Source organism: Chenopodium album, chromosome 12 (assembly GCF_948465745.1).
Source record: "Chenopodium album chromosome 12, dcCheAlbu1.1, whole genome shotgun sequence".
In the NCBI taxonomy this organism is placed as follows: Eukaryota; Viridiplantae; Streptophyta; class Magnoliopsida; order Caryophyllales; family Amaranthaceae; genus Chenopodium; species Chenopodium album.
The window spans coordinates 36,510,691-36,582,779 of NC_137845.1; the positions used below are offsets into that span (position 1 = coordinate 36,510,691).

General features: G+C 35.1%; 1 protein-coding gene, 1 long non-coding RNA gene and 2 pseudogenes across 5 annotated transcripts; 1 reads left to right on the top strand and 3 right to left on the bottom strand.

The window, feature by feature from the left end:
- Window positions 1-9,796: 9,796 nt before the first annotated feature.
- LOC145571139 (uncharacterized) lies at window positions 9,797-11,216 on the top strand (annotated as a pseudogene). Its single transcript, XR_014096565.1, has 2 exons — window positions 9,797-10,236; window positions 10,888-11,216. The product of XR_014096565.1 is annotated as an uncharacterized LOC145571139 (transcript).
- Window positions 11,217-12,086: 870 nt separating this feature from the next.
- LOC145570502 (lipid phosphate phosphatase gamma-like) lies at window positions 12,087-18,534 on the bottom strand. 2 transcript variants are annotated; one of them, XM_081629619.1, is made up of 2 exons: window positions 17,509-18,534; window positions 12,087-12,338 (listed from the first exon to the last, which is right to left on the bottom strand). In XM_081629619.1, exon 1 carries the CDS (start codon window positions 18,212-18,214, stop codon window positions 17,543-17,545), a length of 672 nt encoding a protein of 223 aa, XP_081485745.1. In that variant the 5' UTR covers window positions 18,215-18,534; the 3' UTR covers window positions 12,087-12,338; window positions 17,509-17,542. The 2 variants fall into 2 exon arrangements, with proteins under 2 accessions (XP_081485745.1, XP_081485744.1); XM_081629618.1 differs by having other exon boundaries at window positions 12,087-12,365.
- Window positions 18,535-21,261: 2,727 nt separating this feature from the next.
- On the bottom strand, window positions 21,262-40,044 carry LOC145572344 (importin subunit alpha-9-like; annotated as a pseudogene). The gene is made up of 11 exons (XR_014096795.1): window positions 39,993-40,044; window positions 39,338-39,560; window positions 37,301-37,454; window positions 34,170-34,272; window positions 32,498-32,682; window positions 28,317-28,396; window positions 25,945-26,094; window positions 25,727-25,808; window positions 25,557-25,615; window positions 22,347-22,652; window positions 21,262-21,786 (listed from the first exon to the last, which is right to left on the bottom strand). The product of XR_014096795.1 is annotated as an importin subunit alpha-9-like (transcript).
- A 27,879-nt stretch (window positions 40,045-67,923) lies between these two features.
- Window positions 67,924-69,806, bottom strand: LOC145572345 (uncharacterized). Its single transcript, XR_014096796.1, has 3 exons — window positions 69,754-69,806; window positions 69,012-69,051; window positions 67,924-68,005 (listed from the first exon to the last, which is right to left on the bottom strand). It is a non-coding gene; the product is annotated as an uncharacterized LOC145572345 (long non-coding RNA).
- Between the last annotated feature and the right edge of the window lie 2,283 nt (window positions 69,807-72,089).

Here is a 72,089-nt window from a genome sequence, read left to right on the forward strand (position 1 = left end):
ACATGGTTTTCTTTGATGGATTGTAAGAGTGGCTACTGGCAAATTAAAATGGAAGAAGAAAGAATTCCATTAACTACATTTAGTACCCCTCAAGGGCATTATGAATGGTTAGTAATGCCTTTTGGATTAAAAAATGCTACACAGATATTTCAAAGAAGAATGGATAATATTTTTAGAGAACTTAATCATTGTTGTTTGGTTTACATAGATGATATTTTAATATTCTCAAAATATGTAGAACAACATATGAATGATCTTAAGGAGGTAAACCAAAAATGTGCTGAGCATGGTATAATCCTTGGAAAAGATAAATGTGTTTATGCTAAACAAGAAATTGAGTTTCTAGGATTAGAGATTAAAGCAGGACAAATTATATTGCAAAAACATCTTCTGGAAAACATTGAAAAATTCCCAAATAAAATTGAAGATAGAAAACAACTAGAAAGATTTCTAGGATGTTCAACTTATCCTTCTGATTTCATAGAAAATCTTGCTCTGTTAAGAAAACCATTACAACGAAAACTCAAGAAAGAAATAACTTGGAACTGGAAGGAAGGTGATTCCCAAAATTTTCAAGATCTAAAAGCTATGTGTAAAGATCTTCCTGTACTAACACTACCTACTAGTGAAGATGATTTAATCCTTGAAACAGATTCTAGTAATGAGCACTGGAGTGCTATGTTAAAAATCAAAGAAGGAGAAAGACTTTGTAGATATAGTAGTAGAAGTTTTAATAAAGCTAGGTTAAATTTTTCTACCATGCAAAAGGAAATCCTTACAGTCATTAGAGGGATCGAGAAGTTCTTAATCTTATTAGCCCCTAAATAGTTCTTAATAAGAACAGATTGCAAAGACATACTTGTTTTTGTTAAAAAGAATTTGTTTAATATGCAAGCGCAAAGGAGACTCCTGCGTTGGCAATTATGGCTTAACCAATTCTTCTCTTTTATTGTTGAACATATACAAGGATCGAAGAATTCTTTGGCAGATAGTCTGACTAGAGAATTAGCCAATAACGAAGAAGCACAAGACATCAGAAAAACCTCCTGCCCATCAACTAGAAAAGATGAAGGCAGAGAGAAAAACTCTTATTGAAGAAACAGATAAAGCAATGGAGCAGGTTTCACTCTCCACTTGGGCCTTGCCATGATTGTTTCATCAAAAAAGAGATCTCGAGATGGTTTGATTAAGAGTTGTCATGTAGCAGTTCGAAGGTTCCTAATGTATGAAGTAATGGTCATCATCCTGCGACTCATTCCAGATATTCAGAATATAATACTAAATAAAATAAACGATAACGATTTTAGATTCTAGTACGATTTAGTTGTATCAAGGTCATACAAGTTGTATGATGTCTATTATATATGGGGAAGTAGAATAATGTTCCACACCAATTCTATAATGGGTACTATGTCAATTCATCCACATTCTCTGGAATGGAGGGCACCATATGTTGCGGAGCACTACAAAGCTTGGGATAATGTAATCGTTCATAGCATTGTACCATTTCCTGATAATATTACTATTTTCGTTGAGAAGCTCACAAAATTTCAGAGGTATACATTTAGGAGAATTTATGATGCGACAAGATACAAAGGAAGAGTTGAACAAGTCCAAGTGCAAAGTGCAAACATTGAAATGGTTGAAGGAAAAGTTAGCTCTCCACATTTCCTGATCATATTCGAAAATGTTCATCTCAAAGTCAAAGATCCAATCTGTATCCAGCAGAAACGAGTAAAAGATCCTACGGAGGCAAGAGCTTATGGATTTTTTTTTATATTGCTCAGTATCTTAACCAGTTCATAGAAATAAAGGAAGAACCACCAGTCATAATACATGTGGGAAATACCACATGTGGGAAATACCACAATAGTAGCACCATAATGGTTAAGAAATTATTTTAAAGAAGGAGTATTACATGGCGAATCTGTGTATGATTATCTAGAACAAGTTGAAGCTGGGAGATATTTATCCTTAGAAGGAAAAGAGCACTTATTGGAGATCTTTGTCACATGGGATGAATCATATGCTGCCAAATGTGTGGTGGATATCGGTATAGAAGAAGACAACCAAATGTATGTCCATTATAAAGATAGTAAGGACAGTAAAAGTGGTCTACAAGATATGATGGAGTCTTGAGCCCACACCAGCAATAATGTATTCTACTTTTACTGTTGTAGCATGTTTTATTTATCTTTAGAAAAGCAGTGAACGATATTCACTTGCTGAGTCATGGTTTTCTATAAACCATAGAAAGTGTCGGTGACCTTTGTGAGTCTTCCCCTATATAAAGGGCATTAGGCAAAGAAGTGAAGGCAGGCTTGAAGTGAGTTGGCTAGAGCAATTCTGAAAACAAGAAAATTCTCTAGAAAAAATCCTCATCTTAAGAGACAGATTGGTTCTCCATCTCTCTTAAAGTAGAGAAAAACTCTATTCCTTGTCATGTCTGTTTAGACTTTCTGTTTTTAATTTTGTAAGAAATGAGTGTTTTAATCTTTTCAAATTAAATAAATAATTTTCCTTTTAAAAGGGAACGTTATCCTCTCAAAACTTATGTCACAGATGAGTTATTTTTATGTTTAAAAGTACCATCACAAATACAATAGAGATTGTTTAAGTAGAGACTACGATGTAAGGTAGGAAACGAATTAGATCTGTGTTGTGCCTGATCTAAGGAAGACGGGGTTGTGGTTAGCTACCATGGTAAAGCCGAAAGCTCAGAATGTTGGAGGTTCCATTGTCGACTAAGTTCAGGTATTGTTCAAAACTCTCTAAGTAAAACATTTTATATTGCGAAGCATGGTGGGCTATTAAATATAAACGTTAATCTGTTTAAGATATCGATATAAGTAGTAAAGTAGTGATAACTAGTACCAACAAAAGTCATATAAGTAATTATCAAATCGAATTATAGTAATAGTCAGTGTATTATTAAAAACTGTTATTTTAAATCAAGGTGTTGTTATTAATTTATCAAGTACTGTTATTGATTTATTGAGTACTGTTATTTACCTTAAATTAAATATATTATAAAAAAAAAAAACTGATGTCACTTGGTATTGGGCGAGGTGACTTATACCGGGTAGTGGTCCATCATTCCCTCAAGTACACAAATTGAGATAGACAACATTGTCTACCTAACATTCAACAATAGAGACACACCCTTTCTTCCTACTCAAGTAACTCTCACTAAGTTCAAGACATCACAAATTCAAGTTTGTTGACTTAACTACATACTCCCTCCGTTTTTTTTTAAAATGCATCACTTTGATTTTTGCACTATTCGCATACCATGGTTGCTTAATTTTTTCACCTCTATAAAATAAATAAATGTTATTATATAATATATCATTAGATTCATCATAATGTCTAGTTTCATAATATCATTTTGTTATAATTTTTACTAATTAACAATTAAAGATATTATTGGTCAAAGTTGTGTCTCAGCAAACACAAATTTTCATATGTGGCTGGCCACAATTTTTTTTTTGTTTTTTTTTTTTAATTTAACACTATTTTCTTTCTCTTCTTTCTCTCGCCTTTTTTTCTTCTGTTCTTCAATTCATCTTCTTCAATTAATTCCACAATTTCCATATTTTCTCCTTTTTAGGGTTCTATCTTCTTCAATCTCAATCAAATTTTTGGGAAAGTACCTGATTTTCAAATTCTGAATTCTAGGGTTTTAGCAACAATGGTGAAAATAAAGAAAGAGCAAGGAAATACTAGTAAGAATGCTGCTGCTACTGCTAGGTCGAGAATTGAGGAGTCGAAAAAATGGCGCCAGTGATTCCGTCACTACGGAGCGGAAGCCACGACCACCGTCAAGAACTTACTATCTGTTTTTTGTTTTCTTCTCATTTTTGATGTATCAAGGGTTTTCTGGGTGTTTGTAGTTCTTTGTAGCTTGAAGTTGCGATTGATCTATTGGATTTCAGATTTGGTTGTTGTCAAAAACATAAGATTTTGCAATTTGATCTAGTCATGGCCGACAATGTTTCATTCATATTGTGGGTTAGAGCTGCGGTACTTGTGATGAAGGCCTTCTTATTGAAGCGAGTCCAGATGGGATTTTCTATGTCCAAGTAATTTGGGTATGGTTTACTTAGCTTGAGAAATTGGTAATCTAGATATGATGCTGATCTTTGCTAAAATTGGGAGTTGAATAGCTTGAGAGAGACTTGTGGTGTAGGATTCATTTTGCTTAGTTAATCAGGGGTTATTAGGGGTTACTAGGCCAGTCGGGGTTACTTAATCAGGGGTTACTAGGTCGGTTAGGGGGTTACTAAGGGGGTTACTTAAGTGGGGTTACCTAAGGGAATACTAGATGAGTTACTTGAGGGGTTTTTTAAGTGGGGTTACTAGAGGGATTACTTAATGAGTTACTGAGAGGTTTCTTAAGTGGGGTTACTAGAGAGGTTTCTTAAGTGGGGTTACTAGAGGGGTTACTGATGTGACATCTTGCCGCACCGTGTGGTTGGGGGCACCCAAAACCCACTGCTCGGTGTGCCGGTCAAACTGAGGTAAATTAAAAAACAGAGGGAGTATTTCTCAAGAAATTGTACCAATTTTTTTTTTTAAATAATAAAAATTAAAAATCGTGCATCATTAATACATCATTAATTTTTGTCATCTACTTAATTAAACAACCAAAGTGGCGCTTCCGCTTAAATAAATAATTTGACTTAATCCATACAATTGACAACTTATTTTGATTATTTAACAGTATTAATTTCTCTTATAAAAGAATTCAACTTATTTTATGAAAGTTCTTCTTTACAATACTATTTATTTATTTATTTATTTATTTATTTTTTGGAAATACAATACTATATTTTTTAGGATAAGATGATGAGCTTCATAGCAAGTTGACATATAATATCCTACATGGCGTCACGTCTTATAAAATAATTTTGACCAAATTTCTTTTTCTTTTTTTAATATTGGTCGTATATAAAATTATTTCATTGTAAAATTTATCTTGTTTGTACCCTCTATAAATACATAATGGTAAACTCAAATGTATTCAATCTTCATACATTGTAATTCATACTCCAACATTCTCCAATTTCATTATTATATTCAAGGTATAAACTCTATCATAATTTTTTATTTTTTTTTTATTTATGATAGTAAGTCATTTTAGTTGATCATAATGTCGGGCTGAGCACTAATTAGTAATTACTACCATCCATTACTTTTTATTATACCCTCTTTTTGGATCATACAATTGAAAAGTTTGACTATAAATTCAAGCTAATTTATACTCCATACGAAGTAAGAAATAATATACTTAATTAGTGAAATGTTACTAGATTCATTATAGAGTCTACTTTAGTTAAAACAAATATTTATATTTGTGTGCGTATATAAAGTTAAAACAAATATTTATATTTGTGTGCGTATATAATTAAAGCATAAATTCTAATGTATGAATAGTCGTGCAGTGTTGTCACTTTAGATTTAAAATATTTAACTGAATCTTAAAGTTTATGGTGATAAGCAAAAGGGTTACCATAATGCATGTGGGGTTAGCTATTTCCCTACCCTATAAAAAGTGGAAAGAAACTCTTATGAACAGTGTGAATACTATTATACCCCTTAAAATGTTTATTTACAATTTTGTCCTCATTCTATATTTTGATAACTTTAGCCTAACCTTTTAATTTCTTTCGTTCTCCTTTATGTGTTACTGTTTGCTGTCTGGTTATCTTCTTCACTCAAGTCTCAAACACTTTTCTATTCTTTTATTACCCGACCCCTCACGTTTAACCCTTCAAGCTTGTTCTTGTTGATGATGGTGGAATAGGTAATTTTTCTATTCGATTTTAGTTTATAATTTTATGATATTTACTCTGTGTGTTCTGAAAAATTATGATTTGTTTATAGAGAAACACATGGATTGGTAAATTTGTACTCGATCTTTTAGGTGTGATTTGGGTTAGATCTATGTGGGTATTTTATCTGGGTTTAATTTTGCAATTGCAATTATTATTGTTTTAATTGTTTGGATTATAAAAACAAAATTTGGAGGAAGGGTTGATTTGTTGTCTCACATCTGGCTAATTTTATGAAATTCATTTGTTTATTTTATCTGGGTTTAATTTTGCAATTTGGAGGAAGGGTTTATTTTATCCGGGTTTAATTTTGCAATTGAAATTATTCATTCAGTTCATTATGATTTTTTGGGGCTTCATTGTTGTGTTCACAAGAACCACTTTTAGGGCATTAATCTTGAATTTAGAAATTCTCACAAGGAGCAGATGTTACGTATTCAATGTTCAGATAATGTGTCTGTTATGATCTTATTCTTTCTCAGCTTCCAATGAGGGAAGCATGCAAATATGTTGTGAGAAACTTGCAGTGAAGGTATGCACCTCCTGTTATGATTTGTACATGCCTTATAGAAGTTCTTCAGATATCCATTATATCTTGCCAGAATATCATCTTCTTCCGCACTGATTTCAAATGATCATATTTTTTGGTGAAAGGCCAAGTCATTATTGATAAAAAAAAAAAAAAAAACTGTGGTATATTTATTGTAATACTTCGTACGTAGTAATTTATTTTTTGGTGATCAGAGGACCTAAAATTTTTAGATGTATACATATGTTCTATTAGTTCCATAAAACTTAAGCTGACTTGGCTTTCTTACAATGCCATTTTGAAATTGAAATTGCTTGTTTACGTTTCTTTATTTTTTGAGTCCTCTATGGCTCTGACCCTATTTCTCTGTAATAACTCATTTCTTTATTAGTTAAAATAAGATGATTACTTGTGTGTACATTTAGGGTGTGGTTTAGCAAATTTAAAACTTTCTACATACCTTGCTACGTATGAGTTTTGCACTTTTGCATATTCGGTTTCTATGATCATACCCAAGGATTTTTCATTCTATGAGTTAGCTTTGCTGGTTCCTATGAATAGATTTCAATCTGAGTATGCATCTCTACTCTGTAGATACTTTCTTGGCTAAGTCATGGCCATTTAAAGGCATTTTGTATGAAATTAACCCAATCTACTCTTATCATTTGATTGGGAACCAAGGTTATCATCAACTAACTAAATGCCAAAAAAACACCCAAAATATACTATCAACACAGAATTTAGTATCAAATTAAATGTGTGTATGTGTACGCATAATCCTATATAAATTTGTATGTAAATGTAATTATGATTATATACTAAGTCAAAATGTAGGGGGTAAGAAGAAAAGGAGTTTAAGATGCAAGTTGAAGCCATAGGAAAAGGACACAAGACTCTACTAACAACCATGAGCCTTTTCTCTTTCTTTAATTAATGAGCTTGCTTGATTATTCACTGGTCCTTGCTCCTTACTTTGGAAAAAAAATAAAAATAAAAATTGCAACTTTTGTCAACTTGCTAATAATTGCTTGGCTGCTTGCTTATGCTTCTGTCTACTTAATTGCGACATGGCTTCAGGGTACTTAATCTTATGTTCGAGCTCTTCGTTCAATAACAGAAACAATAATTCTAACTCCGGCATGGGATGGTATTTTCCAACTATAGATGTACTGCAGATTTCATCATTAGTAATTTTGAAATTATCTTACTCATCCAAGTCATCATGGAAGGAAGTACTCCGTAGTATTTAACTCTTCAAGAGTTGTTGGCTTGCTCAAACCTAGGGCTTAGCTGCACAGATAGGTAAGACGCCTTTTATATGCTTCAATTGGTGCCTTGATTCTAATTTTCATCTACTTCGTATAATTTTTAACTTTCTTGGCCAAAATTTACAGTGTTGTTTCCACTAACACACTATCAACATTGCTCTTCAGGGTGCTTGGGCCGCTTGGCGAAGCAATAGCTATTAGCTTGAGGAGCAAGCCCATGTATTTTCATATTGGACCGTCAACATCCCTCACCCGAATTCTCAAATGGTCTCTCAAAGCCATTCTCTTAAGGCTAAACTAGGATGCTACACCACAACAATAAGTTCCACCATGTGTCCCTACACGACACAATCCTAAATAACGCGTATGGTTGTTTAAACTCTTTCTTTGTACGACCAAATGACCATTTATGCTGCTAAAGTCAACCCTTTTGTTAGCGTCTTTATCTATGCTTATATTGCACTAACTCATTAAAGCTTTTAATAAAATCGTTTACTATTTTAGTTGATGCAAAACACTAAATTTCTATGGCCTTATTTGACAAGGCTTCCTTGACAATACGATGCAAATTAATGCAATGGAAAGTTGCAAACTTTGACAATATAATACTTCTACAAAACTAACAATTATACGTAGTATACGGAATTTTCCTTAGACATTCATGCCTTGTCGTCAAGAGTATAAACAAGCCGATAAAACTTACCAATAAGGGCTAGCTACTCGCGCGCAACGCGCGCGTTGGCCACCGTAGTCAAAGGAAAATTGGGATCACTCTCATAAATAAGTGATTTTAGTTTTGTAATAATACAAGTTTATCACCTTGATAAACATGAGTTGTTTATCACGGTGACAAATTTGTAATATTTAAGGAAAAACGGCTAATAGTGTTAGCGGTTTTACCATAAACAAATTTTTATTTTTTGTTTGCGCTACTCATGGTAGAACCGCTAACACCATTATAATATTGATGGTAGAACCACTAATGATGCTAGCAATGTTACTATGAACGGTGTTTATTTCATTTAATTACAAATTTGCCATTTGATAAAAGCCTCGATAATTTTTCATTGGCCAAAATAAAAGAAAAGAGATTACTCGAAGAAACATGGAGTTACTTAATATTTTTTTATTATTATTTGATGTCGCTCCTAAAATATATATATGTTGCTTTTATGAACTTATGGGGTTAATCATATGAATAAACAAGGTTACCAAACAAATGAATAATAATTATTCTTATAACGAATATGGTCACTCCATGTGACTAGCCACACACAAGACTTGCCAAAAAATTGATGTTAATTAATTTATTTACAATTGTGTTTATCTAATTATTGCTAAATATTATTCCAATCATTCATAAAATATGCGTTAATTTTTATACGTACAATTTGAATGGAAAATTTGTCTGGAAAGAACATATATGTTCACTATTTTGTCATGAAATACCTTATATGTTTAAAGTGGTCTAAAAGAACCTCATAAGTTTATTTTGTTGTTTGGAGAGACCTTGAGGTCGAAATCCGGCAATAATTGACTTTTTTTTTCCGACGTTGACCTCTCACATGACCTTAAAAAATTACCCCCTTATTCTTTTTTTCCACGATTTTTCTCCAATTGCTCCTTCTTTCTTTTCTAATCCCCAAATGACACAAAACAAAATAAAAGAATTTGAGGTAAATCATGGAAAAAAAAAAACAAAAAGGGGTCATTTTTAAGGTCATATGAGATGTCAACGTTGGAGAAAAAAGCCAACTACTGCCGGATTCCGATCTCAAGGTCCCCCCAAACAATAATATAAACTTATAAGGTCCTTTTAGACTACTTTAAACATATAAAGTCCTTTCAAACAAAATAGTGAACATATATATCCTTTCCGAACAAATTTTCCAATATGAATAGAACAAAGTCTAATATTCTACTTCTCCTACCTCTTAAATAATACCTCATTATTTTTTAATGTGTTGTGGTCATCTAGAGGAGAACTGTTTGTGATGACAAATTGATCATATTTGATTCATAATATTACATCACGTTGCTTTATATAATATTGATTAAATATATAAACTAATCTTGGAATTCAACCATCAGTTTAAGATTTATCTGATAGAGTTGGTCTTCTAATACTGTTTTCTCTTGTGAAGGTATCAATAAACTAGGAAACAATGTCTTCAACAGAACCAGTAGACCATGATGTAACCCAATTAACCGATGAAGAGAAAGCAACAATCAATGAGGTAATGAAGGTGGCGCAGACCTTGTTAGAAACCAACAACAAAGGCGCAATCGATATTCCACTTGCTCTACGGTTGCAGGTGCTATGAAAAATTCACAAAGCCGACCAATTATGCTTCATAAAATTCTTGATGGCTCTGGAGTTTTTGTAGTGAAGCCACCTACGAATGTTGGTGGGAGTAATGATACTGGTGCATTTATGCATAAGGCTCAGGGTTTTCCTCATGTTCCAGTACCCGGCGGAGGCGGACCCGGCCCCGTGATCATAGGTTGTAAGGCTGCGGTGATATATGGCACCTTTGATAACGATCTTCTTCAACTTGGATATCTCTTAGCTTGGTTCAAGGCTGAGAGTTCTGATGAACACAAAGTAATCCTTCAACCATTTTTTTTACTTGACACATATCTTTTATTAAGTTTGTTAACATATAAGTTAGCGACTAATTATTCTCTAGTCATCAATATTTCCTCCGATTTTTTAACTGTTACACGGCCGTTTTTTTAATTATGTGTTAACACTTTTTTCTTGACAAACTTTCCCATTTTAATATTATACTTTATTACTTTCCTTCCATGGTCCCTAATCAAACCTAATACTATTATTTTTTCTCAAATCTTTACTTTTCAATAAGAAATTTAACTCTATAATCTATTCTTATAATTTTTTAATACATTATCTTCCCCACTTACATATTTTTTTATGATAATCAATTAATTAAGTTAAAACTATGTGTCGGTCATAGTGCAACACTTAAAAAGCGGATGAAATAGATAAAAAATTATAAAAAGTTGATGTTACAATAATATACTGTAAGATTTCATTAGGAAGGATTCTAACAATTTCACACATTACATTTTGTTTAAGTAGAGCTTATAAAGAGTATCAAATGTCAAAGTATTTCAATTAAAAAAGTAGGGCACAAATATTTTGCCAAATTTTGTTTTGAAACTTTACTTTTTATGTACTTCTGTTTGATATATGGTTCTTTTATGTATATTTTTTTTTTTTAATTGTTTTTAGGTGTATGTGGAAGCTGGGAAACTTAGTAAGCTCATGAAGATGGAATGGAGTGATATTGTTCAAAAATTGGATGCATCTAGCAGCAAAAGTAGCTACTTGGACCACATGTATGGTGCTTTTTCATCTGCTGAAATTATGCTTCTAGGCGACAACCTGGCCTTGCTTGGTGCAAGCTCTAATGGAGTGATCCTTCGTGAAACTACTTCCGAGTCTTGATTTTGAGACTGTCATTGACATAATATTATACGTTTTATATCTTGTATTAATAGTCACATTGATACTTGAATTTGAACGAAGAAGTATATATGTATATGTATGTTATTTAAGTGATCTTCCTTCCTCTTTTTTTTTTTTTTTTTTTTTTTAAATTATTATTATTATTATTATTATTTATTATTATTATTATTATTATTATTATTATTATTTTCTTTTTATGAATTTGATCCTTTTGCTTTATGTAATATCTAAAGGGGCCTTTGGAACTTTTTTTATTCTGCGTTTTCCATTTTGTAATTTCAAGCTATTATCATGTTAAATAATGTATTTTGTAAGCTATTCAATAAACTATGCCTCAATGGTTTTGTATTGTTTAAAGAAGAAAACGATATATTTAGTTTTCCTTAACAATGTGTCCATGTGGTATATTATACTTTGATGTTTTTTAGTTCATGGATTAAGTATCACTCATTTGCTTCACAAATAGGGCTACAAATTCCCATATTTTTCCACACCCTTGACCCATAGCCGAAACATTGCAACCTAGAAAGACCTTTTGACCTTAGGGGTCAGGGTTCAAAGTCTGTAGAGGAGATAAACTCAAGCCTATTAAGCCTATGTGTCATGCCAAAACATTGAGCGAACCTTGTATCCCTCTTTTTGAGATGCCAACTTGAAAAGATGGATTTGACGCTAGGGAAGAGAATGCAGTAAATTCGGTTTGGGGCAAAAAGTGATATGGCCTTCTTAGTTCCCTATGCTTAGCATGGTTACTTTTCGACCTATGCTTGGATATCCTTGAGCATTTATAGCTTTATTATCCTTGAGCATTTATAGCTTTACTAGCATTGGTTTATTTACTTATTTATTTATTATTTTTTCTTTATTTTTTGAGGAAAAGCATTGGTTTCATTTAAAAGTCCTATTGGAGTTCTATTGTTTGTTTTTTCTTTGGTTAGATTGGCTTAGTTTCATTGCAAGTGTTATGGGTTAAACTCTTAGGAAATCGTTGAGTATTGAGTATGATCTTGCCTTGGTTAGCTGCCAAATTGAGTATCCTATAGTGTATTTATAACTTCCATTACACAAAAACAAAAACAGAAAATAAATATATTATCCAGTAGTATGATGGTGTTTATAGCCCCTCTCCATCGCCGTACACGCAAAACTCCAGTCAGTTTCCAGCTTCACATAGCCAAATTAAGCATAATGCAACCTTCCATAATGTGGGTGTCCTGAAACCATTCAACCAAACAATTTACCTGGTACAGACGGCAAAATGTAGTTATTTAATATCAAGTATATAGTCATTGTTTTGTTTTTTAAACAATATGACTGAAGGCATAAACACTGTTATCACATATGACGGCATAAAAAAAGGGCTGTCACATACTCTCACAAGACTCACAAGACTGTTGCAAGAGAAAAGAAACTATCAACACCAATATTACGCACAACCAATACTCATCTATACCTCTGAAAACGGAACTGTTATAAACTTTACACTGAAAAGAATAGGTCAGCCACATTAGTCCATCCCTCATCGAAACAATCATGAAAGTTTTGAACTTCATTGCATATAAAAGGGAAATCCTTCTGAATATGCAATGTGAGTAAACTTATCCATTCATCATCTAATATCCAAATTCAAGCTGATTACAGAGTTTAGATTCACATTAATATCTGAATTCTCAATGACAACTACAAGAAATTTAGGAAATTTTCACCCACCTTGGTTCCAAAATGAAGCTTCTGTATATAATGTTATTTCACATTTGATCTACAGTTGATAACATGTAAATTCCTAAATTATTTTTTGTTTTTTCTATATACCATAACAGAAGTTATGTAAACACGCTTAGAATATCATATATAAATATTCTTCCAACACATTTCAGAAAATCGCAAAATAAAATAAAATAATTGAATATGTTAGAATATCATTAAAGCTGGCTGACAGAGAGGAGAGGATACATGTGTGTGTAAATCGGGGCTGAAATTGAAGAAATTCTATGTCTCCAAGGATACTGAGCGGATTGATTAGTGTTATGGAGATAACTTTGCAGAATTTCAAACAGAGATTAAAAACATTAAAGTTAAGGTGAAAGGAGCAAAGCAAGACATGACCAAGAAAAACTGACCAAATTGGGGAAAAAACAATAGAGGGTAAGTTGCTACTTAGCAAAGAGAATCTCTCAGGCGACAATTAGCAATAAAAATAGATATCTGGCGACATATTAGAAAATAAACACGGTTTCGGTGACCAGTAAAGGCAAAAAAATGGGCCTAAAACAAGTGTTTTTGTCATTTGTCATTTTTTGTTAAGTGGCTAACATTGGTTTTGACAAGATGTTTGCACTTGTTCATGAATCATGATGAGAATTAGAATACAAAAAGTTGATTCATTCTTTTTTTAATTTTTATTTATTTGATTTATCTTATTCCCTTTGCTATAAAAATCAGGATATTTTAGAAAATAACACTAAAAAAATCACACAAATTTGATTATAACACCACAAATTTTAAAACTTTTATTATAGCACATTAACACCACCAAACCCCAAAAAATTGATTTCACCACCACTTAACTTTGCCATCCAAAAAACCGTTAGTGGGTCCCACATTGTACACGTGTCAATTATTTATTGGGTTGAAAAAAATGAAAAAAAAAAATTAAAAAAGGAAAACCCTAAAATCTTAACCCAGCTACCACCGGTGTCGGTTCCCACCGCCGTCACTCTAATCCACCCAATCCCAGCCGACCACCCTCGACTAGACGAATCTAGCCTACCACCCTCGACCATCGAAACCAGCCAAGCCATACCCCAACCTCAGCCTCGATTTGGTTTCTAGGTACGGGTTTGGGTCAGTGAGGGTGAGAGGAGTAGGCAATTTGTGGGTTTGGGTATGGGTGTGGGTTGGGATTTCGGCGGTTTGGCAACAAATTTGGGTAGGGAAAAGGATAGGAGTTTGGCGACGGTGGTGGGGGTGATGTTGCTATTTCGCAGGTTTAGGTTGGGGATACGGTGGTTTGGCAACGGTGTGGGTTGGTTTAGGTTGGGGTTAAGGTGGGTTGACGACGTTTTTTGAGGTTCGTCAACAATTTGGCAGTTCGGCTGGATATGGGTTACAACGGTGGTGGGGGTGGTGGCTGGGTTAGCATTTTAGGGTTTTTCTTTTTTAAAAAAAAATATTTTTTTTATTTTCTTTTTTTTAATTTTTCTTTTTTTAAATTCAATAAATGATTAACACATGTACAGTGTATGACCAACTTAACGGTTTTTTAGATGGCAAAGTTAAGTGGTGGTGAAACATTTTTTTTTTTTTTTTTTTTTGGTGTTATAATCAAATTTTGGGTTTTTTTTGTGGTGTTATTTTCTAAAATATCCTAAAAATCATCTAGTATTAACTACTATGGCATAGCATTCAATTGTATAAAATCACATTAACAATTATACTTGTTAGTATACTATGAAGCTACTCTTTGATGATCCCAAAATCCCTTAATTTGTTGATAGAAAATTTAAAAGATAATTAAACAATTCATCCAATGGTTCCTTTTCCTCACTCGTACTTTGCAGCCATAAATTGAAAAGTGTGATAGAACTAATTTACAAAGCATTAGTTGGGTGATAAATTTTGGCCTAATAATAAGAAAATAAGGAAATAAGTCAAAAAGGTTTGGTTAAATAATTAAATACGTTGATCCAAGAGGCCAATTTTCGTCAAAACTATAAATAAAAGAGAAATGTTATCAATATGTAAAAATTATAACAAACTGATATTATGAAAGCATAAAGTAAAAAAAAACTAAAAAAAAATCACATATGATAATATTTTTCCTTAAATAATCATAAAAGTCAATCAATGTAAAAATATAGAAGTTAAAGTGTTGCAATTATAGTGAAACGAAGTATTAAAAAAGAGAGCATGCTTGTATTGACACTCGTGTTAATTTGTAGTGAAAAACAAAAATGGGAGTATCCGGGTAGTTTGTACTAGGAGTGCTTACACTGATTAGTGCCATAAGAAAGTGCTTGTATTCTTCTTTGGCTGTTGCAAAATTATGCTAGTTCGGATCTTTAATTTGTTTCCTAATTATCACAATTTTTGGACAAAACTACCCTGAATATTTATATAAACTATCCAAAATACCCCACTTGTCTACAAAATGCTGCCCCAATGATATTTTATTGAAATAAATATCATAAGTGCATTGATTCTTTCAATATATTTGATTGAAATCTCACCTGTTACTTCATCTGACTGGTATCACTCTCAGTCTCTCTCCACATATTAAGCGTTATCTCTCCCTCTCTCAATGTATCTCCATTGTTCTTCAATTTTCTCAAGGACCCTAAAAAAACTAAAAAAACTGTGCTATATCTCTTCAATTTCATGAAAAAAAAAAAAAAATTAAAAAAAAAAAAAAAAGGCTTTGTGATTTTTGATTGATCAAGACCATTAAGCACCAACCCTCAAGAATTTTCTCAAATCTTTAAATCCTCTCTTAATAATTCAATTCTCTCCTCATCCTTCAAGCTCTCTCTCGTCAACAAAATCAAAGGAAGTAAGTTGAAAATAGAGGATTTTGATATTAGCGGGATTATTAATGTTGAGAGCAGCGTAAGAGGATAAAGACATGTTAGAATTACACTTTGTTTGGATTGAAGGAAATGGAAAGAAAGGAAGGAAAGGGAAATGGAGAGATGTAATATATTTTATTTGGATAATAAATGGTGATGGAAGGGGATAGGAGGGGAGAGAAATGGAGGGATTATATTGTAAGAAATTGATCTCTCTAACAATAGAGAGATTTGGAAATTCATCATTCTTCCCTCCTCTCTCATTCCCTTCCCACTCCTTCCTCTCCCTCTCTTTCTTTTCTTTCCCTTTTCTCTTACACCGTTAAGGAGTTAAGTAGTTTCAATAACCAAACCTACACTTTCGCCACCACTTCCATGGTCCATTAATGACGATTCCGGCATCTAAAAGCTTGCATCTCTGTGCTTTCAAAAAGGTGTTTTTGATCTCTTGTTGCCATTTATTGAGGTATTGAAGATTTAATTGAGTGTGATATTGACACATTTTGGGTTATTGGGAGGAAAAATCTAATTTAATTGATGGAGAAATGAAATCAAGAAAAAAGTATTAGAGAAGTTGATCAACTACTCTTCTTTTCTAGGTTTAAAATAGAAAATTGGGTTTATTAAGTTGCACAAAGTTGGGTTAGCTATAAAGTTTTCACGATTTTTTTGTTTTTTATCAGAAAATTAATCTCATTAGTAACCCAAAATTTTAAAAAATTAAAATATAACTCATACCCAAAACATTTGTGTTTACTTCATTTTTATTAGCTGAAACAATAAGCACATCCTTCCTTAAAACATGTGTATTTAACCAACTACCATGGTGTAAAAATACAACCACATTGTTTTGGTTGGGCCAAATTGTTCAGGATTTTTCTTACCAAAATCGTCCGATTTTGTGCATTGCTTTTTTAAAAACAACAAATCTTATCCGAATCAAATGTCCCAACCCCACCTCACATCCCATTTTACTCAAAAGTTACTTGTCTCCTAATATAGGCTTTAAGCCTCTAATTGGTTTGTCTAACTATTCTAATAGCTTACAACTATTATAAAATTCCAAAAGGCTTTGAAATCAAATTCACATATTTCACGTCACAACAATCACTGTGCGATCAATGCAACATTTTCATTGCCGAGAAATCGTGATCATTAGTTCAATTGCAACTGCGATTGCAACCAAAATCATATTCAAACCATGCATATACTGCTGCCTTATTTTTTCGGTGAAAGCAATTTGTACCAATAAAGTGCTTCATTTAATGCAATTTGGGAACATTACGACTCCCTCCATTCTCATTAATTCTCATGAAAAATGAGAAGTGAACAATATAAAATGATATGGAGGAAGTACAAACTTATATCAAGCTTTCCTTAAAACTCTTATTTTCTAAATCTCTTCTTAAATTTCAGCTCAATTACACAATTGATCTGCATGCTTTACATTTTTTCTGAAAAACTAACCTGATTCCTAGCACTGTTATTACTCCAAAGAGAGATGCTGAATTGGTTTTTAGATTGTAATTGCTGAATTTTTGGTATAAAAACCAACTAGATTAATTTGATTCGCCTGAGATAGAGGAAACTATTTTTACTTTAATCCTTTAAATCTTCAACTACCCTAGCCATAGAGTTTGGAAAATTCTATATTCGCACAACATTACACAAAATAGCACTTATTGAATAAGATGAATGCAATAACACCATAAAAAATTCTTCAACCCATATCATAGTGATATAGAACAAGATGCATAGTTAAGAATCATTTCAAAGCATCATCAACTCAACAAAAGCAATAGAAAGAACAGCAACTCACCCTTTCCTCCCGGGGTTTTCGTGGAGCAGAAAAATTAGCTGCTTTTGTCAGTCATATTTTTCCTCACGGCTCTTGCATTATCATACTCAAACTTCAACACATTGCATATATGAGAAGTATCCTTGATATAAAACGTCCTCCCAATGTAACTCTCCTCAATCAATGGAAAATAATGGATTAAAACATTATTAACAACCCAATACCATGACGACGCAAGAACCGTCCCCAAAATCGCACCGGCGCTAACCTGTGCAATGGTATGATACCCCAAATAAACCCTTGAAAACATAGTTAACACTGCCATAAACCAAGCAATCACTTCCACAATCCACTTATTCTCATTCCCACCAAAAAACCCGGCTTTTCGATAACTCAACAGCGTAAAATACGTAGCGAAAAAGAACATATATTGCGAATGGCTTGAAGGCCAACCATGGGATTCACATACTTCAAGCAATGCACAGGTTTCAGGGCGCGATTGTTGCACACATGATTTGATAGATTCACTGATAAATTGAGAAATAATCAAACCAAGAGCAAAACACATACCCTGCAATTCACGGCGGAAGAAAAAATGAGCTACGAAACCTCCAAGACTGATGAAAACTGGCACCAGAGAAATCCAAGCAAGAAAATGCCCAATTTTATCTCCTCTAGGGTATCGAACATGGGTCAAAGTTACAGCCTTTAATGGCGAAGCCGACATTGTTGATCAAATTGAAATTCAATTTCTGGGAATTAGGGTTTGTGATCAATTTCAGTGAGCTGCAGAATTAGTGAAATTGGGCATCAAGCCATCAATTGAGGAAGAAAAATAGGGGGGTTGATTGAGAAAGAGAGCAGATTAGTGGGAATTTTGGGGTGATTGAATCGGTAGAAAATTCGATTGGATCTAAAAACGGGGACTTTTTGGGAGAGTGATGCAATGTAAATATGTAATGGTAGCAAATTTCTAAGAACGTGTCTGAAAGTGATTCTGGAAGGAAGTAACCATTTGTGATTGATGGTGGAATTGGCATGAAAATGGGAAAACAACATGAACCACGGAGTCAGCCACACGTGGACTGCTATTAATAATATGGTCTTACTCAGTTGTTTGACATTGCTTCCTGGTTCGTACAAATTTTATTTATTTATTTTTACAAAGTAGTTGTACAAATTTTAATTGAATGGTCTAGTAATTGGAATAACTCTCGGCTGTCAAATTTCAAATCGAAACCGTTTAACTGTCCGAAACCGACCGACCCAGATGAGAACCGAACCGATTAAAAACCGATTTTTTTGAAACCGGAAACCGACCCGAACCATATTTTAGTAAACCCGAAACCGAATCGACCCGAATAATGTTAAACTGTATAAGAACCAAACCCGTTAACAAACCGAACCAAATATAAACCGAATTGAAAGAAAACCGAACCGAAAAAGAACCGAACCGTATCTAACCCGAAACCGGTTCCAACCCGAAACCGTTTAAACTGGCAAAAAAACCGCTTACACCGAACTGTTAGCAAACTGCTACCCGTTTGCACCGAACCATTTAAAAACCGAACTGATTGTAAACCGAATTGGTTATAAACCGAACCGTTTATGAACCAAACCGCTTCTAAATCGAACCGTTTACAAACTTTTTATATAATTAAATGGATTTTTTTTTTGACGGGAATATAATTAAATCGAACCGTTTACAAACTTTTTTTTTTGACGGGAATATAACTAGTAAGATTAGTATGACTAAACTTGAAACAGAACATAATATGTATCTATAAAATCAATGAGAATTTGTTTATAATATGATGCTTAAATATGAAATGATTCGCGACTTTATATAAAACTTGTGAACGCAAAAGGTTAGCAAGTACTATCAAATTTCAAACCAAAACCATTTAACTGCCCGAATCCAAACAACTCGATAAACAATTTATTTTTTAAAACTGAAAACCGACCCGAACCGTAATTTAGAAAACTTGAAATGGAACCGATATGAATAACGTTAAAGTGGTTAAACCATCGAAGAACCGAACCAGTTATAAACTGAACTGAAAAAGAACCAAACCAGTTATAAACTGAACCGAAAAAGAACCGAACCAGTTATAAACTGAACCAAAAAAGAACCGAACTGTTTTTAACCCGAAACCGTTTCCAACCCGAAACTGTTTGAACCGAGATAAAAACCGTTTACACCGCACCGTTAACAAACCGCAACCCGTTTGCACCGAACCATTTACTACCCGGACTGTTTACAACCCGAACCGAATTAAAACCGCTTAAAAATAAACCGAAACCGAATCGAACCGATAACCATTTAAACCGAACCAAAACCGACCCGTGAGACAATTAAACCGATTCCAAACCGACCCGATTAAATACCGAACCGATTTCAAACCGAATCGAAACCGAACTGTCAAACCGTTTTGACAGTGCTACTCTCGGCAAATAGCACCTACTCCCTCTGTCCCATATTATAGTTTCTATTTGTGTTTTTCCCGTGTTTAAAAAATAAGAGAACAAAATAAATGAACAATAAAAATTTTAATATTTGAAAAAAGTTATTAAAACACTACCTTAACCACTAACTGCTAACCAAATCACTAATTTACCAAATACTTTTATTTTTCCAATTATTGTTTTGGCTAGGTCCAAACACTGATCATTACCCAGACGCTACTGCAAAACAAGGTTTTAATTCAACATCTAGTAAAATTGCCTAGTATTTTACAAAAATTAAAACATTCAATCAACACCTGATAAAATTGTGCTATTGAGTACTACCTCCATTTTTATTATTATTATTATTTATTTTACACCGTTTAACTTTTACACTATTCTCACACTACATTTTGACTCTCTTATATGACTTATAGATATGATAAAATATAGTCATGTGGGATCTTGTTTAAATCTTCCTGATGCATATTATATTAATATCTACTTTTTATAATTTTACAATATTGATAATTGAAATTATTAAGCGTTAAAAATATGCGTTGATGAGCGCGATAATAAAAAGGTGTCAACTAAAAAAAACTCAGGTAGTATAATCAATAGAAGCTAATACCAATAAACAATTCCTATCAAACCCAAAGCTAAAGACATTAAAAGTCATTGTTATAACCCATTTCATCCCTTAAAGAAAAGCTTAAGGACATATTTGGTAGAGTTTATTGGAAGAATATTAGATTATTTGACCAATATTAGCTAATTGAACACTATGATAAGTTAAGTGGGGAGTTTGGTGATGAACTGATTCAAAAGGTTTATTTGATGCCTATTCCACCAAATAAGCTCATTTTCAATAAGTTACTTGAAGGAGCTTTATTATTAGCTTATTCAAGTAGTTTAAGGTGAATATGCCCTCATGTAACAAAACCGCACCACAATTAAAATATGTCAGTGTCCTTGTTTGTTATTTTTTATACTCAAATTGATGTAAGAAATTAACTATTTAACCACCACTTTTATTTAATTAGCTAATACAATCAATTTGTTAAAATCAGATAACACAATCAAATTCGTCTTTAAGCTTTTCACCCAACACTACTTAAGTTATATCTTAAAGTGCTTAATGCGGAACGTGAAATAAACCACCTTCTTTCACCCTTTGATCATATAATGGTTAAAAAAATAATAAATAAATAAAAAAAACCCAACATGTCCTGTTCTTTTGGATATTTGTTCTAAGCTCCAATTGTTTGAATAATAGTGCGACGGTCCATTTTGAATCATTCTTTCTTAGTGTTAAATTTAGTGCATAAATGAAGGGAAATAGACATATTTTGTTACCTTTGAGATAGATGTATCAGTCCTCGTCTTAACATTAGATCCAACCCCCGATTTCTAAGCATGTAGCAAGCTAACGAGGCACAAACACTATTGTTGACTCTTACAACAATTCGACGATCCAAGACAAAATTAAATCATATCAGTATCACCATAACTTACAGTCTATTCTAAAACGTTCTATCATACAATACCTGCATAATCTCGTTCACTTATATGATTTCATTTTTTTTTTTTCCTTTTCCATATTTCTTAAACTCCCCTGAGTAGCAAGATTTTTTTTTAGTCTTAAAACTAAAAGTAGCAGCTAATACCTTACCCTTGCTCTTGTCCTTAAACATCATCAAGCCCGTAATCCTCACCAAAATATGTGTCAACTAATCCATTTGCCATATTTCTGAGGTCTTCATTTTCATGAAACTGGAATCGTTCCATGGCTTCAATGCCATCTTCACTTTCTACAAGCTTCGGACCCTGGCCATTGGGCGTTCCTCTCAAAACCTATAAAACAGAAATTCAAACATTCAGATATTGGAAATAAATACACCAGGGCTCTGAACCCAGGGGCTTGGAATCAGGTCAAGCAGTTTCAAAATGATTGTCATGCACAAGGAAACTAATACTTTAGGGTTCGTTTGACATTGCTGTGTTTTTCTGTTTTTTGTTTTTTTTGTTTTTTAAAAGTATATGATATATGTCCCATAATGAATCAAAAATTATTTAAACTTGTTAAAATCATGATATTTTGAAAACTGACAACAGAAAAGTGGAAACACCTTTTTCTTATTTCCTGCTTTTGGTTTTTGGTTTTCAAAAAAACAGAAAACTGAAAACCAAAAATGATGCCAAACAAGCCCTTAAAATTATATAGGAATTGCTGGAATTCACATTTAGCTGACAATATAGAATGCGAGGCATCCAAACAAAATTAAGTTGTTGCTTGATGCCACTAATTACTCTCCAAGACATAATAAATTAGTGATAGAATGAAATGTAAAAGAAAGTAAAAATCAGCAACACATGTCACATAAATCCGACAATAACCAAATTAGAGAGCTCACCAGCTCTATAAATTGCAGACCCAATCTCGCAGCCTCTACATCGGCAGATCGGACAAGCTCAATGAAACCAGGAAGACATCCTCTGCTAACTAATGAAACCAAGTGCTCCACAATCAGACTCGGTTTACCAGAACCTTCTGTTGGGGCCACACATGTATTACCAAGGACATAAGCTACCTCTTTCCTTACATCAAATGGTGCAGTTGAAAGAAGACGCAATAGCAATGGTACTGCCTCACTGTTATAAACTAATTTTTTGTGTTCAATGGAACCTGCAGCAATATTAGAGAGCATCCATGCTGCCTCCTACAAGAATACAAAACTTGATTAGAATCACTTATGTGATTAAATCAATTTTCCTGAAAGTCAATCTTAATATATTATACCCAACAGTTTCTTACAACTAATACCAACAGTTTCTTACAACTAATCACCACATCATCACTCTCTCTCCTGTAATCCTAGGTTGTGTGCAAACAGTAAGTGATCTTTCTAAAATGGAGGTAGTACAAAGTATTTCTTTAGGCTTTCCACCTTTTTAGTGAAAGATTACTACGAAAAACACTTCGTAAAAAGGAGCATGACTGGTTCTTGTTTCTCCATTTCTCCTAAAAAATGGAAAGAGAAGAGATAAAATAATAGAGGACCAGCAGTCCTACAAGTACTACAAACTAGTTAACAAAACAGATCCTGAAAAGGCCCCTCAATGGGATAACCTATTTGAGACCGAGAGTATGCAGATATAGAAACCAAAAAACTTAATGATACTATTTTACTAAAAAAATATAAATTTGGTTTTATATAACTAAATATTGATTGGATGCACAGACTTAGGTATACAGATTTTATACTTGGCTAGAAAATAAAGAGATTGAAGAACCTTGGTTATTCAAAAGGTAGCATCCCCTTAAAATACTGGGAATACCCTTATGTTCTAAAAATAAGTAGTTTCAATGTCGACATTTATTTGAGAAAATCTTGGCTCATAACATTGTCCTCCATGTTAATCTCCTATGGAGTCATCTCTCAACTATCCAGTCAAATTACAAAGGGGGCATTTGATTCACAAAGGGAAAAGAGAATGACATAGAGAATGGAATAGAGAAAAAATCCCTATATCATCTTATGTTGTTTGGTTTACATAAAAAAGAAAGGGAAACCCATGTAACTCCCACCACTCTGTTCCCCTTTGCTTCACTCTATGGTCAGCACCATCAACATCCCTCACCTTCCCCCATGTTGTTGCTGTTCCCGCTGCCACTGCCCCTCCTCATGTCGCCGCCACCTCTGCTCTACTTCTCCCCCCTCTTTCGCTCTCTTCTTGCTGGTGCCCCTTATTCACTCATTCTCTCCTCCATTATCTTTGTCTTTTTTAATTCAGTTTTTATGTAACTTTCTTAATGATTAGGGTTGTTTTAAGATAGGTGATAAGTGGTATGGTTTTAAAAAGTTCAAGTTGGCTTTGTGGTGGATTTCGGTGGTGGGGTGGTTTACGGTGGTTAGGTGGGGTTCAAGTGGACGTTGGGGGGTGGTATTGTGGGGGTCGGAGTGGGTCTTTGGTGGTGGGTGGGTGGTATCAAGGAGGTTGGGTGGTTAGGCGGGGTTGTGACGGATGGAGAGAAAGCAAAGGTGGTTGGAGAGACAATACTTGGTGGTTGTGAGGCAGCAAGGTGGTGTAATGAGATGGTAAGGTTGGTTAAATTGATAGTTAGGGTTAGTTGAGTAAGAGGAGTTTGGGGGTGAGGATTATTCCTTTTTTTGGTGGGGTGGGATGTAGGGAGGGGGGGGGGGGGGGGGGTGGGGATAACGGTTGAGGGAAGTGGGGTAACTAAACGCCCCCTAAACTCTATGAAAATTTTTATAAAGATACATAAGTAAATTTGTCAATGAGGTAAACCATCTAAACGGAGAGTAAGCTCAGTTGATTAGCTTCCCTCCCGGTTCCATCCTAGGATTATTCTCATCACCCGCCCTTTAGGTGTCCAAAAAAAAAAACACTTGGTCACACCCTTTGTGCCTAGAACACCTGAACTTATTTTCATGTTCATATGTGGACTAATGCTTCCCTTTAAGCCATTTTTGTCTTACTTGAGTAAGAGGCATTTGGGGGTGAGGATGATTCCATTTTTTTCTTTTGGGGAGGGGGGGCGGGGATCATGGTAGAGGGAAGTGGGGTAACTAAAATGCCCCCTTAAACTCCATGAAAATTTTTATAAAGATATTTAAGTATATTTGTCAATAAGGTAAACCATCTAAACGGAGAGTGAGGGGTAGCTCAGTTGGTTAGAGCTTCATCCCCGGTTCCATCCTAGGATCGATTCTCATCACCCACCCTAACACTTGGTCACACCCTTTGTGCCTAGAACACCTGAACTAACTTATTTTCATGTTCATATGTGGACTAATGCTTCCCCCTAAGCCATTTTGTCTTTGTTGCAAGACGGATGTACTTTGAATTAAATGGGTCCAGCAGTATGATTTCAAAAATAAATAAATACATACTGAAAGCCTGCATTTGTCAAGAAAGTCACTTTATTGACAAGAGAATAGCCTTTGGATGCAATGTTTGCTTTGACAATATCAGACATGCATGTAAATTTTCAACAGCTAACATAAGAAAGCTTCATGCCCTAGGGTAATAGGGGTCAGCAGGCATGAGGAGATTGCCCCAATGAAGTGAGGTTAGTTTAGCGAAAATATTCGTGTTAAAAGGTGGTTGCATGTCTTCTCTATGACGCTTTAAAAATGCGTCGTCTAGCAAAATAAATATTAGGTAACTTTTTAATTATATCAGGCTACTTTTGATAATTTATTGTAACTTTACAGCTGATTTAAAATGCTAGTTACACACTTACACACCTGGTTTAATTAAAGGTTTGCCTTTTCTTTAACCCTCCACCACTGGCAGTCATCACACCCAGCTTGATCATAATACCAACCAGCTAACACAAGAAAAGAATAGCAACTACAAAAATTCCCAATTCTATGAAGAAATTCTAGAGACCAAGGGTGTAACTGACCATCGAACAGAGAAATTCACCAAGCCCCATTTCCATTATGATTAATGGCAAAATAAACATATATAAAGAATATTTTTAAATAAAATAAAAAACAATTACAACACCACAATTCCCAAAGGAATACTAACTACAAAAAATTTAAAGAAAAAACACTACAAGAGGGACTAATACTTAAAAGTAAAATGCAAACCTTTTTAAGTACGCGGTGTTCACTCCCAAGGCATTTAGAAAGAGCAGCAATTACTTTATCTGCAGACAGGCTCAAAGATAAACATGTACTTCACTTTAAAAAAGGAGTTGACTAAGTAGGGAAGGGGGGCTCTTTTTAATGGGAACTAAGTCAATTAACATGATACTAACCTGTAACTTCACTTCCAGAAATAAGAACTGTAGAGGCTATGGTTGCATCACCAGCAACAAGATTACCCAAACTTCTCAACACCTAAAAATTATTTGTATTAGTATACACCTAGGGGATCTCTAACAAGATGACCACTAATTATAATATATAAAACACCCAATTACCCTACACTAAGAATTTATTTAGCTAATTCCAAAATGAATCATCATGTAAATACCGGTATTAGCAATTGCAAACTGTTTGATGTTGCCAATCTTTCCACGAGAAGATGAACAAGACTGCTCTTCACTATCATACTCGAAGCAACATCTGTAAGGGCAGTAAGATACACAGCCACCCAAGCGACTTAGTTGCCAGTTCCTCGTCTCTGAGTACAAAATATAATTTAGATATTAGGACCAGTACTAGAAAAAATCTAGTCTTGTTCTTCAAATGTTTTCTTTACAATAGTAATGATACGCAGACAAAAAAGGGAAAATCCCCGAGCAGTGTTTTTAAGAAGTATTTAAGAATAGTATAAAATAGGTGAGCTACAATCCACGTCTACTATAAAAGCAAGCAATTGGACCACCATAATCCAGATGCAAAACTCTTTAGGTTTTACATCCGTCTTGGCCTCCAATCATATGAACAAGAACACATTTTATGTAGACCATGCAAAAGCTGACCAGTATAAAAATGTAAATAGAGGTTTCCCACTTGAAACAAATACCACTGCAGCTCTAGCCTTAAACCCTAGGTTTTAAATGGGTGTGCCAGCTCTCCACATTTTGCACTTCAACTGATCAGTAATACCCTAACACCACTACTAGTAGTATAACCACAACCAAACACCTTCTATTACCTTTGCTCCTGACAAGACCAGATCACAACTTAATGTATACTAAAACAACTTTATCATTATGTCCAACTTGGCACTCCCTCCATTCCAAAGAATAAGAGCACACTTTGATTGTGCATGAAGATTAGGAATAGTGAATAGAGAGATAAAAGCATGAGAGTGTGGGGCTGGTGAATGAGAAATGGGATGGAAGGAGAGAGTTGAATTGAAATAGAGACAAGATATTTTTTCGGACACCTATATAAAGCAGGTGTGAATTATATTTGTTTTTTGTATCTGTGTGTGTGGGTGGGGGAGAGGAGGGGGATAGAGGAAGTATTAATTTCAAGGATCCTCGAAAAAATTGATAAATTGTTGCAAGTCTTCAAAATGAACCTGTTCGGTACAGATCTGCATTAGTTCGTGGTATGGCCGTTCAATTCTGAACTTCCACAACTAGCTATGGGATTCTACTTCTACTTGTTACTAATAAAGTGTGCATCTGATATGTCAGGCTAAACAGAATAAAGTGCCTTGGGATAAGGATGAGGTACACTTGGGCACTTGGCCAAAACCTAATTTAATTGACCTTATTCCAACCTCCAGATAACCCAAAAAATTCATTTCTCATCATGATTACGTATTTCTGTGTATATATGCTCTGCAAATTACCCCATTAGTAATCTGCAAGTCAATCACAAAGGGATTGAAGAACATGAGCCCAGTGCAATGTAAATGCTATCTCTTACCTCTAAGGTTGCCTTGAAATAAGACCATCATGTTAAATAGAAGCTCCAGCATCTTTTAGCAAATTAGCAGTAGGTTTTCTAAGTTAACCTATATACAGTGAAACAAACTAATTACATTTATAAAGCCCTGCCATAGGGAAGGAAAGAATACATGAAGAACAGCCAAGGAGAAAAGAATAATATTGGGAAGGAAAAAACACTGTAGCATGCAATGAAATACGCTGCAGGAAAAGTGTTCTCTAGTTTATATCACAACATAATATTAGTAGCAAAACAACGGATCCCCAACCCTCCCACCCCTCTGTTTGAGGAGAGAAGATACAATTTTGTCTTATACCAAATATTTTGCAGATTGGTCAAAGCAACAGACTACAGTGCAAGGTTCTGAATTATTCTGCAAAATTTTGTCTTATACCTAATATTTTGCAGATTGGACTACAGTCCAGATCATTAATAACTTGTAACAAGAAAATACATTCATGAAACTGTGCAAGATCCTCACAAGCAAGAATCAGTATAAATATATGCTAATATTGCAAAAATTGAAGTATCGCCATGAATTGTTGCCATAGAACATCCATCCAGTGACTCCTATTAAAATCAATATAGCCAGTGCAAACATTCCAAGAAAAAGAGCATGGTGCATCAGCACAAACATAATATCCAATAAATCTTTATCCCACTGATCAGTAACAGACAAAAATGGAACCACGTGCGTGAGAGTACAGTATTCATCATGGGAGGAGAATACTATGCCATAGCATCAGCCACGCAGAAAACAAGTGCATAATATAAACCGGCTAACAGCCAAACACTACATCTATCAACCTATCAGCATACAAGGGCCAAGAGGAAGAGACCTTGCACTTCAGAAAGGCCAAGAAACCAGAACCTACAAGTAATATGTTATGCTGTTGATATATCTGAATGGTTTATTACTACAACCACCTTACCTCCTCGAGAATAAGGTAGAATATCAGTATAGTTCCTACAGAAGAATATATTAAGAAAATCCCTTACGATTTTTTCAAGTGCCGGATAATTGCATCAAGTACACCATCCATCTTGATAAGTTCCACTGCAGCTCTGGGATTTGGACCCTACATTTTATCAAACTGTAAATAACTTAACACTGATACCAACAAAGCAATTAAAGAAAAACAGATGAAAAACTGACAAAAGCAGGACAGCTGTCAGAAGTGAACCACCATTGTATCTAATGATTCAGAAAAGGCGAAATACTATTGATTCATAATTAGCTTTAGAATAATAATAGGAAATTGAGTACAAAGGGCTTGTTCTCTTCAGCTTATTTTCAGTTCAGTTCAGTTCAGCTCCAATCAGTTCAGTTCAGTTCTTAATTTCTTTCTCATAAAATATTCAGTTCAGTTCAAAGTCACAAAAAGTAAACGCACAATGCACCTACGGATACTTGGACCACTATAAAGTTTGTTATAAAAATAATCTTATATTTTCACAAAGTTGAACTAACTAATAATAACTTTTTTGATTGGAATTACAATAGGCACCATAAACTAAATCAACTTCATAAATTAACTGACTTCATTCTTATAAAACAGTCATTCAACTTTAGATATATAACTGGATGATCAAAAGACAGCTTGAAGTTCAAGATAAGGAGGCTAGCGTTAGACATTATAATTTAATGTTTTATGATTCAGTTTTCAATCCTAGCCTCAGGGCACAATCTCATTTTACTGTAGTATACTTCCTCCCTTCATACCATGGGGCATAATGTTTGTGTAATAGACCGTGCCAAACTCCCAGTGGTCCATATCTACTCCAGAAGAAGACTAAGGTGAGTGGCACTCACAACAACACACTGGCTGCAGGTCACGAGGGTAATCATCACCCAGAGAATGATGAGAATGAACAGCTTGAGAAAGAGACAAACTCAGCAGCCAATTTGGGAATCCTTTTGGCATCTTTTTGCTTCGGTTGTATATATATATATAAAAAAAAAAAAAAAAAAAAAAAAAAAAAAAGGGGGAGGAAAATGAGTGAAGGCGGGCATTGTATTGAGTGGAATCTTGGGGTGCGGTTAGCTAAACTCACTGTGGAGCTTGATAGGCTAAAACTATCATTATAAAAAACCTTGTTATGTGAATGAAAGCTGCCATCTTTTCTCTCTAAATTTCCTGTTTTATTGATTTGCTTGCTTGAGTGTGACTGTAATTGCTTGAATCCATTACAGTCTGCAAATGATATTGTGTTGATTGGTGAGGCAAAAGAAGGCATGGTAAGCAGGTCAGAATTGTGGAGACAAACTTTGGAGCCTCAAGGCTTTAAGCTTATCAGAAGTAGGACAGAATATTTGGAGTGTAAGTTTAGTGGACTTAGAAGTACAAGAGACTAGGAAGATCTCCTTGGATGGGAGTTTTGACCAAGGTTCTGAATTATTCCGCTATCTAGGATCGTTTAATTAAAAAAGATAGGAGATTGACTGGACATGTTAATTATAAAACTGAAGCGGGATGGATCAAGTGTAAGAATGCTATTGAATTCATATGTGATTCTAGCATGCCCAATAAATTGAAGGGAGATTCTACTGCACGACAATTAAATCTGCCCCATCATATGGTATAGAGTATTAGCTGTGAAACACGTTTACATTCATAAGATGTATGGGCGGAGATGTGTGGTCATACTAAAAAGGATAGACAATTCGATGGAGGAATGATATAATTTAGGAAGATAATAGTGTAACACTTGTTGAGTATAAGATGAGAGAGAATTGCTTAAATTGGTTTGGTCGTGTAAGATGGAGACCGGGAGATGCACCGATACAGGGCTTGAAGAATGGCAAAATGATGAAATTGTGAGGGGTAAAAGAAGACCAAAGAAAAATAGAAGAAAGTTATTGAGAGTAATATGAGTTTATCGAAAATTGAGGAAAATATGGCATTCAATTTTTTATTTATATATTTATTTTTTTTTTTTTACAACATGTCATTCAAATTGGAAGTAGATAATATGTGATGACATGACTTGCCGTTTTTCATATACTTACTTTTTCTTTCAAAATCCTAGTATTTTACTAACTTTGCAATCTCACTCATATTTTATTTATTCTCTTTCATTTTCTTAACAGTCTACTTATCACTATATAAAAGGAAAGAAGACCTAAACCAATAAGCACATAAAATTTGAAAAAAAAAAAAAAAAAAAAAAAAAAAGAAAAAGAAAACAAGACAAATAGATAAATTCAAAGTAAAGATCATAGAAAAAGAGGCTTATTTCCCAATTGTTCTTTACATTTCACCTTCATACTCTGTTTTCACAATTCATGTTCTTTATATTTAAAATGTACTTTTATTGTGTATTATGTTATTGTACGTTTTTTTTTTTTTAAATTATGAATTGTATGTTCTTTTAATTTTTTTGCAGGAGTATGTTCTTTTAGAAATAAAGATGAGTTATGTTATTTGCATTGATACTCATCAGTCATCATGCACCTAGGTGTAGGATATAATTTGCATCAATTCCCTATCTTGTTTGACTTGTTATGTGACTTAACCTTATGTTTCAACCAGTGTCACCAGTCAGAATGCACCCTCAGGTCTTAAGTTCCAATTTCCACTCTGTTCTAATCAAGGTAGAAGGAAACAATCAGACTAGTGAAGAGAAGAAAACTTGAAACTAAAAGAAACGCAAGGATGAATGATTGAAGGTGAGATATAATGAAGTAAACACCGGGGGAGAGAGAGAGAGCAGGATAGATAAAAAAGAGAGAGAGAATAAAACTTAATTAGAAATTGACATTACTGGATATCCAATTCTTATTAACATATCTTACGAGAATAAGATGATGGTATTCTCTATCGAGCAACATGGGGGTTACTACATTACTAGAACGGCTTTATTGTTTAATCTAAAAATTGATTTTATGCAAAGATTGGTGGACCATTCTCGCCTCACTCCTCAGTCAAAGCCTATGCCTCCACATAACCTAGGTGTAACTGTGAGTTTCTGATATTTAGTGTACACAGCCTCAGGTATGCACTTAAACTTTAAGCCCAGAGGATAAACTGGTGGTAGGTGGTGGTTTTATACTGATAAGAATAGGGTGGAAGAGTCCGGCTAACTCTGAGAGTAATTTGATTTCATGCTAACAAAAGATACCTTGGAACTGCCAATCAAAACCAATTGGCATTCTATGGGGAATTTACGAAACTAAGAGTTAACAAAAAGATACCTAGGAACTGCCAGTCAAAACCAATTGGCATTCTAGTAGGAATTCATGAAACTAAGAGTTCAAGAGATAATTTTTCCTTAGCAGGGGTTCGAAAGCCGAGCTACCTCTCCATTTATATTGATGTCGCATGGATGTCCCATGGACTAAAAAAGAAGAGTGGTGGGGATTGCATGAATATTAGCATATGGCATAGTTAAGGAAGTGAGGAGTTGCCATGCACTGTGGTGCCTAGACTTAAAAATATGAGGAGTGGGGTGATTGGATTGATTCGCAATTTAATTACAGGATGACAAGGTTCTGGGAATGAGGAGAGCCAGGAAGTCAGGTACTATGGAAGGGTCAATGCATGGAGAAGAGATCTGTGTTTGTCTGAAAACTTTCTTTAAATCCAATAGAAAATTTTCATTTTTCCCAAGTTTTAAATAATCATGGACATTGATAAAGATGCAAAGACAAGAAATAGAAACCATATATGTGTCAGAGAGGCACATTATATGTACACATAAAAAAGAATAGGGATCATTTAGTGCACAAATCTCTACTTTTCTTGTCTTTACAGATCTTAAAACCAGCTGAGATGACATCAGAACTAATAATGTATAACTTTTTCAAGAGATATACTTAAAGCAATACATGATAGTACAACCAGGAAACTGGAAGCTCTAACTTTATCCCTTATTTCAGTTTGCAAGTTTATCCCTAAGCAATACGTGTCTATCAATGATGTCATCATGCCAGCAATGGCTTGTTTTAGTATTAGTTATATACTTTTATTTTCTTTAAACAATCAATTCAGCCAATACAGCTTGAAAGAAAGGAATAATTGACAATAACAAAGAGCAGAATAGAATTGATTGGTATCTAAATCAGTACAGTCCCTTTTCGAGGCCAGCAATAGAATTAAAGAGCAGAATACAATCACAAACTTATTCGGAGAAACAATACATTGATATAATAGAATTCTTCAACATGAAATACACATTACCTTGATAAGATTTGACAGTGCCCAAGCTGCTGTTCTTACTGTCGATCCCTTGTCTAGAAGAATCATTCTGGCAAGAGGTAACAATGCTCCTTGTGAGAGCAAAACATTTCTAAGATCCTCTCCTTCACCCGCAACATTACCTAATGCCCATGCACACTGCTCAGCTACTGGCAAAGAGCTCTTCTCTTCAGAGCAAAAGGCAGAAAAAGGTAATTAGTAGGTAATACTAACTCCACATTTGCTATCAGGCAGCTGAGTCATTCAAGGATTCAACCCCTATATTGGCTCAAACACAACAACATAACTGCTTAGAATTCCTTTAAAAATGAAATTTTGAAATAGAAGCAGCAGAAATTTTGATTCGCACGAACTAAAAAAAAAAACTTTTCCCTTAGGGCCTACTGGGTATCATGTGACTTTTTGGTTATTGATCTTTGGTTTTGATATTAGAAAAGTTGCATTATATAAACTTTACAATGACCTTTATAATAGTAATGCTAATATCAGTCATGTTAATTTGAAATGGACAATAGAAATCTAAATACCACTTTTTACTTTGATTTTGGGTTTTTTTTTTTTAAAAAAAAAAAAAAAAAAAAAAAAAAAAAAAAAAAAAAACCTAATAACCCTAAATCTGTAATGATAACAAACATACCCTTGGCATTCTAGGTAAATTGAAGTGAGAATAAACTTCACTATTATAAAGATTCTCGATATGTCCTCAACAATTATCTTGATGAATGACTTTGTTTAGGTGATTTGAATGCATAACCCCAGCAATAAATTCCTAAAGCTTAAAAAGGTGCCTTGCACACAACCAAGAAAAAATTTATACTAATATTTAATAACAGAAATACGAAGGAAATGTAGAGTGCCGAGTGTCATTTTTGTTTTTCAATTTTTTTTTTTTTAATATATGCCTTTTCATCCTAATGTTCACTTTATTCCCAAATGACACTTCCTCTTAAATTTCTTCCCAAACAATTAATTTCTTCTTTCAAAATTCATATGAAAGCTAACTTTTATGCAATAATTCTTTAATCAACCCTTCACTAAAAAACATCTGATCAAAAAGTTTAAGCCGTGCACTTGGGCTAAATACTAGTTTTTATGAAAAGCTAGAAAATGGAAGGACATAAAAGTGATAGCAATCCTACGATTAGACTTAAGAGCCATAAAGAGAAAAAGATTGACTTTTGTAGAGTAGTTAGGCATTTGGCCAGACAACCCACCCTCCTCCACCTTTCCCTCCTCTTCAGGGGATCAGATCCACATATGTCACTGCTTATTATAAGTTACGTAACCTTAAGAGCATCATGCTTGCCCCATAGACTCGTGTTAGTTACTATTTTCACATACATCTTTCATCTGTTATGGTGTAATTAATTATTTATAATGCAAATATTCTGCTGACGCTTTCAAACTGTAAAGCAGGTACATGGGCTCTTTAAACAATAACTAAGAACTGCACACAAACAATTCTACTTTTCCATCAGTATGCCAATTTTGCAATTTATACTTAAACTTTGGAGCAACCAAATCCATTTCAAAATACTTCAGCTATTGGGCATTAACTATCAAAAGGTAAAAGAATCCTAACTCATAAACACAAATAAATAAATGAATAAATAATTAAATAAGAAATTGAAATTCATTTGTTTCATTTTCTAACCTCCAAGATGTGCAATAAGCAATGGGAGTGCAGGAAGCAAAGATTTTATCTCTTCTGGTAGTCCTGCGGCAATGTTTGTGAGACACCAAGCTGCCTCAAGCAACTGTAACACAACAAGGATGAAAAACCTCAACATCGTTGACTGAGAAATGAGCTACTGGGTGAGAATAAGAAAAATAAGAAAACCTTTCATTAATCCATCCTTATCAAAGTACACCACTGATAATCCTTCATTTTCAAATAAAAATTAATTTTGAAAAAGAAAGAAAATTCTGTACATGGAAATGGAATCTTACCCTTTAAGAAGAACAAAAAAAATGGACGGGGATTACCTAATTACTCAATCACTTGATTCCCCCTCCCTAAACCTATGTTCAAGCTAGATAGAGGTACAACTATGAGCAACTTGCACGAGTATGACTGAATGTATGTCAGGAAACGGTCCAAATGTCACAAAGTTCAGACACAAGGCAAAAAAGGCTGTTCTCCTAACGTATTCCAAATAGCAAGGTACTTTAACAGTGAAGGTCTGACATTAAAATTGCATGTGTACATTTTGGATTGATTTGTGAGTTAGTTCTTGTTGTATTTCTGAATTCAAACACATTTGTGAGCATACATTGTATTATTTTCTCCTTGTCTCTTTCTATTAGAGTACATTTAATCAACTACAAATATATAGGTCATAATGTTTAAAGTGCCTAGAGAATTGATAAAGTGCCTAGAGAATTGATAAAGTGCCAAGTAAGGATTTCATATCCTCACCGGGAGAAATGTTGAACATATGCATTCTAACACATGGATAATTTCATAGAACTTTAATTAATATATAAAACCAAGATGCTGCAACATTAACTCTTAAAGTTAATCCCTTGTTTTTCTCAGATGTTCTCCAGAACCACAAACAGTTTGCAAATAGACCAACAACAAAAAATTCATTGATTTAGAAGGTGCATGTCACTCACGTAAGACCTAGCAACCAACTACAATTCCTAATGCCCTATGAAATACATATAGTAGTATTCTAGTCTTTCTTGTTTCCTTCTTTTGAGAAATTTTCACTGGTAGTAAAACAAAAAATTAAAAATTAAAAAAATAAAATAAAAATAAAAAATAGAGAGAAAAAAAGTCAATATTACATATGACCTTGTATTCCTAAAAGAGGTTGTCCCCATTAATATCCTATATTAACATTGTTTGTTAATATAGTGGCATTCTCGTAAATAATAGTACTTCTCTCTCACCCCACTCCCATGGCTTTCCCCTCCCACAGCCACTCAATTTTGTCTCTTCTACCCTTCCATGGCCACTATTCCTTCTCTCTCCTCCCCTCCCATAGCCTTGTCGACCGACCACCATCGCAAGTCTAAACCGGCCGGCCGGCCAAAAAAAAGATACCCTAGTAGGTTATATGTAAAGCGGGCCCTTACTAACCCCTTAGGGAAAGGGTGGTGCTCACGGAGGTGTGACAGTCGTCTAGTGATACTAATGGTTGTGCAGGTGGTGGTAGTGGTCGATTGGTGGTGGTAGTGGACAATTAAAGGTCGTACTGTGGTCAAATGGTTGTGCTAGTAGTTGTGCGATGGTCGGATGATGGTATAAGTGGTGGTGCGGAAGTAGAAGGTGGTGCCAGTGGGTGGTTCAGTGGTGATAGAGGAGAGAGAGGGGGGCATTTGCTTAAGAATTTACCAAAAAACCCTTGATATTAACAAGTTATGTTAATATAGGATATTAACTTGTATTTTCTCATTCTTAAAATACTTTAGTCAATATTTCTGTTAGGAAGTTGCCCTTTTGGTTAACAATGGTTCCCTTATTATAATTTAAAAGCCAAAATAATAATGAGACGAAACCACATACAATTTTGATTGTCATTCTCACAACCACTATACCTCCATATAAGCCATCAATCTCCCGCGAAAAACAACCAACCCTTAATCCAACCTGAGGTCCGTGGACAACCATCATTCTCAAACCCTTTACATTCCTACCCACCACCATCAACATAACCCGAAGCAAGCTTCAAAAAACACTATCATAATTACACATCCCCTTCTAGGCATCCACTAACACTCCCATGTGTGCCTAAGTCCAAACACCACCCACAACGGCCACAAGTTCCCGAAGAACCCCCTATTACTCCTCGATGAACTGAAGTAGTGGTCGGATTCGATCACAAAAACTCAGATCTTAAACTTTAAATATTGAGAGGGCAGTATTGAAAATGTAGCTGCATGGTAGTTGAAGATAATGAGACTGATCTTAAGGTACATGCAAACGGATGAGTTTCAAAGAGATTTGCTAAGTGAGAAAGATAGGGAAAGAGAGGAAAAATTGGAGAAAAGGAGATGGATAATTAAAGAGTGGGCATGAACGCATGATTAGTATTCATAAAGGAAGACGGGTTTCACAAAAAAGATGGAATGTTGATCTGGTATTTGGATGCGTTAAATTAGAATAAGATTTATTTAATTTTTTGATAAATGAATTAGAATATGATCCGAGTAGGCAAAAGCTAATTTAGGGGGGTTTACGTAATTTTAACCATTCTCTTATTAACCACTAGTGGATCTACATTAGAGCTAGGGGGCAAGTGCTACCCCTAAAAAAAAAATTAAAAAAATTAAAAAATAAATAAATAAATAAATAAATAATTAAAGAAGAAGAATAAGAATTTTACAAAAATAAAATTATGAACCAAGTTAATCTATAGTAGACTATTCACCACCATCTTGCCTTAAGATAGTGGGCCACTAGTTTTATTAAAAGTAATGTGCTTAAAAGTGAAGTTTAATTATTGTAATTCAACTTATAGCATGTTAATATATAGCATAATATACCAAGATATTATGATCTAGAATAACTAAATTGTGCAAGGGAGGAGGTGGCAAGGTGCCTAAGATGGAATATGTTTATTTGATAAAAAAAAAAGGCCATTGCGGTAGATATTCCACACAGTTAAGTATAAGAGGGGGATTTGGGGGAGGGGGGGGGGGGGACAAAGAGATAGAAGTAACAATAACTTTGAATGAGAAGTAGGAAAACCAGGGGCATGCTATTGTGTGTAACTCTGCGTGTAAACAGGGGCAAAGAATTCAAATAACACAAATCAAAAGAGAAATCAGTCAGACCTGCTCATCTGGAGAACCAAATGAAAGGCACTGCACAAGAACTGGTATTGCTCCAGCTTGAAGCGCCACATCAACAGGGGGGAACTCCGATTTAGACAATAGACGTCTTAGCTCACGTAAAGCACTGACCCTCTTCTTTTGTGCACCCTTTCCCCTAATATTAAGGACAAACGAGTACAAACTATTTAGTATGAAAATACCTAAAACTTCCATCAATGCAAGGGAAGAAAAACATCAAGAGCACGGAAGCAATCAATTTGGTGCTTACAAAGAAACAATTCGAGAGTGTTCAATTGTCCAAAATGAAGGGACAGATAAATCCATAAACCAGACATTTGTAGCAGACAGCTTACAAAGATTTTATCATTGATAATAATTATTTACAAAAGCCCCTTCATCCAGAACATGCATATATACAAATAAAAAAATACCAGGAAACTTGACGGAAATTTTTTTATATTTCCCAGAAAGTATAAAAAGTCATCATTGTACTACAAAAACAAAGGCAGCCTTTTTTTTTCTTTTTTTTTGAAGTTAAGGCTCACTCTCTGCACGGATTAACTAAATTATACTTTTAAGGGTCTGTTCTGATTTACTGAACTGAGCTAAGCTGAACTAAACTTAGCTTAGTTGAGTTGAACTGAATATTTTATGAGAGAAGGAAATTAAGAACTTAACTTAACTTAACTTATTGAAGCTGAGCTGAACTGAAAATAAGCTAAAGAGAACAGGCCCTAAGTGATGATGTCAAACTAATATCAAAAGTAATCTTTGTAAGTTATTTAATCAAAATATAAAAACAGATATTGATTATCCAAAATGGCAAAATTTGACTAAAAAACTCAAATGCGACCAATAATTATTGTAAAATATTTTATTGCTAAGAACTTTGAAACTAAGGTAACACAGAAAAGTCAATACATCAATGTGTTTTGGTGTAGCATAAGCATCTGTAATTGGAAGGTAATGTCACCCTGACTCACCCATCAATTAGTCAGGTTCATTTGGGTTAGCAAAATTCTAATGATAAATGCAATAAAGCAAGAGGTCGGAAGGGGAAACACTTGTTAAATTATATATGAAAAATTAGTTTAAAGGGTAAAGGAACAATGTGGACCATAAACTAGACAAATGACACCGATTAATACATTGAGTAGTTGAATATGGAGGATGGAATTTAATAATTAAAATCTCTCCAATTCTCCCCATGCCAAAACTTTAAAACCCCACCTTTAAATCCCTCCTATGTGAGCTAGGTACACATAATGACATACATACTCCTTGTCATGTTTACCCTTCACTCTATATCAGCAATATGGATAGCCTTGTTGTTTCCCTTTTACTCCCCCCCCCCCCCCACACACACACACACAAATAAAGATGATGAAGACTATTCATATTCATTAAATTTTCATTTTCAAATGTGATATGTTATAAAGTTGCAACACTATAGAACATATATGGATTTGTCGTGCCTCCCCCCCCCCCCCCCCTGCTCCTTCCCAACAAAGAATTTGGACTGTAGTGCAACATAATCCCAATGAAGATTATAGTAGGTCCAACTAACAGCTCACACTTTGCAAACCACTTATGTTTGAAAGCAATAATTTGTTAATTCAGATTATACACCAATATGAACTAAAATGCACAAAAACATCTTAACAGTAACAAAATGGTTTTGCAAATTGAGCTTATTCATATGTAGAATTGACACTACAAATCTAGCAAAAAATATGTAATTTAAAAAAGAAGTTGTAAGGTTGAAGAAAACAAGTGCAGGACACCAAAGACTGGAGTTGATAGATTGAGAAGAATGCTACAAGACATTGTCATGAAGCTCTATTATCCACAAAATGAGGATAACTAGCTACCGAGGATATGCAGTTCCTGCATATACAATACCTTTGGAAGTGTAAAATCCTACACTGAATCAAAACACATAGGCAAACAACACCAACGTCACAATAATTCATCCAACAAACATACACAATAATCACAATTATATTGAAAAGAAACCATCAGTATAAACAGACATACTGATAAGAAATAGCAGTTTTCAATTCTTCAACAGCTGCAGAAGTCTGAGCTTCCAGAATTGACTGCTCCTCATCAAGCATCATTTCGGTATCCGGCTCGCTGCCATCATCATCACCACCAACCGCCACTCTGCAAAGCCGCTTCGTTCTAACAAGTGCCTCCCTCCTTTGTTTAGCAACAGCAACTGCATTCTGCCGTCTTCTTTGTGCAGCCAAATTCCCAACTAAAAGAAAGACCACAAAATTAGCAAATTTTATATAATACTGATTAACAATTTTTTGGGTTAATGAAAGCAAGAACAAAGAATCAACATTCCAACTGAAGTGGGGAATAAATTGAATTTTAAAAATACCCAATAAAATTTAAATAATTGAAATTTTGAGCCATAACAATTTGTAACAATAACTCCAAAATATTTAGGTACATAAATTATGGGGCATTGAAATCATAGTTAAACCCTTTAAAAATTTCAGTAGGAGGAAATTAATCAATCAAAAAGTTCGAAATTCCTTAACATTGTACCTAATTGAATCAATATCAACAAAATAAAGTTATGTAATTGATGATAAACGCAAAAGACAAATAATATGATAAATTAACAATCAAAATATATTAAATTTTAAATAATGGAAGGGTTTAAGAGGATATAATTTGCCTGAAGATTAAATGGGGTCCCTTTTCTGAGGAGCGAAACTGCTATCTGTCATTTTGCATAAAACTGCTCTTGAACTTGATTGAAAGAGTACTGCGAGAGGACCTCTTTAGGCCTTATTTGGTTGGGACTCTTGGGAGGTAGTAGGAGGAAAACTACGTATTCCTTTTTTTTTTTTTTTTTTTTTTTTTGTAAGGTAAGGAAAAGGAAATAATTAGGACCCCTCCTCACGAGGGGCGATCCTAAAGCATTTGAGTTGAGAATGGGGTATAAAGTCGAAGAGGTACAAAAAGAAATATCTAATTTGTCGGTGACAAGATGCCCAACATTTGCAATCCAATCTGCTGCTCTATTTGCTTCTCTGTAGACATGCCAGAGTTCCTAATGGGGGAATTTGCGAAGTAGGATCTTGATATCTTCTATAATGTGATCAATTTGCCATGGGGTCGACCAAATACCGTTTACTGCGTTGACAACTAGGAGGCTGTCCCCTTCAATGTGAAGATTTTGTATTCCTTGTTGGAGGGCGAGGATGATACCCTTGTGGAGACCAAAAGGTTCAGCTACAAAGACGTTGGTGGTTCCCAAGTTGAAAGCTTGTGCTGCAATGGGTGTACCTTCACTGTCTCTGATGATGACTTCTGCTGCTGTTGAGTTGTTTTTTACCGAACCGTCGAAATTGAGTTTGAAAGAATTGAGAGGAGGAGCCTACCATGCAACCAACTGTGGGTTGGGGTGGGTTGGGTGAGGTAGATGATGGGTTTGGATCTCTGCATTGGAGACCTCGAGCTTAAAGAGGTATTGATGAGAATGCGGTAATTCCACTCTGTAAACGCAAATTGCGCTCGGGTGAAAGGTTCTAGAGATGCTAAACATCTCATTCTTGAAAATAATAGAGTTTCGTTCTTTCTAGATTACTCTATTAAAGGAAGATAAATTTTCGGAGGGAGGAGTTGTTTTTCGGAATCGTAGATAATGTAGTTATCTGTGGGTGGAAGTGTACCAGGAAGTGTATAAAAGGAGATCACCCAAACCCTAGTATTAGAAGCAGCCGTCTACATCTACTCTCTATCCTCTCTCTCTCCTCACGCATCTTCTCCTCTCTCTTTTCTCACACCCTTTTTTCTCTCTCTTCTCTTTCCTCTTTCCACCTTTTTCTCTTTCTCTCGCATCTCCTCCCTTCACCAACCCGAAATAGAGCAGCCACCGTCACAAGCAAAGCCCACCGTTAAAAGCAACACACGAAGCTCGGTGTTTATGGTCAAATTCGACCTTAAAAATTCCAGATCTGGAGTTTTCTTGGTCGAATTTGACCATATTAACCTAAAGAGGAAGATATATTATGAAAGGTATGTTTATTTTTCTGAAAATTTTGTTTATTTTCGAATTTTGTGGTTGAATTTCGTTTTCCGTTCGAATTTCCATGTTTGTTTGATTTTGTTATCGATTTTTGTTTGCGTTTCTGTTCGAATTCCTTTGATTTTGGTTTTATTTCGAGTTTTTGTTAATTCTGTTCGAATTTGTTCTTTATTTGTTCGAATTTCATAGATTTTTGGTTTGATTTTGAGCTCGAACTTGTCAAATTTAGGTTCGAATTTGTGGGTTTAATTGTCGAATTTAGGTTCGATTTATGAGGGTTTTATTTCGTTTTTGTTTGATTTTTTTGTCGAATTATTTGTTCTAATTTGTGGGTTTAATTGTTGTGGGTTTATTTTTTTTGGGTATAATTATTGGGTTGAATTTTTGGGCGATTTTTTTATTTAATTTTTGTTTGTTTTTTGGTTTAATTTTTGTGCATTTTATTTGTGGGTTAAATTGTTTTGATAAATTTGTTCGAATTATGTCGTTTTTTGATTTTTGTTCGAAATTGTTTGATTGTTTGATGTTGTTTTGTTTCGTTTTTGTTTGCTTTTTGTTCGAGTTTATGTAGGTGATTTTTCTTTTTTTACTGTTTTTTTGGGTTAAGGGTGGGTGGGTGGTGGTGGGTATTGGTGGTTGAAGGTGGGCGAAGGTGATGGTGGGTAGAGGGCGGCGGAGGCGGCTAGTGGTTGCTTAGGGTGGGCAGTGGTGGTGGTTTGGGTGGGATATGGGTTAAGGGTGGGTAGGTGGGTCTTTTTCTTTTTTTTTTAATACTTTTAGCGACCGCTTATGACGGTCGCTAATTTCAGTATTTGCGACCGTTTCATAAGGCGGTCGCAATTTTTAATATTTGCGACCGTTATTTTAACGGTCGTTGAAAATAGTTAAAACAATCGTTAAAAATCTGCGACCGTCAAACGGTCGTAATTTTTTTTTTTTTTGTGACCAAAATAATAACGACCGCCATGTTACGACCGTTGACGGTCGCAATTATGTTTTGCTACCGTTTTCACTATTTTTTGCGACCGTTTGCGGTGGTCACAATTTGGCCAACTTTTAGTAGTGATTTTACAGCATTTGGCTCTAAATCATGTGCTAACCATGTAGCTGACTTCACTGAAAAATTTCCAGAAGGCGTAGGGCCCCATACTGGTGTGTCACTCATTTGTGAGTTAGGTAAGGGGATGCCTAGGATTAGTTGTACAATATAATTTGGTAATAAAGAACAAAGCTTGTGTTTATTCCAATTTCGATCGGGAAGAATAAATTCTGCAACCTTTAAGTTAATGTTGACTTGATGGTCTGGTAACTCTAAGGTTTCTAGAAGACTCTTGTTCGTCACTCAGTTGTCTAGCCAAAAATAAATGTCATTGCCATTGCCAATTTTCCAACGAATGCCTTTACGCAAAATTTCCCTCTGCGCAAGAATGGTTTTCCATATATGTGAGTCTTTAGGTTGAAGATGATAGTCAAAAAAGGAGGAGCTATGAAGATATTTCTTTTTTATAAGTTTAACCCAAAGATTAGTAGGGTCTGAAAGAATCTTCCAACCTAACTTAGCGAGGAAAGCTTGATTCAAGGGAACAGTTCCCCTTAAACCTAGGCCGCCATGGTTCTTGGGTTTGCAAACTTTATTTCATGCTATTAGAGGGGTACCATTTCTTTCTTTTTGCTACCTCCAAAAGAAATTTCTATGGAGAGGGAGTCTAGATTTTTTGCAATATCAGTGGGAAGAAGAGATGAAGAGCAAATGTAGGACGGAAGGGCTTCTAGATTACTTTGGATTAAAGTATGGCGACCTGCTTTAGAGAGGTAATTTGCTTCCCAAAAGCTTATTCGTTGTTTGGTGCTATCAAGCACTCTCTTAAAATCATTTTTCATAGGGTAATAAGAGCTAAAAAAAGACCCCTAAATATCTTCCGAGACAGGACTTGGGAGTCATGTTGAAATGGGCTGCAAGGGTAGTGCGACGACTATTTGTTATTTATCGTGAAAAAATGATTGACGATTTATGGAAATTAATTAGTTGACCAAAGGAGGAGCAGAATTCATCTAGTATTCTCTTTAAATTATTACAAGCCGACGTTGTAGCTTTACATAAAACTAAGCTGTCATCTGCAAAAAGGAGACATGGAATATTAAAAGAGCGAAGAGCAATTTTGAACTCGATCCTTGATTTATTGTTTTGGCTTTCTAGGGATAATTTTCTAATTAGAACTTCCATGCATAAGATAAATAGATACGGAGAGAGGGGGTCCCCTTGTCTTAGCCCCCTTGAAGGCCAAACCATTCTGTAGTTTCTCCATTGATTTTGAGAGAATATGACACTTTGGTGACACATTCCTTGATCCAATGAATCCATTTTAAAGGGAATCCAAAACATTTAAGAGTTTCCCATAAAAAATCCCATTCAATCCTATCATATGCTTTTTCCATGTCCAGTTTTAGTGCACACCGACCCGTCTTATTTTTTGATTTATGGAAGGTGTTAAGTATTTCTTGCACTATAAGGATGTTGTCATGTATCGAGCGATTGGGGGTAAAAGCATTTTGTAAGGGGCTAACCGACTTCTTTAGGATGGGACATAGACGATTAACCATGATTTTTGATATGGCTTTGTAGACTGTGTTTACCAGGCTAATCGCCCGGAAATGATTTGGGGTTTCTAGGATATTTACCTTCGGTATTAAGGTAATAATAGTGTGGTTCACAAAGGGAGGAAGCTGCCCATGCGAGAAAAAACTCTGAATCGCTATATTGATGTCGTTCTCAACTATTGGCCAGTAGGCTTGGAAAAATTTAGCCCCAAAGCTATCTGATCCGGGGGATTTATTTGGATTCATATAAAAAAAGGCTCTTTTTATTTCTTCTTTAGAGATTGGGCCTAGGAGGGTTTTGCAATCATCTGGTGAAACAATTTGTTCAATGAACGAAAGTTCAATTTGTCGACTAGTCGGTGAATTTGAGCTGAATCTATATTTGAAGGATTCTAGGAGAAGATTGTGGATTTCCTCCCTAGATTCTACCCAAGTGTCATCTGTATTTTTTAATTTGTAAATTGTATTAAGAGCTATCCTTTTACGCATTTTATTATGAAAGAATCTTGTATTTCTATCACCTTACATAAGCCAATTTTTCCTAGAAAGGGTACCCCAATGTCGTTGGCCAAAAAGTAGAAGTTTCTCTCTTTGGCGCAACATTCTATTCATATGACTTACTAAGATCAGGTTAAAAGGTTGTATATGTAACGCTTTTTCGAGGTCCTTTATTTTTTCTGAATTAAGTATGAGCTTATTATTATTGTTCCCATATCTTTTTTGTGCCCATTGTTTTAATTCGATCTTTGTACGGGATAAATTTTGTTGAACTCTGTAGAATCTTGATCCCCGAATTGGTGATGGCCATGTTTTTTTACGATTGCAAGAGCATCGGCCTCAAGAGTCCAATGGTTTTGGAATCGAAAGGGTCGATGGGGTACAATTTGATCATTATAATGAGAATCATAAATTAGAGGAGCATGATCTGATATTGTAAAGACATTAAATTTTATCTGACTCCGCGGAAAAATTCGAAGGAAATCATTACTACAAATTGCTCTACCTAGTTTTTCATATATAACTCTACTATTGACACATTGCTTCTATGAAAATGAGTTTTGGGTACTAGAGATGTCTATTGCATGGGTATTTGCTATAAAATTAAGTAGGCGTTGTAATTGGTGAGGAAGAAATGGTCTCCCACCAATTTTATCATTTACACACAACATTTCATTAAAATATCCTAAAATAATCCAAGGCATAGTAATATTTGAGCTAATAAATTAAGGTAATTCCAAAAATCATTTTTATCAGACTCTTGGGTTGGACTGTAAATGCCACTTATTAACAATTCGCAGTTTAGAAGTTTAAAAACAATATTTAAGTGGGCACACCTTTCTGTTAAAGTAGTATGATTAATACTGATTTTATCAACATTCCTACACACCTAAATGCCACCCGAATGACCATTTGGTTCAATAACAAACGTGTGATCAAAATGTAGAGATTTTAATATTCTTTTACTATTAGCAGTATTCGTCATTGTTTCCAAAACAAATATTATGTCCGACTTATGTTTATTTTTTAAAAATATTAGTTCGGCCAAAGCCTCGGGTCTTTTCCCACCTCGCATATTCCAGCATAGAATTTTCATAATGATAATGTGTGGTCATGTAAGAGGGCCTTTGCCGCATTAGATTCATTGCGAGTGTCAAGCACTCGATTCCATTGGGGGTTTGAAGCCCCGATTCTATAATATAAACTATTACAAATATACATTTTCGTGAGAAAATAAAATAAGACACAATAATAATTTTCAGGAAGTGCGAAGAAAGGAAAACATTAAGTCGAAAGCTTCTTTCCAGTAGGAATTTACAACAATCCACCTCTATAATTTGGCATGACCTGTGCCAAAAAGAGCAAAATACATAAGTGTACCACTGCAAACATAATTCATATAAAAAATTACTAGAATAATCATAGTTAGTACAAGAGACACAACATAAAGACAGGCCCTCAGTCCCATGGAAAAAAATAGTCCAGATCTCATCCTTGGGCCAAGGCATTCAAGGGTAACAACAAAGGTCAGCTCCCCCCAAAACTCCTGCAATCAGTCACCTAAACCAAGAGAACGTGGTGTGACAATGAAGGGGAGTAAAGAGAAGAAGGGTCCTTTGCCGCTGCCAGCAAGGAAGCATAGCATAGCAATAATAAAACTTAATATAAACTGTAGACACCCAAATGTGTCTCCCCAAAACCAAACCCAGTGATGAATACCTTTTGCGTCGAATGATAATCGAATGAGGTGAAAGTGTGAAAGGTCAAGTGTGCGGTTGGTTTTTATTAAAAATTCTTTCTTTCTGTTTTTGAAAAACAACTTTATTTTATGAAAACATCCAATCCAGTTTAGTTTGGTCCACGACAAGGATTCAATAATAGTGTAGTTGGAAGGGGCTTGCAAAGAGCTTTCTAACGATATATTATAAGCCCAATTCCAATGAATAATGAGGAAGTTATGGCCAAAATACTAAACTGGGCCCGGTTTGATCTTTACGTGCGGCCCAATGATCTAGGGGAGGGACCAATGTTAATTATTATTCCTAGAGTTATTAGAATTAATTATAGTCTTCTAGAATTCTTTAGAAGGTTCTCTTGAATTAGAATTAATAATTATATTTTGATAAGTTTTATTTAGAATAAAATATTATTTTATGAAAAATACGATTTCGATTTTCATACGGATTTTACGTATCGATTTTGATTGATAAGTGGACTCCGTGTTTGAAAGCACGTAGGAATCCAGGCTGTCGCCAAACGACAGGCCTGTCGCCACACGATAAGGTCAGTTTTGCAGCGACATCGTGGAGTTTTATTCCTTATCAAATTCTACCTATTTCCGGACTGTTTTCTTATAAATAGGGTCCTAAACCTCCGTTTTTTATTCATATACAATTATCAATTTTCATCATCAATCATAAATTCTCTCTATGATCTCATCTCTCTAACCTTCCCTCTTAAAAAATTCCGCATTCACGAGATCTAGAAACACATAGCCGACTTCGAAGTTGCCTTCGCCCTAGACGTGAAAGGTTATAATTTCTGAGGGGTTGGTCCCTAATCTCTATTTCAATTATTTGATTTAATTGTTTGATTTTATATTTTCCTTGAAGTTACTAACGCGTGTATTTTGTTATTAGAAAGAGATGCGAGGCATCAAAGTATGTAATCTTATTGCTCTATTCTTGTAGAAAACATGTTTATTATTTATTAATTCCTAGCATCATGCTTAGGATGTTATTATTGCTTTCTAGTATCATGTTTAGGGTGCTTTCTATTTTCTTTCCTAATATCATGTTAGTACCATGTTAGGTTTAAAGCTTTGATCTTTATTGCTTAGTGACATGCTAGGGTTTGTTATTAATCTTGTTAGTATCGTGCCTAGGATCTTGCTATTATATTTAAGCTTTATTATTAGGAAATTTTGATTTTTACCACCTTCAAATAATGACATCATTGAATTTACCACCTCCAAAAAAAAAAGACTTACTTTACCACCTCATAAAAAAATAAAACATCAGTTTTACCACCTAAGCCTAACTCCGGTGACGGAAACCACCAGTTGGGCCCACCATAACAGCTAGTTTTTGAAATTATCCCCAAATTCTCTCGATTTCCCTTCTATTTAAACCAACCTTCTTCATTTCTACATCAAATTGTTGAAGATTGATGTTTTTGTTTGCGATTTTCTTCACAAATCCTTAATTTTGGTAGTAAATGAGCCAAAGTTCATCTTATAAAGTTATAATTTGCTTATAGTTTGGTTTTTGGTTTGATTTGTATCCTTAATGGCTTAAGGATTGCAAACAAAAACGTGCTTGATCTTATAAATACCGAATCCGTGGATGAGCAACAACAATTACTCGTACCTAAGCTGCTTCAATTTCTGTTTCCTGAACCTGAATGTTATATGACAGAGTTTTCAGAAAACAGACGACGACGAAGAATAAATCCGACTTCTGGAAAAAAATCGTACTCGTAATTCAGAGGTAGTATTGTCATTTCTACTGCCAATTTTTCATTGAAACTAATTGTATTTGAACACAATTACCATAATCTAACCCTAATTTTACTACCCAATTGAAATATAAAAAACCCCCAAATTAATTTACACTTACATGAACCTTAATTATTTACGATATGAAATTGGGGTTGAATTAATAACAGAAAACATGCAATTTCAATTATACTTAGCAATTGCAACATAATCACGCAAACAATTGCAAAAAATTACAACAGAATTCGTGAAAATTGCTTACCTTTTCGCTATTTGTCGTCGAACAGTTCAATTGATTCAGGGCCGAGTACAATCTTCAATAATTTGATAATTTGAGGATGTGGGATTGTTAAGGATCACCCAAAATCAGAATTTGAAAAGAAAATGGCAAAAAAAAACTTCAATCTTCACGAAATAGATATAGAAATGAAGAAGTTAAGTTTCAATCAAAGGGAAATCGAGAGAATTTGGGGATAATTTCAAAAACTAGCTGTTATGGTGGGCCCCACTGGCGGTTTTCGTCACCGGAGTTAGGCTTAGGTGGTAAAACTGATGTTTTTTTTATGAGGTGGTAAAGTAAATCTTTTTTTTTTTGGAGGTGGTAAATTTAATAAAGTCGTTATTTGAAGGTGGTAAAAATCAAAATTTCCTTATTATTAACATGATTATAATTGTTATGATTATTGTGATTATCATGTTGCTTGATGATTATTATTGTTATTGCTTGATCACGCCTTTTATGCATGCCTAAAGGGAATTTGTACTTGTAATCACGCTTAATAAGATAATTAATAATCTTGTTTAGGGATAATATGGTTATAATTCAAGTGATCGCCAATAATAGTTTTATTTGTGCATTAATAATTAACCAACATAGATAAACAGGTTTAGGGTTAACCTATTGTTTGCATGTTAGTCAGAAAGCGCACATGAATACGAGAAGAATAAAGTAGAGGCCTATTATTAGGGCAGGTTCAATCTCTTTTAGGTTGGATTTGTACCTTCATCCCCGAACCCTATTTGGTTCAAGACCTTTTGGAGTTGACGATCTCCTGGATCGTTAAGGGGTGTAATCTTCACCTCGTGAACGGTTTACAAGTTCCTAAAACTTGTTGGCGACTCTTTTGCTCTAGCTTCCTTCCCTTTGGACGCCACCATACTTAAGTGTATGATGACAGTGGGGTTCAAGCTTGGGGTTAATGGCTTGAAATATTCCTTACAGTTTTTGGCGACTCTACTGGGGAAGATTTCTATTTTAATTCCTGAAATTTATTTCGGCAATGATTTAGAATGAGTGGATGAGACTCGAAAAGTTCTAAGTATTTCATGTGCGTAATTTTGATTAACATTATTGTCATATGCATAAAAAAGGTCCTCATTGATAGACCATCCGAAATGAGTCAAAAACATAGGATTTTTACACTAGGAAACTTGAGAAATATCTTTCACAACTAGAATTGAAATAATACTGCAAAATCTGGAAAATTCTAAGAACGTAGATACTTGCTGAGGCATGTAGGAACTAGCGCCTAGAAAACAGGGCTTGCCGCCTGTAAAGTGCTTCTTTCGCTTGGCGGCAGGGGTACTTTTGCGGCGACGGTCCCTGTAGTCTGGCGCCAAGTTCTTCCAATACCGAGCCAAAACTCTGCCTTCTTGTTTTGACCATTTCTAGCACTGTTGGCTCGATTCTATTTCCTGATTGAGTTTTTCTCTCTTTTCTGAAACCCATATGTGTTCTACATATGGACATAACCCTCTGGGGGTTCACGCTCCATCTACCCAATCGAACGCTCCTGGCAACGACAGGTACATCCGAGTTTGTGAATCCACCAAACCGTGGAAGCAAGTTTTTAACTTGTGGGGTCCCATCCATACGCGCCAACCCTTCCAAAGGTAAGACTTCCGCGCGATGCACCCGGACTCATAACCATGGACCCTCTTTGAGTAACCCATATCCTTGAATTTTAGAGAACTAGAGCCATGGTTAGGTTGCAAACTTATTGCATCATGTTGTGACTACTTGACTACTTGTGCATTATTTGCTTATGCATACTTACATGTGATTAAACTAACCGTTTGGTTTGACTTGTAATTATGAATATGCTTAAATAAACTAACCAATGACTAAAAGACTTTGCTTAATTAATTGATTAATTAATTTGAGCAAATAAATATGTCTAAAATCGAGTCATAGTTCCTTTGAGTCAACCCGGATTTTTTATTCCCGTATACTGCACAAACGTCAACTTGTTTTGGTCATAGATGGAGTTCTAGGAAGAGTTATGAGTTGTATAAACTATGGATCTGTAGCCCCGAGTTTTATCTTTCATTTGGAAATGGTTTCGTCCAATTCAGAGTCACATATAAAAAGTTATGACTAAAATACTACAGCCTGTCCAGTTTAGTGCACATATGTGAGGTCTTAACTTAGTATTTGCTTGAGTCTAGTTATATAGTCTAGCCACATGGTTATGACACGAGTCTTAACATGTCACCTACACTCACTAGTCTTAGCACACACTTTATATAGTCACCATGACCATGTCTTAGGTTCATGCATGAGTCGATTTTTTCCGTCATTTGAGTTGGGGGTACATTCTATTCCTAATTTTTTCATATCTCTCCATCTATATCATCTTTCCATTCGCTACATGCTTTCCCCATGTCACAATATTCATTCTTCCTACTTTCTTCCATCCATTGCATATTGAATAGAGTTGAGTCAAATAATTAACAATGAATATCCCTTAATTTCCCTTTCCACAATACTTGGCCAAAGAGAGAAGAGCACTTAACCAAGACAACACTTTTGATAAAGCATCACTTTTTTATAAAACAAAAGGGTTGTAGTAATGGCCGGCGAAAAAGAAATTTCCTTAAGTAATATTAGTGAAAGATCGTCAAGCCTGGAAAAGGATGTTCAGGAACTACGAAATACCATTGTCACCCTTATGGGTGCAATAGAAGGACTAAGAGATTGGATAATGGTTATCGAACAGCGTTCTCATTATCAACACCATAGGGGCCATGATCACACTACCGAAGGACGCTTCATCCTCAAAGATCGCGTTCAAGACCTCATTGATTCAAGTCTCCTTCATGTTCCTCCGCGCGACAAGAAGGCTAGGATTAGTAACGATAACAACAGTGGCTGTAAAGGAAGGAATAACGATTATCCTTCTTCTTCCGAAAACACCTACTCTAGCAACAGTGTTGGTACTTTCGACCTTAATAAAATCTTAGCCATGGATAATCGAGGATTTAGAAAGCAACTAAGAAAGGATTTCACCCCTATTGGAATTAGCTACGATGATGCTTTCGATCGACTCCACGCAAAAAAACTCATTACTCCTATTGGACCCATTCAAGATCCCCCACTTGAGAAGAGATTGCCTAGTTGGAACCCAAATGTACGCTGCAAGTACCATCAAAGTAGGGGTCATACTACCGAGAGCTGTTGGAAGCTGAAGGAAGCAATCCAATATTTGATCGACAATAACAAGCTTCATATACCTCCAGTCGGCAAGAAGACCGAGTGATGAGGCACAAGGCAAGAGGCGAGCTTCAACGATAAGATTTCGTGACCTCTTTTCTTTTTCTTTTTTTCATTTTTCCTTTCCCCAATAAGTCTAGCAATAGGCACCTTTTTCCTTAGATTTTTTTTTTTATTTTGTATGTTTCTTTTCTCCCTTTAATAAAATGAGCATTTCTTTTCTTGCATATGATCATTGCATTGCATTGCATTAAAAAAAATGTCAAACCAAGCACAAGATATACCAATGATTTGAGGCACCCCTTGTAGCCACCTCATATCACCTTTCACCCTTCAAATATTCAATCCTTTTTTGATAAACCACTTTGAGCCTCGTTTAACGATAGACCTTTCATTTTTCAACCCATATCTACCTAACCTTGGGATGGGATGGTGTGCAACTTATGCAATTTTCAATTTCATAAAAAGCTTGAGTGACTTCAAAAGATTAAAATAGCAAGATAGAAACAATAAAAGTGTACAAAAGGGCAAGTGTTCCAATGTCTTTGACATGAACATCTCTTTGATATGAACACATCTTAGATTGCGTTTCTTATCGAGTGCTCGGTACCGTGCCTGAGAAACATGAATGCCAAGTGAGTGATAGACCGCATGATCGGGATTGCCCACGCTTATAAAAAAGATATTTGAATTTGAAAAAATGATAAAGCAAAAAGAGAGAGCAAAATATAAAGAGTTAAAACACTCACGCATAAAAATACAAAGATTCAAAAGCAAGGTTGCACACCTTGGGGGCTTACCTAGGGTGTTGAGCCTTTATCCCCTTCTTCTTCAAACCTTTAGCCTAACCACGTTAAAACCCTTAAAAGAACTTTTTGAGGTATACACACACTTGTGCGAGGTTCGGCTAGAGCTACGTTCGGCCTGATTCCTAACAGATGCGTAGGCAACCTCACAAAGGGGTGCGGCCGTAAAAAAATGCATTCATATTTAAATTCATATATGATCATATCAAGGGATCCCCTATGCTCATCCCTATCCACTTAAAGCTAGACTTGGGGGCTTGATCCCTACATTGTTAGCCTACCCAGCCTAAGAGTCACCACCATTTGACTCCTTTCAATATATTTTTCCACACACTTAGCCTTTGCAGCCTAATTGTAGTATCACTTTCACACACATCACCGATACATGACCAAATAGTTTTTCCCTTAGGAACCATTTGTCATGAAATCTTAACACAACGTTGGAGCATACCTTGTCATAACAAAATCACTCATCATTCATCATTGCATCACAAAGTATGAAGTACTTAGCTTCCGCGCCTAAGTTACCCAAATACTTTCATCATTGAGTCAACAATTGAGATAGCCTAGGATGAGTTAATCCTTACACCTTGAGAGATAGTATCAAGCAACGTTTGACTAAACTCATTCAACATGCACCATCAAAAACTTCTTCCTTTTTGCGTCTTTCATTTTCGGGAGAAAGTCGGTACCGTTCACAAAAATGACAGAAATTTTTGTTTTCTCATTTCGAGTCATGTACATATCGAGCTTCAGGAGTCAACACTATGCACACACGAGTCACACGAAGTGAGTCATCATTAAGTCAAGTTTATACCTTGAGTCATGTCAAGTCAATGAGTCAAGTAACACTAAGTCTTAGGTCAACCCTAAAGAAAAATAAGCAAAGTCCTATAGTCCGAAATATAAATACAGGTACATTCTAGTGAGCAAGAACATTCACGGATTTTTTTACATTCCAGTGAGCAAGAACATTCTCGGATTTTTTCGAAAAACCGCGAATGAAAACCTGACTCCAGCGTCAGACGACAAGGCTGTCCAGCAGGCGCCAGTGCGGCGACGCAATGCATGGCTCCATGTTAAATTATGTGGATCTCATACAACAATTTCGGGTTCCTTGGTAGGCCAGTTAGCCCCTATAAGCAAATTGACATGATTAGTAGTCGGCTCGATTACAATCGCAGTAAGTGATTGACCTAACGACGATCGTCTCACTTAGCTTAAGCGCCTAAGCATTGGCTCATTACAAGAACCAAGGCATTAGTTCAAAAGCAAGCACTTATACGATAATTTTTCCAAGATTGGATTGTCATCCCCAACTGACAATATTTCCAAATATGGATTATCGCGCATCTTCTTATACGACAATTTTTCTAAGATTGGATTGTCATCCTTTTGGCAATGTTTCCAAGCATGGATTGTTGTACTCCTTCTCTATTTGGCAAGTTTTTCCAAGTTCGGATTGTCATACATTCATAAAATCTTCGACAATTTTTTCCAAGATTGGATTGTCATCTCTGGCAAAGTTTCCAAGCGTGGATTGTCGTGCTCCTGCTCTGTTTGGCAATTTTTCCAAAATTGGATTGTCATACACATAGTTCCCTATGGAAAAATTTCCCAAAGGATTGTCGTAGGTCTCTACTCATCATAAATTTCGGTAAAGGTTCCTCAACGTGGATTGTCATTCATTTCAATAAGTGGCAAGTTTTCCCGAAGTGGATTGTCGGTCGACTCTTTTTTGCAAATTTTCCAAGACGCGGATTGTCAATAGTGGCAATATTTTCCTAAAAGGATTGTTGCATAGCGTTGGCAAATTTCCAAGGTGGATTGCTTTCAAGAGTAATATTCCAAGATGTGGATTGTCGATCGTAGCAAAGTTCTTATGACAGCTTGTTACGAAGCATTGGAAACTTTTCCCAAAATTGGACTTTGGCAAATTTTTCGAGTTACGGATTGTCGCTTCATCGTAGCAATATTTCCAAGGATGGATTGTTACGTGGCATTGACAACTTTCCCTAAATCGGATTGTCATACATCATACAAAAGTCGTGTTGACAACTGTTCCTGAAGAAAAGAGGATTGTCATCACCCAAAGCATCAACAGCAAGTTCAAGCGAACTTTAAAGGATCAACAGGTATTTGTCTTCGGTGAAATTCTTCGGAGTATCGTCGCAACAACTGAAGATGGTTACAAGTAGAGTTATCTTCGATCGTGTTCCCTAGGATGTGGAAGATGGTCATAAGCGATGGAGAATGACTACAAGCAGAGTCATCTTCGATGAAATAGGAGGCAGCTACAAGCAGAGCGGTCTTCAAGAAAATGTAACAAATCGGTTACCTTTAGAGACGTGTGCTCGACGGTGCAAGATACGAGTTTCTTAACTCTTTTATCTGTTTTAACTATCGCTAGTTTGCAGGTATTGGCGTTACAAGAATGATTTGGGATTGCAGAACGTTCTGAATCATTCTCTGTCCCTATCGATACTTTGACTATCGTTTTCGAAACTTGCGTTTCTCCAAACTCAGTCAAAGTAGGGGCTTCTGTAGACACCCAAATGTGTCTCCCCAAAAACAAACCCAGTGATGAATACCTTTTGCGTCGAATGATAATCGAATGAGGTGAAAGTGTAAAAGGTCAAGTGTTGCGGTTAGTTTTTATTAAAAATTCTTTCTTTCTGTTTTCGAAAAACAACTCTATTTTATGAAAATAGATAATCCAGTTTAGTTTGGTCCACGACAAGGGTCCAATAATAGTGTAGTTGGAAGGGGATTGCAAAGATCTTTCTAACGATATATTATAAGCCCAATTCCGATGAATAATGAGGAAGTTATGGCCAAAATACTAAACTGGGCCCGGTTTGATCTTTACGTGCGGCCCAATGACCTAGGGGAGGGCCCAATGTTAATTATTATTCTTAGAATAATTAGAATTAATTATAGTCTTCTAGAATTCTTTAGAAGGTTCTCTTTAATCCTAATAGAATTAGAATTAATAATTATATTTTGATAAGTTTTATTTGGAATAAAATATTATTTTATGAAAAATACGATTTCGATTTTCATACGGATTTTACGAATCGATTTTAATTGATAAGTGGACTCCGTGTTTGAAAGCGCGTAGGAATCTTGGCTATCGCCAAACGACAGGCTTGTCGCCACGCGACAACCCCTGTCGCCTGGCGACAAGGTCGGTTTTGCAGCAACAGCGTGGAGTTTTATTCCTTATCAAATTCTACCTATTTCCGGACTGTTTTCTTATAAATAGGGTCCTAAACCTCCGTTTTTTATTCATATACAATTATCAATTTTCATCATCAATCATAAATTCTCTCTATGCTCTCATCTCTCTAACCTTCCCTCTTACAAAATTCCGCATTCACGAGATCTAGAAACACCTAGCCGACTTCAAAGTTGCCTTCGCCCTAGACGTGAAAGGTTATAATTTCTGAGGGTTTGGTCCTTAATCTCTATTTCAATTATTTGATTTAATTGTTTGATTTTATATTTTCCTTGAAGTTACTAACGTGTGTATTTTGTTATTAGAAAGAGATACGAGGCATCAAAGTATGTAATCTTATTGCTCTATTCTTGTAGAAAGCATGTTTATTATTTATTAATTCCTAGCATCATTCTTAGGATGTTATTATTGCTTTCTAGTATCATGTTTAGGGTGCTTTCTATTTTCTTTCCTAATATCATGTTAGTACCATGTTAGGTTTAAAGCTTTGATCTTTATTGCTTAGTGACATGCTAGGGTTTGTTATTAATCTTGTTAGTATCATGCCTAGGATCTTGCTATTATATTTAAGCTTTATTATTAACAGGATTATAATTGTTATGATTATTGTGATTATCATGTTGCTTGATGATTATTATTGTTATTGCTTGATCACGCCTTTTATGCATGCCTAAAGGGAATTTGTACTTGTAATCACGCTTAATAAGATAAGTAATAATCTTGTTTAGGGATAATATGGTTATAATTCAAGTGATCGCCAATAATAGTTTTATTTGTGCATTAATAATCAACCAACATAGATAAATAGGTTTAGGGTTAACCTATTGTTTGCATGTTAGTCAGAAAGCGCACATGAATACGAGAAGAATAAAGTAGAGGCCAATTATTAGGGCAGGGTCAATCTCTTTTAGGTTGGATTTTTACCTTCATCCCCGAACCCTATTTGGTTCAAGACCTTTTGGAGTTGACGATCTCCTGGATCGTTAAGGGGTGTAATCTGCACCTCGTGAACGGTTTACAAGTTCCTAAAACTTTTTGGCGACTCTTTTGCTCTAGCTTCCTTCCCTTTGGACGCCACCATACTTAAGTGTATGATCACAGTGGGGTTCAAGCTTGGGGTTAATGGCTTGAAATATTCCCTACACAACCTGTAACCAAACCCAACATAAGAAGACCAGTTGTACATATTAAAGAAGGGTGCAAGGCTTGAGATTTATAAAACCACAAATACCAAAGGGACAACCCATTATTATACAGAAGAAATAAGAGCAAAGATAATGCTAAATAAATAATATTCCAATGGAATACACTTAGTAGTGCCATAGTAGCAGTAAAAGTAAATAGCAAAAGGACAGAGTGTAGGATTTATGTCTTCGTCGTGTGCAATTACTAGATATATAAATGGATCAAATTATGGAGATAATTAAGTTCGTACATTTGGGTCGTCGTTTTATCATAGCTAGAGGTACTAACGATCTTTGGGCTAGTAAAATAGCCCAAAGCCCAATTGGACGGATCCTATAAGGTCACACAAAGGGTCTAGATCGGGCACGAGAGGACGAGGCCCATGATGGGCCTCATCCTCTAGTATGGCCGGCCACATGGAGTGGATTGAAGGGTTTTTGAGCTTCCTAACCCTAGTCTAATTATAATATGATTATAAATAGACTAGGTGCCTAGGGTTTGCTAAGAAGTATACAATTATCTGATCAGTGTGATCAAACTCTAATTAGCAAACACGAGACCAACCCCTCTCATACTCCTCTCTATCTCACGACTCTCTCTCCTCCCTTGGCGCCAGTGTGGTGGTTCGTGGTGGTGGTAGATCGTGGTGGTCGGCTTAGTCCAATAAAGGTGGTGATCGCGGTTTTCCTCAATCACTCGACCAATCTAGTATTGGTGGACGGCTTGTTCGAAGCTCGTGGACTAAGTAGAGGAGCAACGCTTGGGGCTCTATTCTCTCCCTGATTTGTCAATCAATTTGCTACGTGGAATTCACGCTTCAAAGGTATGATTATGTGTCTTGTGTGTTATGCATGTGTTCTTGGGATTAGGTACTTTTATGAATATGATTCATGATTTTCCGCTGCGTAGTACCTATAAACTCCTATAGTGGTATCAGTTAGCCTCTTGCATGAACGCGCTTGATCATATTAATACGTTTAATTTGAAGTCCATGTTAATTTTATAATCAATTAAGAGGGAGAAATTAATTTAATTATGTTTCAATTATTATATTTAATGTGATTAAACTTTTGGAATTGATTAAATGAGATTTAATTATGCTCAAATAGCCATGAAGAGGACCGTATTAAGCCCTAAAATGTTCGAAATTTTCGAACCTCCTAACCCTAATTTTCGAATTTTTCGAAATTTATAGCCCTAAAATATGATTTTTGTGCTTGATTTTGATTTAATTCGATTTTTTTTATGTTTCATAATTTTAATCGGATTGATTTATGCATAAAAATGTTTTGTGTATGATCATCGATTTAATTTTAAGAGTTAGAATTAAATTGGGATTAATTTTATGATGAACCCTAATTTTAATATTGAATAATGATTTAATTTTAATTTTGGACTGATTTGATTTAATTTTTATAAAAGTTATTTTAATTAAATTAAAAACCAAAAAAAAAAAAAAAAAAAAACTGTTTTAAGGCCAGCAGCCGCGGCTGCCGACCTGGTGCTGGTCCAAGACGGAGGGGAAGGGGAGGGCGGCGGTCCTGGTGGCTGGGGCAGCAGCTGTGCAAGCGTTGCACGCTGCTGCCGTGGCTGCCACTGCTACTGGCTGCAAGCAGCCAGCCACCGTGGCTAGCTCCGGTTAGCCAACCACGGTGGCCAGCATCCGTACAGTACGGCTTTTTCAAAAAAAAAAATTAAAATTATTTTATTATAAAAATATTTCAAGATAAATATGATTTATTTTGGGATAAAATAAAATATTTTGAAAATATGATCTTTTATTTTGGATAAAATCTTTTATTTTAGGATAAAATCAAATATTGCAAAAGTTGTTATATTTGATATTATCCATATTTAAAGTTGTTAAATTGGTAATTATCCTAATTAAAGTGGTTAATTATGGATAAGATTGATTAGGATATTCTGAGCATATTCCAAAAGGATAATAATTGATTTAAATAATATGATTATCCCATAATTAGATTAAGATAATTGATTTTAAAATTATTTGATTGGCTAATAATTAGGATAGAATCTCCTAAAGTTGTTAGGATAATCATGGAAGATTAAATATGATTTATCTTTCTAATTAAAATAAGATTTGATTCTATCTCATGCCTAAATTAAAATATATGATATTTTATGATCGGTCATGAATAATATATGATATTATCTAATTATGATTTAAAATATATGATGTTTTAGGAAATGCGTTGCCTTAATTATAAACCATTCGATGTTGTAGTTTAGACAAGCATGTTGAGTGATTTATTATATGACACTTTTATAAAATATGATATTAGGTTGCTATATATAAACTAGTATGGCCCACAGATTCTAAAATACGATCTGCGCATCGTGATGTATTTTGGTAATCTAAATACGGTCTGCATACCGTTAAGTATTTTTGTAACTTTTATTTAAAGTAAATAGATTAGTTATTTAAATAGTATTAGTTCAAAGAAGCCCATGAAGTGAAGGCCCAAAGGAGCAAGGTGGATGGAGATCCATGATGATTCAAGTGGGAGCTTTTCATTTCTAGTTTTCTTAGGACTAAGGGGTCATACTATGTCATATTTTATTGCATTAGTAGATTATGCATGTTAGATTTTATTTATGTTGATTGATGATGCACTAGAGTTCACTAAATAATCACAACATAAATGAATCTAGGTCCCAGAAATATTGAGATTACTTTTCCAATTAAAAACCGAATGAAACCTTCGATATTTATGATGGGTCATGCCAAAGCTGGGTGTCATATTATATCTTTGGGAAGTTGGGGTAAATCAAATTTTACAATTTTAATTGGTTATGCTCAACAAGGTTACCTAAAGAGTTTAGAACCTTGAAGCAAAGGGAAATAATTAAACATGTGATGGTTAATTATTCAACCAAGAGTTACAAGAGTTGTAATCAGTAAAGAGTTTACTCACCTTTAAAATGTAATGGTTGATGGTAGGGCTAAAGTCCGGTCAATTATTGCACAAATAAAGGATCTTGGAATCACTTAAAATTCAATTGGGATCAATTAATGTTGAATAAAGTGCTTTAAAGTTACCAAATTGATTCGTATATGGTACTTTAATGTTAAATTAAACATAATTATTAAACTTTGCCTTATTTTGACATAGATGGGTAGCCGTAATCACAATGACAACAATATTTACAATCTTCGACCATTCCTTGAGAAGGATAGGTTGACAGGAGAAAACTTTTCCACTTGGGAAAGAATGATAAGACTCGTTCTGAAATTTGAAGGTAGAGAGGATGTCATTGACACCCCATTGCCAGGACCTTTGCCAGAAAATGCAACTACGGCCGAAGTCAAGAGGCACAAGGAAGCTCATGATAGAGCTGTGCCTATCACTTGCTTGATGATTGCTACCATGGAACCTAGTCTTCAAAAGCGTTTTGAGGATCAGGATGCGTACACAATCATGCAAGAACTCAAAGCTTTGTTTAAGAAACAAGCTAGAGTTGAAAGGTACGAGCTTCATCGTGAGATTCTGGATTCTAGGATGGAGAAGGGTGCCACAGTTCATGATCATGTTTTCAAAATGATCGGCCTTATTCAAAGTATGGAGAAACTGGGGCACCCATACAGTGATGAGATAGCAACAAACATCATTCTCCACTCACTTCCAGAAAGTTTCAACCAGTTTATCATGAACTTTAACATGACTACGACTGCAAAGACTATGAATCAATTGCACGCAATGCTGGTTAGTGCTGAAAAGCAAATCCCTAAGGAACCTAAGAAGGAAGTTCTTATGATTCAAAAGGGAAAGGGGTTCAAGAAAAAGGGGCAAAAGGCTAATGCTAAGAGCAAGGGCAAGCAAGTTGCCAAGGCTCTTGAGAAGCCTAAGGCGAAACCAAAACCCAAAGCTGCAAGTGAAAGCGAATGCTTTTATTGCAAGAAGAAGGGGCATTGGAAACGCAATTGCCAGAAATACCTTGGCTTCCTCAAAAATAATGGAGCATCAACCTCAGGTATTATGTTATAAAAATTTTAACTTTCACTTAGGTATGTGATACCAAGTTGCAGTGCTTAACATTATTAATGTTGTACAGAAGCTGCAAAGAAGTGAGGCTAGCATGGAAATGGAGCTTGAAGGTGCACTAGAAATGTTCTAGTGGCTAGAGATAGCTTCATAGTTTTAATTTCTGAATTTTTATGATGATTTTAGAACAATTTCCAGTTATGATGAGACAATATTTCGCTTTTCTTGTTTGAATATTGATTTGTTTTTACTTGGCTTGGACAAGTGTTGATCCATGGCCAAGGTAATAAATTGTTTTCATTTTGCTAGATATAAGTTATTTTGCTTTATGACATTAATATAAGTAGATCACAAAAGCAAAATTAGATGATTTAAAGTAAACTTACTTATAACAAAGTAAGATTAGGTCACATAAACCATTTTGCACATCCAAAGTTATATTGGGTGGACTCTTATTCTTATATGATTATGAATCACTTGAGAATTAGAATTCATGCTTGATAAGGTAAGATGACCAAGTTTCCTTTTAGTTGAAAGGGTAAAGGAGCTAAAATGACCTTTTGGAACTCATACATATGATGTGTGTGGACCATAAGTTCAAGAATTAACAAAGAGATTTAACTATTTCATTGCTTTTACTAACAATTTAAGTAAATATATTGATAATTACTTAATGAAGTAAAGCTTGGAATCATTGAAATGTTGAAGAATTCCAAATGAAATGTAAAATCAATTTGAGATAAATATTTAACTCAAATTCAATGATCATCTAAAAGGGAATTGTTGAATTAATTCACAATCCAGAAACATTACAATTAAAATGTATGTTTATGAAGAAGGAATCAAACTTTGCTTGCCATGGTTCGATCCTAGATTAGCTTTAATGATTTACAAAGATCATTTGAGGATATGCATTACAACAACAATTGCGAATATACTAAACAGAAACTTAACCAAAGCAGTAGAAAAGATGTCATAAGAGTTATAGACTGGAAATGTTCCAAAGTTATCTTTTCTAAACAAGATTAAGGGTTATGAAATCAATGTAAAATGTTTACAAAGATGACATAATACACCCTAAATTAGAAAAATAGTTCTTCATGGGTTTTCTCAAGGAAACTAAGAGGTATTATTCCTACAATCGCGTAAAAATAAAGTGTTTGTTGCTCGCGATAATGTCTTTATAGAAAGAAATCTCTTCCTACAAAGCTAAGTGGGAGTAAAGTTAGATCTCAATGAGATTCGAGACGAGCAACAATGGATGTGGATAACACCACATCAGAGACGAAGGCATATGAAATCAGCTAATTTGATAAACCATGTGTCGAAGCAAGCTAATTCCACTAGCGAGGCTTCTATTGTCCCAACTTGAATGAAAGGCTTCAAAGAGTTGAAGAGAATAATTTTATTGTTGCTCATACCTATTGTAGGTTACTTAGGATCAAAACAAAAAGTTTGTTGAAATTCTGAGAAAAAGGTGGATCCTAAAATTTTCCTATTGGAATGGTTAGAACCCATGCCCTACAAGCAAGCTTTGGATAAGTGCCAACTCAAGAAATGGCTTAAAGCCAAGAAATCCAGTATGGACTTCATGTCTGTAAAGATGTGTTAGTCCATGATGGTCTTACAAATAGGATCAAACCTATTAGATGTGTAAGCCTATTCGGATTTTTCTAGTGATTGCTGATTTCGATTACGAAGTTTAGCATTGGAGATCAAAATCACCTTCTTGAAATGTTCTTGATGGATGGTATGTATATGATACAACCCAAGAGTTTTGAAATCCAGAAATCCTAGAAAGTTTTGCAAACTTCAGAAATTCATTTATGGTTTGAAGTAAGCATAAGGGAGTTGAAACATTCTTTTCAAAGAACGAAAAGGAATCTTATAGAGACAAGAAGTTTAGTGGGAGCAATTGATCTTCTTAGTCATGTATGTAGATGACATACAGTTCATATAAAATGACATATCAATGCTTGAGTAAGTCAAGCAGTGGTTAGAGAGTTGTTTCAATATGAAAGACTAAGAGATGTTGAGTACATATTGGGAATTAGGATCCATGAAGTGAATCTTGAAGAATGATTGGACAACATCGAGAGACTTATGTTGATAAGGATCTTGACAAGTTCATGAAGCAAGACTCTAAGAGAGGATGTTTTCCCATGTTTCATGGTAGTACGCTCAGTAAAACTCAGTGCCTTCAAAAGCTAATAGAGTTGAGCTGTATGGATAGTGTACCTTATGATTTTGAAAAAAGGTCCATTATATGTGTCATGATATGTACAAAGAAAAATGTTACATATGACTAGTACATGTGTAGCAAGTTTCAAGTAAATTCAGAATAAGCATACTGAAAGTTGTAAAGAGAATATCCTTAAGTACTTGAGAAGGACTAAAGGAATTTTTCTAGCTAATGATGTTAAAAGTGAATAAGTTGTCAAAAGGTAATACGAATGCAAGTTTACCAAATAGGCAAGATGACTCTAGATGTTGATTCGGATGCACATTCGTGTCTATATGAAGAAGGCCAGTAAGCTTGAAAGAGTTCAAAGCAGAATACTGTTGCATACTCATTGTCAGAATATGTGTTTTAGCTACAATAAGAGTAGTTAAGGAGGAAGTTTGGATCAAATTGTCTTGTGACTAAAAGGACATCTTTGCCAAAACAAAGGAGTCAGGGTCACATCACAAATCCAAAAAAATAGACAGGCTGAATGTCGTGATCTGCAAAGTTTTATTATGAGTGAGAAATCACTAAACCCCTTCCATAGACTAAGATCTGAGAGTCATATTAAAGACTTGGATTGAATCAAGTTATGTAATTCAAGTTGTATATGTTTTGAGAAAACATATTACATAAGGAATGCATATACTTGCAGAATTATGTTTAAAATAGAAATTTCATTTCTCTTATTTAATTATGGTTTTGGAAATTAAATAAAATGTCCAAAATAATTATGGATTGATGGGCTCATCAGGTTAATTTATTTAAATAACCCGGTGAATGAAACCCCACAGGTGAACAAAATTCATATATTATTTAAGTTCCTAGTTCGAAATCATTAAAGTGGACATAAATGATTTCAATAAATGGACTAGCATGTAAGATTGATTGGATAGCGCAGTTTCATGGGCTATAGGGGCATAGAGATGCTCGGTCAATCACTTGGATATGCATGAATGATGTATGATCGAACTATTGACCTACTTTGAAGTTCAAGTATAGAGCTTCCGGATATATTAGTGGATTCCTTTGACATGAGTGGAACATTGATTTCATTCAATGATTGATTTAACTATGGTACACTCAAACGTCTACCCGTAACTGGAGATTATAAAGTGTGTTTCCCGATTATTTCAAAAGTTGAGTGGGAGCCTTGTTGCCACAAGATTGGATTGAGTCTACCTATTAAATTAAAGAATGTGTCATGGCCGCTTGAAGAGAGTGGATTCAGAAAATACGTGGCCGCGTTCAAATGCATTACTCAGTAATCATTTGGTTTTGTAATTCTAACTCAGATTTCAAGAAACGATTTGTAGATTAATATGATCTCGACATGTGATGCAATCATATTATCAAATCGACACATATTGACTTAAGGAATTTGAATATTGCACACTTGTCTCAGACAAGTGGGAGATTGAAGGATTTATGTCTTCGTCGTGTGCAATTACTAGATATATAAATGGATCAAATTATGGAGATAATTAAGTTCGTACATTTGGGTCGTCGTTTTATCATAGCTAGAGGTACTAACGATCTTTGGGCTAGTAAAATATCCCAAAGCCCAATTGGACGGATCCTATAAGGTCACACAAAGGGTCTAGATCGGGCACGAGAGGACGAGGCCCATGATGGGCCTCATCCTCTAGTATGGCCGGCCACATGGAGTGGATTGAAGGGTTTGGGCTTCCTAACCCTAGTCTAATTATAATATGATTATAAATAGACTAGGTGCCTAGGGTTTGCTAAGAAGTATGTAATTATCTGATCAGTGTGATCAAACTCTAATTAGCAAACACGAGACCAACCCCTCTCATACTCCTCTCTATCTCACGGCTCTCTCTCCTCCCCTGGCGCCAGTGCGGTGGTTCGTGGTGGTGGTAGATCATGGTGGTTGGCTTAGTCCAAAAAAGGTGGTGATCGCAATTTTCCTCAATCACTCGACCAATCTAGTATTGGTGGACGGCTCGTTCGAAGCTCGTGGACTAAGTAGAGGAGCAACGCTTGGGGATCTATTCTCTCCCTGATTTGTCAATCAATTTGCTATGTGGAATTCACGCTTCAAAGGTATGATTATGTGTCTTGTGTGTTATGCATGTGTTCTTGGGATTAGGTACTTTTATGAATATGATTCATGATTTTCCGCTGCGTAGTACCTATAAACTCCTACACAGAGAATATAAACCGGTAATGCAAGTGGGGGTAAACTAAATAGAAAAGTTGCATTTGCTTAAAGATATAGCAATTACAAAAGGAAGGATCAGCATGATAATTAGCAAGATAGCATAGGCTGAACCTGAACAGGAAATAGATAATGAAAAGAAAATATAAATTACATACAAAAAGAGTAAAATAAAGAGCTAGAAGCTGGAATCTCAGACCCAAAAGACAACACACATATCATAGAGACTTAATCATAATTCATAACAGAAGTAGGGGAACCCACATCCCCATCATCACGTTTCCTCCTTTTAGAATTTTCGGACTTGTTAGTGTCACAGGAAGGAGAAGCAGTCATGTCAGCATCGAAATTTATCTTCGGGCTATGGTGGATAACCCCTAAAGCATTGAAGAAAGCCTCATCTAGATCATCCTCATCATCAACAAAAGTCTCTTTTTCTGGAATAGGAGGATTAAGAGTGATTTTTCCACAGTGGAAACCTGAAACTCACCCAAAGAAGCAAAAGCATTTCTAATGGGAACAATAGCTACCTCCCCATGATTTGAAGAAGAAGAAGGGGACTAATTGAAGTTGGTAGGATTAGGAGAGTAGACAATGTTGTTGAACCTAGAAAAATGGCTAGTAAAAGCACCTCTCCCACTTTTGCCACCCCTGTTGAAGAATTTAGATCTAGCACGACGTTGTGGCTTGACATGTATCCAGTCAGAGTGAGGCAGAGGGGCTTGTTCACCTTGGTGGTCCAGATTGTTAGCCTCAAGCTGAGCCACTATGAGCTCAAGAGAAGGAGTAGGCTTTTTAGGACAAGCCTTCAAGGTGTGGTCTTTATTTCCACACAAGGGGCAGACTTTATGAACTCCCTTATAAAAAAGATAAAAAAATTTTGTTTCGCTCACCGATATGCATAGAGAGAGTATAAGGGACAGGTTTAGAAATATCAATATTAAGACAGACCCTAGCTAACTGAGCTTTATCATCATTTCTTAGAGTATACTCATCAAGCTTGATAAGAGTACCTATGCTAGAAGTTAGAGAAACACAATGATCCCAAGTTTAATACTCATTGGGAAGAAAAGGGATTTTAACCCACTGATCAACATAAGTAATCTCATTATCGAAGGCAAAAAAGTTTGGCTCCCAAGGAATGAGTACCAGATTAAGCCCCTGAACAAACCAAGGTCTGCGGGACCAAACTTCATCTCTATCAATAGGGTTAGTGAATTTGATGATGTACCAACCATTGTCTAGGTACCTAATAGAAACTTCCCCAAGAATGAATTTCCACTCTCTAACTAACCTAGAGGTGACAGCAGCATAAGGCACAAACTCTCCCCAAATTTTAGCATAAAAGATTTTTTATTTGTGATCAGCTATGGTAGCTTCAGAAAGAGTAGGTGCATTGATAGTTATACTGGAGTGAACTGTATTTGAAATTGGCGGTGAAGGAGGACGTGCACAGTCTGAAGAAGAGGGAAGGGCAGGAATACTAGGGCTGTGACCTCCTAGAGAGTTGAGGGTGTCACTGGCTGGGTGGGATTGACTAGTTTCACAATTAAGGCTATCCATACTATTAATTCCACATTCAACAAGTTGAGGTTTGGAAGGGCAAATGGCAGGAGAAGGATGTCGTGTTGTAAGAATAGAGGCATAACTAGGAGGAGGGGGAACATTTGACATGAAAGCTATACTATAAGTAGTAGGAAGATGAAAGTGAAGAAGAAACAAAGCACAAAAGAAACAATAAACAAAGAGGATATAAGAAACACTGAAGAGAGATGCTACAACTAAACACAAGCCAGGGTATAAATAGACCGAAAAAACCTTTCCCCAAGCAAAACCACTAGAGAAATGAAGGGACAATAACAAACCATGATAATAATAATAATAAAAAACAAAACGAAAATCACACATATTTTCAAAAAAAGTGAGAAGAACCGAAACAGAAATTGGGAAGAGCAAAGGTCCGATTAAAAAATTCAGAAAATATAAAAAAAAAAGGCAAGTAAAGCCACATAATTAGTAAAAGAAGGTAGAAAGACTTCCCTGAGATCTAATTTTTTTTATTCTTGGTAGTATTGCTTGAGATTGCTTGTTGTATATTTGCAAATTTCCCCAGAAAAATAATCATCACATCTACTCCATAGACGGAGACGAGTAGCGTATTAACCAAAATCTGCAAGATCTCGATTCTTAGAGGGCTTTTGGGTTCACCAATCTTATAATTAAAAAGCTTAATAGGGTAATTTATCTCATAAAGTAGACACTACTACATTTTTAACCTATTGTAACCCTCAAATCCATTGCATTAGGTGTCAAAATCCGTGGCATTAGGCCTATTGCAACGGCCATGTACCGTAGCATCTGCTGGCGTTGCAGTAGGTCTAATGCAACGGTAAAATCACCTAACACAACGGCAAGCTTATAGCCGTTGCAATAGCTAACATCTAATGCCACGACACCCTTATGGCCGTTGCAGTGCTATATTTAGCTAATGCGATGGCAATATGTAGCTAACACAACGGCCAAAATGCTAACACAATGGCTATAACAATAATTATAATAATTTTCAACAAGAAATAATAATAATAATAATAATAATAATAATAATAATAATAATAATAATAATAATAATCAAATCCAAACTTTATTAATATAAATTGTAGACTTGTACATTGTTAGTTTTTTACCCTTAGGGAAATTACAAAATTATACAGCATGTCTCTAATTAAACTATGAAAAAAGGTATCAAAATTAAATATTTGTGTGTTGTGTCTTATTAAGTCTTGTTGTGATACGATCAATTCAGGTATTCTGCTTTCCAGGCTCGGGGTTGTGCTCCTTTCTTCCCCATATTCAGAACTCGTAGAAGTACTTGCTGTGCTGACTTACTTCCATCTCCTTAATCTGCTTACGCAGACTAGCACCATAACGGGTACCTGAACAATGAACAATGCAACAATAAGCATCAATTGAGATACACCCATACATACACTTTCAATCTACTAACCCAACATAACAACAAACAAAAATAAAATCCTGATGGCTGATACCACATGTATTGAACTTCAAATTACCCATCTCTAATCATATACAAAAACAAAGATTATCATATGTAGTCATCAAGAATGATTTCTATGAGCATAATAAGCACTAAACAACCTAAATCAATCATATTATGGTCATAATTCATAATCTTTTTTTTTAAAAAAAAAAACCCGTAATGGGTGCCTTATATTGATAACTTATCCATCAAAATATAAGGAGAAACTTCACAAGGACAAAGGTTCTCCCAAACTTGTTCAAAACCGTAAGGCAAAACAAGCTAAGTTATGGGTAACAATATTCCCATCTCGCTTAACATGGCACCACAAAACAGAAATAAAATCAACACAAGAAGACAATATATCATCTAAAATAGCATCAAGATCAGTGAGGTAAACCGAGGCCTTTGATAATCTAGAGATAAGGACTTGACAACCTGCTTCTAGAATAACATCCTTCAAGCTAAAGCGTTTGGCTAATCTGACTGCCATAGCAGCAGCTTTGCTTTCTGCCATAACAGGAGGCCAGTAAGCTCTGGTGCGCCTGGAAGCAGTGAACAACACCTCCCCCTGCCAGTCTCTTGCAACAACACCAAGCCCCACCCACCCCTCAACGTTCAGCGAGGCATCACAGTTGAGTTTAATCGTTCCCTACGGTGGGGGAACCCATTTCTTCAAGCTTCTATAGGTAGCTGTCTTGGCACCACCATAAATCTTTCGTGCATAGAGGCCACAATCAGAGGCAAGTCTGAAAACTCGCTCAATAATCACAGGGTGGTAAGTGTCTTTTCCATTAAAAATCATGTCATTCCTTCTATTCATAATCTAAGAATTACTTCATGAAATGTAACATAATTGAAATACAATAAGATTACATTCAAACAAAATTGAAAATACTCACCGTATTTCCCGACAATACCAACCTTCTTGGTTCTCTTGGCCTGTTTACATAAACAAGCATAAGTCAAATTTGTTAAGCAAAAGCTAAGCATAATCATCGCACATTCTAGACCAATAAATACCACAATTAAAACAAAAAAAAAGCAACTTTCACACCCTCAAATTTTGACACTATACAAAGTTCCAAGCATTCAATTCACTAATTGCTTATACTAGTAAATAAAGCAAATTCACAATTTTATTATATACGCTTAAGTAATCTTTCAATGCCCAAATTTTGATAAATCTGAGTGTGCCGGCAACAATTCCAATATACTAAACTAAAATCACTATCAAAGATTACAGATTACCAATAGATGTTTCATAAACCCTAGATAACAATTAATATGAACCTCAAAAGCTAGCAAATCTTACATATTACAAACAGATGTTTCATAAACCCTAGATAACAATTGATATCAACCTTAAAAGCCAACAAACTAAGCTAATAATCAGCATTAAAATGAAAAAATTAACTTCTCATCAGATCAAAAAAAACAAAAAGCGCATAAAATAGTACTGATTTGGAGTTTTTAAAATGCAAATTTCACAATAAACTCAAAATTATTAACTAACATTTCAAGCAACAAAAAATCAAACAAATAAATCTAAACATATGTCGAATAAATCAGATTCATACACAATAAATTAATCTAAACTAGATTATCATCGATGAATGAAAAGAGAGAGATTGAGAGGAGTACCATTGCGACGAATGTAGACGGCAGAAGAGAGAGAAAATGAAATCCTGGAGAAGAGTGTCGAAGGGTACGAACTTTGAAGGTTTGGAGGTTAGAGATGTAGGGTTTGGAGTCGAAATCAGGAGGGAGAAAGAGGTCGCCCTTGAACCATAGAGGGTTAAATCGTAGATTGGGTCGCCGAAGAGGTCGGTGTATGACCACGGTGGTGGTGCAGGTGGTGGTTGCACCATTGCTAGATTAGCCGATGTCATTGTTGGTGGTTTTAAGGTCTGGCTTTTAAAGCAGATGCAACAACTACGACAAAAACGTACTCCTTCTCATCTACCTTTACCTGAAGCATCTCCCACACATTCTCAAGTGAACTAACAACCTCCTTTCTCAGAGTTTTGCCGAAAAAATCCGTCTCTTTGGCGATGAAATCAATGGCTGATTGAAGAAACCTAGAAAACTAAAAGGATCGAGAGTTGAAGATTACGGTTTTAGAGTCGATTCTTCTATGGTGGTTGTTGAGGATAGAGTTCTTCGTAATTGTATAGAATTGCCATTCTTCTAAGATTTTGAGGAGAGAGAGAGAGAGGGAGAGAGAGAGGGGCAGAGAGCAATTCTGGGTTTTTTTTTTTTTTTGGAAGAACCTGAAAAGAATAAAGGAATAGTAATAAAAGGGGTATAAGGGCTGGATCAGAGTATAAGGCGTTCTAAATTTTGGGAAAAAAATTAGAGGGAATTTTCAGCGCGTTAATTTTTTTTTGGGGTGTGTCGTTGCAGTAGCCATTTACCCGCTGCATTAACTGATCTAACTCCACGGTTCTCAACAGCCGTTGTATTAGCTCTACTTAGTGAAGTTAAAAAGAAAGATCCGTCGCATTAGCCTAATCTATTGCAACGGCAATACAAATGGTGTCGCATTAGCCTGTCATTAGCCGTTGCATTTGGTAAAAAATGTAGTAGTGAGATAATCTTTTGTGAAGGGGATATAGGAGATCCATAGTTAACCAATTGAAGGGCTAATAGCATAATAATTGCTAGTGCTAATTAGGAAAAGCAGGGGGGAAGATCGAGCAAAAGTATGAGTCTTGGGGAAGCGAAACGGCAGCGGCAGGGGGCTAGGTATTTCGTGGTATTTCTGGGGTTTTCTTTTGGGTGGGGTTGGGTTTTTCTTTCTCTTTCTCTTTCTCTCTCTAGATTTCTTTTTGCATCTCATGAAACTTCATATAACTTGCATATTCCTTTGTTTGGTACTCAAAATCTAATAGAACGAAGTGTGTATTTCGGGCATTGCAGTGGGATACTACTTTAATACAAAATGTAACCCAAATTTTTTTTTTTTACACACTCATTGTTGAAGATATTATATCTCCATTGCCTTGGACTCTTGGTATTATTGAGACTATTCCTTTTTATTCAATTTTTTTAGGTTACATAATTATTACTCCATATTTTTTTGCTTACTTATACATATATATATTTATGTGTACATAGAGAAAATAAATTGTCTTTGGCTAAGATGGTAACGTGTGATCTTGTAACCATGAGATCCAATGTCCAAACCTTGTGGGATGTTTTTATTCTCATTAATAATGACGTGGACGAATAAATATTGCAATGCTAAAAGTGACATGGCATAATGGAGGAAATATAAAAGGAGTGTTGTGAGTTGTTTAAAAAAAATGGAGTGTTGTGAGACATGGTGATATGTCTCACAAGTCACTACTATTAAAAAAATTAAAAAAGGTACAATGAAGAATTGAAGAGAGAAATAGGAAGAGTGAAAAGGGTGTGTGGGCCTCACTAATACTTTTCAGACATATCTTCAGGTGTAAAATAGACAAAAATTTATAGGGACTACTACCATTGACTCTATTTTTTTAGTACCACTGAGACTATATTTTATACTACTGGGAGTATATTTTGTACCACGAAGAATATATTTTATACTAATGGGAGTATTTTTTGTACCATTGAAACTCCATTGGTACTATTTGACAGCTGAGACTATACTACAGGGATTTGAAATTTTTGAGTACCATTGAGACTATATTTTATACTACTAGGAGCGTATTTTGTACCACTGAAGCTCAAATGTTACTATTTGACAGCTCAATGAAACATCTCTAAAATGATGCCTGAAATACCTACATTGCTCTTGTGAGATATAGCTTTATTGTTGCACAACCCTCCATTTGGATTCCCTTTGGCATAATGATAGTTAACTAATGATGTGACGCAATGTGGTACAGATTTATGTTACACATAAACATTTTTAGGAACGCTTTTTAATATATAAGTATAAACTAGTTATTGGCCCGGGCGATGCCCCGGGTCATTATAAATTTATTACT

What these genes read in the sequence shown, in the direction of transcription:
- LOC145570502 (XM_081629619.1), bottom strand. Translation starts at nt 18,214, where the DNA reads ATGTCGGCTTCGCCATTAAAGGCTGTAACTTTGACCCATGTTCGATAC.